This window comes from Bubalus bubalis, chromosome 22 (assembly GCF_019923935.1).
Source record: "Bubalus bubalis isolate 160015118507 breed Murrah chromosome 22, NDDB_SH_1, whole genome shotgun sequence".
NCBI lineage: Eukaryota > Metazoa > Chordata > Mammalia > Artiodactyla > Bovidae > Bubalus > Bubalus bubalis.
Window position 1 is genome coordinate 61059744 of NC_059178.1, and position 60948 is coordinate 61120691.

At 55.9% G+C, this 60948-nt stretch overlaps 3 protein-coding genes across 8 annotated transcripts; 2 read left to right on the forward strand and 1 right to left on the reverse strand.

The window, feature by feature from the left end:
* The first annotated feature begins 14918 nt into the window (after positions 1 to 14918).
* On the forward strand, positions 14919 to 17609 carry LOC102413148 (protein mono-ADP-ribosyltransferase PARP6-like). The gene is given in 3 exon segments (XM_044934559.1): positions 14919 to 16355; positions 16357 to 17015; positions 17018 to 17609. Coding segments are annotated over 3 exon segments (1815 nt in total). The 5' UTR covers positions 14919 to 15534; the 3' UTR covers positions 17353 to 17609.
* Positions 17610 to 23962: 6353 nt separating this feature from the next.
* Positions 23963 to 26280, reverse strand: LOC102411613 (tigger transposable element-derived protein 1). The gene has a single exon (XM_006079579.3). The coding sequence runs from the start codon at positions 26268 to 26270 to the stop codon at positions 24504 to 24506; it is 1767 nt and encodes a 588-aa protein (XP_006079641.1). The 5' UTR covers positions 26271 to 26280; the 3' UTR covers positions 23963 to 24503.
* A 1434-nt stretch (positions 26281 to 27714) lies between these two features.
* Positions 27715 to 55036, forward strand: CTDP1 (CTD phosphatase subunit 1). 6 transcript variants are annotated; one of them, XM_006079583.3, is made up of 14 exons: positions 28171 to 28309; positions 30407 to 30495; positions 33232 to 33315; positions 33821 to 33914; positions 35099 to 35227; positions 36639 to 36789; positions 37669 to 37759; positions 39307 to 39473; positions 40233 to 41210; positions 41447 to 41588; positions 42168 to 42368; positions 48401 to 48563; positions 49760 to 49911; positions 54204 to 55036. In XM_006079583.3, the coding sequence occupies exons 2-14, from the start codon at positions 30461 to 30463 to the stop codon at positions 54343 to 54345; spliced, it is 2529 nt and encodes an 842-aa protein (XP_006079645.1). In that variant the 5' UTR covers positions 28171 to 28309; positions 30407 to 30460; the 3' UTR covers positions 54346 to 55036. The 6 variants fall into 6 exon arrangements, with proteins under 6 accessions (XP_006079642.1, XP_025129458.1, XP_025129457.1 ...); XM_006079580.3 differs by lacking the exon at positions 30407 to 30495 and having other exon boundaries at positions 27715 to 28309; XM_025273673.2 differs by lacking the exons at positions 28171 to 28309; positions 30407 to 30495 and adding an exon at positions 27715 to 28067.
* The last annotated feature ends 5912 nt before the right edge of the window (positions 55037 to 60948 follow it).

Consider the following 60948-nt stretch of genomic DNA (forward strand, 5'->3'; position numbering starts at 1 on the left):
CCAGGGCTGAACAGAGGGGCCAACAATTAGTACCTAAAAGACAGTGATAGTAGCCAGTGGCTGAGAGGCCAGGGGACCACTGAAGGTCAGCTCAGAGATGAGGGAGCAATTGCCCTGGAGAGGAGGAGGGTGAGGGGCGCATTCAGGGGCTGCTGCTCCAGAACACACTTAATAAAACTAGGCAAACGCTGACCTGGGGGCGTTGCCTCGGACAGAGTCTTCCCTGAACTTCACGGAGCTGGAACGGTGGTGCCGCCACGTAACTCAATAAACGCGCCCTTTGTTATCATTACTGTTATCATCAGGGAGCCTTCGCCACAAATTAGTATATTAATTATTAATATCAAATTGTCTTTCTGTGCGTCTCCCAGGGACGAGAAGATGCTGGTGAGGATGTGGAAAGTTCATCTGTCACTGCAAGTCTAATCACCTCCCAGGTCTTGGTCCAGGAAAATACCATCCATCTGCTGCATCTCTGAGCTCTGTCTCCTGGGAACCCGGGGACCGTAGGGTGTACAGACGTCCAGGGCACGCAGGCTGCCCACCGTCGGCTGGGTCTGTGGGCAGAGCAGCTCGGGTCCCACGGGAGACGCGCAGCAGAGGGGTGTTGACACCTCTGCATAGCCAGCATGCCCCGCGTGCACCGCGCCGGGACCTGTCCAGGCCGGCCCAGGTCCCGGGGCCACAGCAGCCCCTCAGGGAGCCGCAGGACCCCTGATCCCTTGTCCTCATGAGGACAGGCAGCTAAGCTGATGGAATAAAAAGTGCCCGGGAAGAGGGGAGTGTGGCCTGTGAGCCCACCCCGAGAGGTCAGTCCTGTGACTACGCGGGCTCCTGACACACGGCTGGGAGTCACACAGCTGCTACGCGTGTGTGTGCGTGTGCACGTGTGTGTCGCGTCACGGTGGCACACAGTCAGCTGGAGTGACCGCTGATAGCTCAGGCCACAGTCTGAGGCCGGGCCTGGACCGCTGCAGACACCACAGGCGCTCAGGGGTCTCCCCTGCACGGCCCTCACCGTGGGGCTGGACCGAGGCGAAACTGCCAAGCGGGGTGGGACCTGGAGGGGCCTTGGGTGGAGGGCCAGCTCCTCCTGCTCACCTCCCTCAGCATGTCGGCGCTCTGTGAGTGCGTTCCAGGAATGCAGTCCTGCAGGTGCGCTGCTCCTGGAAACGCCTGACTTACCGGAGGAAAGCCGAGGAAGGAGAAGGACCCAGAGTCCACCAGTGGTGACCGCGGGCCGGGTGGGGGACGCGAGGCCGCAGCCTCCACACCCAGCTCACGTCCTCCCCAGGCAGCTTCCTCAGCCTGCGAGCAGCAGGGGACAGTCACATTGAGCTGGGTGTCCTCATCTTCGGGGACTTCACAAGGCATCTGCTGGAGCCTTGGCAGCCCGTCACTACCCTTTGGGGGGCCTGTGATCTCAGCCTGGAAGCCATTCGGAAAGGAAGACTGGGAACACAGGGACCCCTGGTGACCCGACGGTGACGAGGTCCCTGCCTGGCCTCGCCTGGAAGGACGCAAGCCGGGGGGCAGGAGGCTTGACCAGACGAGGCCCGAGGTCATGGCGCACCTGGCCGGTGCGGTGGGGGACCCTCGGGCCTTGTCCCAGGGCCGTCCTTGCTGTGAGAGACGAGAGCCGCACACACATCCACCAGCACAGCTGGCACCTCCAGACCAACAGAGGGGTGCGGGGCCACGTGACCGCGAGACCAGCTCGGCCAGGACCACGGGCACCCCTCCCGCTGCCGCCCCCCACTGTCCGGGCTCAGCTATCCCAGCTGCCTTGGTGGAACCCTTGGTTGTTGACTTTCCATGCAAGAGAATACTGAGTTACAGTCATTTAGGGAGAAAAAGAATTAGCTTTTTTGAATGTCCACGTCCTCAAACACTGAACACAAAATTAAGAAACAAAAGCTGAGGACTACAGACCATCCCAGCTTGAGAACAAGGTCACATTAGTAGCAAACCACAGCCTCCGGAGCCTTCCCATCCAATGGCCCAGTGGTTTCCCGGGCCTGAGGGGCCCCGGTTGCTAGCTGGGGACGTGGGTGACGGAGAGGCGGTGGGGCTCTGGGGGTGGGCCAGGCCCCTGTGCCTTGGGAAACCTTCGTGGTGACCCACTGATCACTCCAACCCAAGCGCTGACCCCAAAAGCTTAGCTGAACCAGAAGCCGCTGGCGAGATGTCCCCGGGCCAAGTGCCCAGACGTGAGGTCAAGAGACCTCTCAATGTCCAGCCCAAGTGCTCGCTGAAGCCTTTGTTAAAATACTGGGGTTTTTTCTCAGAAAAAAAAGAGGGCAAACTCATTATAGAAACACGGGAAAGTATAGAAAAATGGAAGGAACTGGGGATCACCAAGAGCCTCACTTTGGAGAGGACAGGGGTTAATGCCCCTGCATGATTCCTCTCAATTGTGCTTGTGTATGCATGTGTGCATGTACATGCATGTATGTGCATGGATGTGTGTACATGTGTGCATCTATATGCATGACTGTGTGTGTGTGCATGTGCGTGCACGCAGGCAGGCATATGTGTGTGTGTGTGTGGAAGCAGGACAACCACTCAGTGCAGCCCGGGCCAAAATCCAGCCCCAAACACGGGGGCGTCCATCGCGGGTCTGGAGTGCTGGCTCCCGGACCCCCTTGCAGCGGCACTCTTTCCCACAGCAGGCCCATCCTCTGAAACTGTGGTTCTTATGAGGTTATGGACGCCACTGCCGAGAACACCTCACAGGGTCAACGTGAGGGTGGCTGACCTTTCCCGGGAGTCAGTCCTGGATGCAGAATTATTGACCAGAGAGCAAAGATGTTTCAGGGCTTGTGGCACATGGGCCAGTGGAGCGACCCCCCTTAGGATCCGACTGTAGGGCTGCGCCCTCTCATCGCGAGGGGCCCCTGAGCATCTCAGGCACCCTGGACCCACAGGGGCCTAAACAGCCCCCAGACCACTGAGTTGGCTTTTGACCCTGCCCAAGGTGCCAGGACACAGGATGCAACCCTAGGACGGCCAGCACACTGACCCTTGACCCGGGCCTTCCCGGGGCCTGGACTGCAGTGGGGGCAGGCAGGCGCACCTCTGCCAGAGGAGGAGGGTCAGCCTTGGGCCTTTGCTGGGTTCCAAGGACTCTGAGTGCCTCCTGGGCTCTCTTGCAGCATCGCCCCCTACAGCCCTCAAGCATCTCCCACCCGTGGATCATCCTCATGGGGCCCCCCACCCTGTACCCACCCCTCCCCATGGGCTCTGCATCCACCCCTCCCCATGGCCCCCTCCTGACCCACCCCTCCCCATGGCCCCCTGCACCCACCCCTCCCCATGACCCCCTGCACCCACTCCTCCCTAAGACCCCCTGCACCCACCCCTTCCCATGACCCCCTGCACCCGCCCCTCCCCAGGGTCCCCTGCACCTGCCCTTCCCCATGACCCCTGGCACCCGTCCCTCCCCATGACCCCCTGCACCCACCCCTCCCCAAGGCCCCCTGCACCCGTCCCTCCCCATGACCCCCTGCACCCACCCGTCCCCAAGGCCCCCTGCACCCATCCCTCCCCATGACCCCCTACACCCACCCGTCCCCAAGGTCCCCTGTACCCATCCCTCCCCATGACCCCCTGCACCCACCCCTCCCCAAGGCCCCCTGCACCTGCCCCTCCCCATGACCCCCTGTACCCGCCCCTCCCTAAGAACCCCTGCACCCCCTCCATGATCCCCTGCACCCGCCGCTGCCCATGCCCCCCTGCACCCGCCGCTCCCCCAGCTGCTCCAAGGGCACCAGACATCCTGGGAAGGCCCTCTTGCTCACATGCTTTCCCCACTTTCCAGGTTACCTTTGCCCTGTTGTCCTACTTAAACCCGCATTCCTGACCCCAGCACTTCATTCTCCTGGTTTCTTTCCTCTGTGGCTCTCTTCCCACCTGACAAACATCTTCTTTGTCCCAGGCCCGTCTCCTGGACCCGAGGTCCCTAATGTGTCCTCTGGTGTGGCTGCTGCTGCAGACAGAGCCTCGCACACGTGGACCTGGATTGCTCACCCAGGCACCATGGGCCCCCAGGGCTGTGCCCTGCCAGGGGCAGAGCCTTCAAGGCCCTGGGATAGGGGTCCTGCCCTTGGTGGTCTTGCACTGGGCCAGTCTCCCCTCCTAGACACCACCTCTCTCTGGCCCCTAGGTGACACTGGCTGGCAGGGGACAGCGGCAGAGGCCTCAGTGGCTGGGACAGAAACTCTGCTGTCTCTAACCCTTCAGGAGGGGGTGGGATGCTCCCCCAGGGCCCCAGGGCCAGCACGGACCTCCACTCACGTTTAGTCCTACATGAACCACGCAGCAAACCCAGCTCCTCCTTGAACCTGAAGCCAACAGAGCAGTGACAGGGGCCCGGGGGTGAAGAGGAAGAAGGCAGGGAGACTGGAAGCTGGGCGGGGCACACCCCTCTCTCAGTGCCCCCTCTGCAGTGGGTCCCTGCATGGACCCTCAGGAGAGAGCTCCCATCTGGGACCCTGGGACCCTCCTGAGCTGCCAGGGCACAGCTCTGCTTCGGGCCCCGGCACCCATGCTCAGACCTGAAACCAGTGTCCGAGGTCAGGGATGTAGAATCGCGCCTTGAATTAATTTTTGTTAATGTTGAATTTCAATCATGTTTGTCTTTTTATGTGTGTATTTGGTGTTACGAGCTTTTAATCCCTTTGGGGTTGAAAATCTTCAAGACAGAATGGAACAGAGGATGAGGAGAATGTCTTGTGCTGGGACTGACCCTCCGAGGGCCCCGAGGCCCAGGCACTCGCCCCCACCAGGGGTGAGTCACGTCCCCGGACCCCAGCCCCCAGCCCCTCACACCCTTTATTCCCGAGGGTGGCACAGTTGGGCCTGAAGAGCAGTGTGTGCCACACTTGTCCGCCAGGCTTCACAGCATTTTCCTTACACTGAAGCCGGAGAGAGGGTTTCCACAGGCTGGGGGAAAGGCCAAGTCCACTCAGTGCTCATTTATACTGGTATTTGTAAACACTTTTATTAGCACCATGCTGTCCTAAGAGCTTGTAGGACACTCTAGGGATTGTAAACGTCTAGGGGACATCAGATCAACAAAAGATCCGAAGCAAAAGAACAAAAGTATGTCAAATAAACTACGTGAGAATTCTGACACTGAAAAAAATTCCAAAACCTAAAGGAAGACGCGAATGTGGGACAAACACGAACGCGGGCCGGGCCACATCCTGCCTCTGTGGTGGGTCTGCACTGCCGGGGGCTGGGCGGGGGAGCCTCCTCGGGACACCACAGCGGCAGGAGACGCAGAGCGACTTGTATTTAGGGCAAAACTCTTAGGTACGAGGCTCAGGCCAATTGCAGCCAAATTCTGCCTTCAGGAAAAGTAACTTCCGTGCTGTTCCAGTATCTAATACACGTGAAACAATCTTCAAGAGCACAATGTCACAGTGGTTTTCAAAGTTTCTATTGGTGTCCAGTTGCTTTAGAATGCCGTGTGGCTTCCGCTGCGCGGTGCCGCGGGCCGCCTCTCCCTGCACATCTCCCCTTGCCATGGACTTCCTTCCCACTCGGTCACCACAAGCACCGAGTAGGCTTCCCAGTGCTCACAAGTCACCTCTTCAATACATACTAGTGTGTATGTGTTGATCCCAATCTCCCAGCTTCACTCAGCCTCTTAAAGATTCTGCCTCCTCCCCCAAAAAAGCCACATGGTGAACGGTCATTTACCCCTTGCTTGCATTTCTGAGAAGCCAAAGGCCCGAGGGGCCCTGGTAGGCCATGGGCCCCTGCTCCTGCCCCAGCCAGGGCTGCCTCCCAGAGGAGCACCTCCATGCGGGGCTCAGGAGAGCGGGCAGGGGGCGTTCCTGGGGGTGTGTGAGCTGTCACAGGCCGGGGCCGGGACAGGGGTCAGGGTGCCGGGGCCAGGGACAGGGGTCAGGGTGCTGGGGCCGGGGACAGGGGTCAGGGTGCCGGGGCCAGGGACAGGGGTCAGGGTGCCGGGGCCGGGGACAGGGGTCAGGGTGCCGGGGCCAGGGACAGGGGTCAGGGTGCCGGGGCCGGGACAGGGGTCAGGGTGCCGGGGCCGGGACAGGGGTCAGGGTGCCGGGGCCAGGGACAGGGGTCAGGGTGCTGGGGCCGGGGACAGGGGTCAGGGGTCAGGGTACCGGGGCTGGACCAGGGGTCAGGGTGCCGGTGCCGTGGACAGGGGTCAGGGTGCCGGGGCCGGGGACAGGGGACAGGGTGCCGGGGCCGGGGACAGGGGTCAGGGTGCCGGGGCCGGGGATAGGGGTCAGGGTACCGGGGCTGGACCAGGGGTCAGGGTGCCGGTGCCATGGACAGGGGTCAGGGTGCCGGGGCCAGGGACAGGGGTCAGGGTGCCGGGGCCGGGGATAGGGGTCAGGGTACCGGGGCTGGACCAGGGGTCAGGGTGCCGGTGCCTTGGACAGGGGTCAGGGTGCCGGGGCCAGGGACAGGGGTCAGGGTGCTGGGGCCGGGACAGGGGTCAGGGTGCCGGGGCCGGGACAGGGGTCAGGGTGCCGGGGCCAGGGACAGGGGTCAGGGTGCTGGGGCCGGGGACAGGGGTCAGGGGTCAGGGTACCGGGGCTGGACCAGGGGTCAGGGTGCCGGTGCCGTGGACAGGGGTCAGGGTGCCGGGGCCGGGGACAGGGGACAGGGTGCCGGGGCCGGGGACAGGGGTCAGGGTGCCGGGGCCGGGGATAGGGGTCAGGGTACCGGGGCTGGACCAGGGGTCAGGGTGCCGGTGCCATGGACAGGGGTCAGGGTGCCGGGGCCGGGGACAGGGGACAGGGTGCCGGGGCCGGGGACAGGGGTCAGGGTGCCGGGGCTGGACCAGGGGTCAGGGTGCCAGTGCCTTGGACAGGGGTCAGGGTGCCGGGGCCGGGGACAGGGGACAGGGTGCTGGGGCTGGGACAGGGGTCAGGGTGCCGGGGCTGGGGACAGGGGTCAGGGTGCTGGACCAGGGGTCAGGGTGCTGAGGCTGGACCAGGGGTCAGGGTGCCGGGCGCCGGGGCCAGGACCAGGGGTCAGGGTGCTGGACCAGGGGTCAGGGTGCCGGGGCTGGGACAGGGGTCAGGGTACCAGGGCTGGACCAGGGGTCAGGGTGCCGGTGCCGTGGACAGGGGTCAGGGTGCCGGGGCCGGGGACAGGGGACAGGGTGCGGGGCCAGGGACAGGGGTCAGGGTGCTGGGGCTGGGACAGGGGTCAGGGTGCCGGGGCTGGGGACAGGGGTCAGGGTGCCGGGGCTGGGACAGGGGTCAGGGTGCTGGACCAGGGGTCAGGGTGCTGAGGCTGGACCAGGGGTCAGGGTGCCGGGCGCCGGGGCCAGGACCAGGGGTCAGGGTGCTGGACGAGGGGTCAGGGTGCCGGGGCTGGGACAGGGGTCAGGGTTCCAGGGCTGGACAGGGGTCAGGGTTCCAGGGCTGGACAGGGGTCAGGCTGCTGGGGCTGGGACAGGGGTCAAGGTGCCAGGGCTGGGACAGGGGTCAGGGTTCCAGGGCGGGACAGGGGTCAGGGTGCCGGGGCTGGGATAGGAGCCGCCACACTTTGAGGTGGGATGCAGCCCCTCCTTTGTGGCCCCGGCCCCCCGGGTGGAGCCCCTGAAGGCACAGCACTCCCACCAGGCATTGCTTGGTTTATATGACTCCACACCTGGCCTGGGGTCACCCAGTGCCACGCTGGGCCCACCTTCCAGTTGCAGCCTGTGGGGTAAAAGTGCAGCAGCTGAAGGCACGACTGCAGACCCTATTTCCCGAGAGGGGGCCAGCTTCTGGTCTCCTGAGCTGTGAAGCTGCATCTGCAGGCTCTTGCCACTCAGAGGAACTGCTCCTGGATGACACCCGTGTGCACAGGAGAGATGGAGCCTACACGGGGCGGGCCTGTGGCTGCCCGTGGCCTCTGGCGGGAAAGTGCCCTCCAATTGCTGTGATGTGGGCAGAGGCTAGGGAGGCCCTCAGAGAGTGCCCCCCAGCCCCCCAAGAAGACAGCAGGGCCCCCAGGCTCCCATCCGCACCAGCATCACAGCGGAGTCTGCAGAGGAGCTCCATGGAAAGCTCAGCGTCTGAGCCGCCGGTGCCTCTCTAGTCTCTGACTCTGGGTGGACTCCAGGCCTTTCTTTCAAGGCTCTGCAGCCCCCTCTCCAAGCCTCCTGCTGGCGGCCTGGCCGCCCTGCTTCCCCCCAAGCCAGAATCAGAGAGAAGGTGGAGTGTGCGTCCACCTGGGGTTGTCACCAACCTTGTGCACAAGGCTATCGGCTTTGAGTGCCTCTGTTCTGAAGTGAGGCAGTTCTGTCCGGCTCTAATCTCCCCTGGCAGCCATCTGGACCGAGGCAAACTCTGCCAGCGTTTGGACTCTGTACATAAGAAACTCTGACCTGAAATGTTTTTATAGGCTTAAAAGTTTCGGTGAAAACATTTCTTGAGAAGTTTCTGTAAGAAAAGAGCATTTATTTTGGTTCCGTGTCTGCTGGCAGGTTGCCTGGCTCTGCACCCCCCAACCCCCGCGCCGCCCCCCCACCCCCAGCTCTTTGTTCTAACTGGGCTTTCCAGCCTCTGACCAGCAACTTGGGCTGAGAGCCGTTCTGAGAAGCGGGAAGGCCCTCAGAACACTTCCCTCTGCCGCAGCACTGCATGTCCCCAAGACTAGGCAGCCCTCTGTTGGTGGGGGCAGGCCCCAGCCCGAGTCGGGCCAGGACAGGGGCCTCAGCCGGCGGGGGTTCCTGCCAGCGGAGACGCTCCCACTGGGAGTCTGAGTGGGAGGAGAGGGCAGGTTTTATGGGACTTGGAAAAAAAGAATGACAACCACTTAAAATATGTCACAAATTCCTTTCATGAGATGGACGGATTGTGGCCAGCCACACTCTCGGAGTGAAAGGGCGGGGAGAGGGTGAGGGCGAGGACGCGGACGTCCAGGGGAGGCGGCCGTGCCGGGCGCTCGGCTTCTCCCCGGGGCCCTGCAGTCCGCATCCTGGCGGGTCCTCAAACACCCGCTGCGAGTGCTGGTCTGGGAACCTCGGGAACCTCGCTGTGAAGCTGGAAAGATGCATCTTTGCTGCCTGAAGATCGAGCCTTCCAAGCAGCCCTATCAGAATACAATGACACCCAGCTGTATTTTAATATGTGACTCCATCTCTCTCTAATCTGCTTGTGACACAGGTTTGTAAAACAACTAATTCAATCCAGTGTACTGTCCCCTCAGTCGTGTCTGACTCTTTCAACCCCATGGACTGTAGCCCGCCAGGCTCCTCTGTCCACAGGATTCTCTAGGCAAGAACACTGGAGTGGGTTGCAGTGCCCTCCTCCAGGGATCTTCCCAACCCAGGGATCGAGTCCACATCTCTTGTGTCTCCTATATTTGCAGGTGGGTTCTTTACTATTAGTGGCACCAGATACACCTGTAATGACTGTTTTTGACATTGATGACCAATGTCATCTTCAAATAAGTTTTCTGCTAATAAAACTCTGTGATGAGAGAGAGACCTGAAGGGGGAGAAGGGGGCTTTGGAGCCCTTGTCAGCTCCCAGCCCAGGCCGCATCCCTGGCTGTCCCAGTGGGTAAGCACCTCTCACCTGCTCCTGCGGGCATGGGCCCCTCCTCCTCTGCAGTGCCCACATCCTGGACCCCACCCCCAACTCACACAGATCCTGCTCTTGAGTCTTGGGTACCGCCTGACCTGGGTTCCAGGTTTTTCATCTCAATGACTGGTGAAGACTATCAGATCCCCATCTAGATTCAGCGGAGGTTAACGCAGAGAGCCTTCAAAGGCCCCAGGAGGCCACAACCCCCAGGCACCTTCTAACATCCTCACCCCAAGCCTTCCAGCCCTGCCGCCCCTTGGCACCAACCACCACCCTCAGGTTTTGACGGTTTGATGCGGCAGCCCTCACAAGGCCACCAAGACACTCACCTGAAGACCCCCTGCCCCGCCGTCCTGCTGTGGTACAAGCAGGGCACTCCTGCGTTCTCTGTAACCTAGAGACAGTTGCCTTGCGCAGGGGGCACTGGCCGGGGCCGAGCACAGGAGTCAGCGCCTGAGGTCCATGCATCTGGCGCAGGCTCTGCTTTCCGCCCGCACTGGGCCCTTCACACGCCCAGCCCTCCGTGCCTTCCTGGTCCTCCCCAAAGCCCTCTCACTCGCTTTCCGGCCAGACAAGAGCACGGCTCTCCTCAGCCCCAGCCTTTCCTCCCCTTGTCGAGCAGATGGGGCTTTGCCATCTTCACCTGGAGGATACTGACTTCAGAAGTACAGATCCCCTCTTGCACACGTACTTCTAAAGGCAAATTGTGCCCCACTGTGGTGACAGGAAAGAATGCAAACCAGGGAGCCTCACTGCCACGTGCCTGTGCCGACTGGCTCGAGGTCTGACGGCAGCTGCAGGAGGGGAACCCACTGGGGATTGGCAGCCGCCTGGCTTCTCTGCAGAACCCTGCATTTTGCAACAATGATAGATTTTGTTAGCTTGTTAATTCCTTCAGACCAGGTACTGTGTTTATTATCTAATTTATTAATTCATTCATTTGCTCTTTATGCATGTATAGCACCCTCTTCAGCATGGTAGGCAGACACTTTACTAGCACGAGAATAACCCCTTTATGGAATATGATCCACCCAGTTCAACATTTCATTCTCACAAAGGCGATTACTGCATGAATCCCCCTCTTCAAACTTGCAACACTTTATGATGAGAAGAAATGCTTCTTCATTCCAAGTGTTTTCCCCACAAAAAGCTGGCAGTTGCCACGACAGACGAGTGATGTAGGTACTTGTATAAGTGCATTGTTGTGCTGCAGTGGAAACAAACCTAAGAAAGAACAATACAGCAAAAGAAAGCCTGGAGTCAGAAGACCAAAATTCAAATGCCATTTCTCCAGGGACCACTTAAGTTGCTAGCTTCTCTGGAAGTCAGTTACCTCGTCTAGGAAACAAGGATGATGCAACCTCCTGCCTCTCACGGATGTCACGGAAATGAAATCAGAAAGGGGGTGCGCACACCTTGAGGACAACTTGGGGGCAGGAAGCTCACTGCAGGGAGGTGAAACCTGGGCAGAGAGCTGCTGCAGAGCACCGAGCCTCTCACCCACTCCATATCACTGCTCAGGGTATTTCCAAATCCTGGTTTGCAGCTGAGCCTGGATAACTGCTGTCCTGCCCGGTTCCAGCGTGTGCCGGCCACAGTCAGGACCCCGAGCACACACAAGGGGCCTCTCGTTCTACAAGGGCCGACTTCCAACTGGCTGTCCAAATGACAGAGGGCAGTTCTCCCCATCTAGGGCCATCCCAGAGCACAGAGGAAACCCAAGGCCTCTTACTGCCAGGCCTGGGAGGACCAGGCAAATAACCTGGGATTACTCCCCCTGACCAACACGGGGAGGACGCCCCTCCAGACATGAGAGGATTTCATTTCTGGAAATGAAATTTCCCCTTCTCATGGTGGGTAGGGGTTCTTCCTGAATCCTCCCAAACTTCAGCACCCTGAGTGCTCACACAACTTTGCCATATTTACACAACACTTGTGCTATTTAGTTACTTAATAATTTTCTTTGAATTAATTTTAAATGTAATCCTTAAAAAAAAAAAAACTTGTCCTTATCCTAAGTGAAATGCGACCCCATGGAGTGCAGCCTACCAGGCTCCTCCGTCCATTGGATTTTCCAGGCAAGAGTACTGGAGTGGGTTGCCATTGCCTTCTCCAGAATAACATCATAGGCTTAATATATTTGTTGTATTTTTTCTATTACACATTCAGGCAAATACATAATAACTATGTAATGAGTAAATTAAAACATGTCTGTCCCTCAGTTCAGTTCAGTTCAGTCGTGTTCGACTCTTTGCGACCCCATGGACTGCAGCACGCCAGGCCTCCCTGTCCATCAACAACTCCCGGAGTTTACTCAAACTCATCTCCATTGGGTCTGTGATGCCATACAACCATCTCATCCTTTGTCATCCCCTTCTCCTCCTGCCTTCAATCTTTCCCAGCATCAGGGTCTTTTCAAATGAGTCAGTTCCTCGCATCAGGTGCCCAAAGTATTGGAGTTTCAGCTTCAGCATCAGTCCTTCCAATGAATATTCAGGACTGATTTCCTTAAAGACTGACTGTCCCTACGCTACCTAAAAAGTCTCAGCGGTTCAATCTGGGAAAACCGCTTGAAAGAACCCGGTTTGCCTTTGGGTAAGGGCGAGAGGGCGTGGCAGGGCCCTGACACCCAGCGCGGGAGCGCCTCCGTCCCCACCCCCATCCCGACACAGCGCTGGACCGGACTTCGCAGAGAAATTCGCTGAAGGAACGTCTCCATCTAGTGGCAGAGACCTCTCATTACAGCCGGAAGGCAGCTCTGGCTAAAAGGCGCCAGGGGGTTCCTTTCGGGGGGACGAAAAAGTTTAGGAATGGGAGTGCGGATGGCTGCTTACCTCACTGAATATACTAAAACCCTCTGGATTGTACACTTTAGGGGGATGAATTGCCTGGTAAAAATTACATCTCAGTTTTCAAAAAAAGAACGATTATGGGAGGATTCAATATAAACAGAAAGAGAAAACACCGCCTGTGCCTTCTTCTGGTAAAATTACATTATCTGAAGCGTGGCAGCGAGGGCGTCTTTTTCTTCGTTCTGTCTCGAGATGTGACGTTTACATCCAGGGGCCACAAGTCTTACCAGAAATGGATACTTTCATTCGTTTGTAAACCACGGCTATAGCTCCTGTTAAACACAATTTTCCCATGATTCCTTTAGCTGATATTCTAAAAAGTTGTCTCTTTTTAAGGCCGTTTCACCCTAAAAAGTGCTTTCAAGCGGCAATTACACAGATCTGAAATGTGCAGCCTGTGCCTTCACGGTCCCTTCACAGAGGAGCTGGTGGGTGTGGTTAAATTATGATGTTTTATTCTAAGGGGAGGCTGAGAAACATCTGCTCCTTGATGGAAACCATGTGTTGCTGCAAGACACTACGTCAGGCAGTTTAACACGATGTATCCCTTACAATTACAAGTGCTAAACAGAACCCATTACAGAATTCCCACTCATGTTCTCGTCACACACCAACTCAAGAATCTTCCCCTGTAACTCGTAGGGGATTGATCAGTGCAATTATTTTGTAAAGGTCTTTGTCAGTGGATTCAAAATAACCAGAAACAGTAATTATTATTATTTAGGATTCAAGTGTTGATTTTCCAGCTGAGATGCAGCCTCAGCCTCACGCGGCTACAGGTGTGGATGAAGCAGATAGCAAACCCTTCTGTGTGCAGCACGTTTTCTGGGAGGGCCTCTCACCCTGCCAGGCACATGCTCCCACTGCAGTGCGTAGGAAGGTGGTCCCAAGACCTCCAGACAAGCCAGCGTGAGCTCAGTTCCGCCCCGGCCACAGCTCACGTCCTCATGCCCTAAGCAGGTCTCCCTCACTGGGAGGCTTGAGAGAAGGTGCTTCCCCAGCCCACCTGCTCAGAGGGCTTTGTCCCCAGCCCACCCCACGCCCCCTCAGAGGGCTTTGTCCCCAGCCCCCACCCCCAGAGGGCTTTGCTTGCCCCACTGCTGCTGGAGCAAGGCAGCCCCTCCAACCTCAGTGCCTCAGCCAGAGCTGTCGGGACAGGGGAAGAAGCCGGGGCAGCGTCTGGCAACAGCTCTGACAGCCCCAACTCCACTTCCCCACCCCAGTCCTGCTTCCCCTCCTCTCCTCTCACATCTCATACCCTGAGGCCCGTGTGCACAGTCTATAATGTGCAGGATGAATTATTTAGCCCCAAATGTCGTTAGTTCTCAAGTTGAGAGATCCTGAGCTAGACTGGCCACGGAAAAAGAGAGGAGACAGTGAGCAAAACTGGTAACGAAAGAGGGGCTTTCACGAGAAACCATGCCTGAAATAAACGTTAAGATGAAATGGACAAATCCCTAGAAAGACACAAATGACCACAACTGACTCAAGAAGAAACAGAAAACTGGAACGAACCTACAACAAGTAAAGAAATTCAATTGGTGATTTTAAGTCTTTCAACAAAGAAAAATTCAGTCCTATGTGGTTTCAATGGTGAATCCCATCATACATTAATATTTTAGAGAAAAGCCATGAAATTAAAAGATGCTTGCTCCTCAGAAGAAAAGCTATAACAAACCTAGACATAGGTTATTAAAAAACAAAGACATCACTTTGCTGACAAAGGTCATTAGAGTCAAAGCTATGGTCTTTCCAGTAGTCATGTATGGATCTGAGAGTCGGACCACAAAGAAGGCTGAGAGTCGAAGAATTGATGCTTTCGAACTGTGATGCTGGAGAAGACTCTTTAGAACCCTTGGACTGCAAGGAGATCAAGCCAGTCCATCCTAAAGGAAATCAACTCTGAATATTCTTTGGAAGGACTGATGCTGAAGCTAAAGCTCCAATATTTTGGCCACCTGATGAGAAGAGCCGACTCACTGGAAAAGACCTGATGCTAGGAAAGATTGAGGGCAGGAGGAGAAGGGGACGACAGAGGATGAGATGGTTGGATGGCATTACTGATTCAGTGGACATGAACTTGAGGAAACTCTGGGAGAGAGTGAAGCCTGGTGTGCTGCAGTCCATGGAGTTGCAAAGAGTCAGACACGACCTAGTGACTGAACAACAACTGTTGGGGAAGTCGTATTAGGAATTTATATTTGACTGTGACTCTTCGGGCTGTTGTGTTCAGTGTGCTCTTGCGTGAGGGCCAGTGTCAGTTTAAGGACCCCACAAGCCACTTGGCCAAACAAGATGGGTGCTGAGACAGTAATAGCATGGAGTAGCTTCTATTTTATAAGAATACAGTGTAGGCCGTGACGGAACGACGAGGCGTTGGGGCGCGCGACTCGCCCGCCCAGCCCGGCCCCGCCCCTTGGCCTGCCGCTCCGCCCCCGCGGGGCGTCCCGGGCCGCTTGTCTCCTGGGCGGCGGCCTCACGCGGCCGGGGTCGCCCAGAAAGCAAGCGGCAACAACCCTTGGAGAGAGACTAAGTTTTCTTGACTTCTACAGTGACAGAGAGCTTGTGAAAGTTGGTACTTCTGGCCTGCGCTGCCATCATTCTACCACCCAGCCCAAGACGCCCCAGGCTGGACATTAGTGCCTCCCTCTTTATTTCTCTGTCATCATCCAGATCAGCACCTGACTGTTTATTTTCAAATCTCACAAACCCAGCCCCCAGATCTTCATGTTCTGGTTCTCAGCTACTGTTGAAGGTCTCCAGCAGACAGTTCATTCATTCAGTAAATATGTGTTGAGGGACTGACAGTATAGACAATGAAAAGAGTCAGCGCCTCTGCCACCATAGAGCTTACATTCTGGTGGGAGATAAATACAATGAACAAACATTTTGTACATCAGAGTGTGGACAGTGACTTGTGACCACCACAACAGCAGATCCTGCCTTCCTCAGCTGATCTCCAGTCAGCTCCTGATATCGCCACCCCTCCTCCCAACCCTTGTCTCCTCTTTTGGCCTCCTAAATGCCCATCTCGTTGGCCTGGGTTCAACTGGTGGTATGGAGGGGTGCTGCCCAGCACTGACCTAGGAGTGTGTGTTACCCACTGACCCAATGGACATCAAAGGCCAGTTCTGGAATGATGATGATTCGGAGGGAGACAATGAATCAGAGGAATTTCTCTATGGAGTTCAGGGAAGCTGTGCAGCTGACCTGTATCGGCACCCACAGCTGGATGCAGACATTGAAGCTGTGAAGGAAGTCTACAGTGAGAACTCTGTATCCATCAGAGAATATGGAACTATCGATGACGTGGACGTTGACCTCCACATCACCATCAGCTTCCTGGATGAGGAAGTTTCTACAGCCTGGAAGGTCCTCCGGACAGAACCTATTGTGTTGAGGCTGCAGTTTTCTCTCTCCCAGTACCTTGATGGACTGGAACCATCAATTGAGGTTTTCCAGTCATCAAATAAGGAAGGATTTGGGCTGGGTCTTCAGTTGAAAAAAATCCTGGGTATGTTTACATCCCAACAATGGAAACATCTCAGCAACGATTTCCTAAAGACCCAGCAGGAAAAGAGGCACAGCTGGTTCAAGACAAGCGGTACCATCAAGAAGTTCCAAGCTGGCCTCAATATCTTCTCACCCATCCCCAAGTCTCCCAGTTTCCCTATCATACAGGACTCCATGCTGAAAGGCAAACTGGGTGTACCAGACCTTCGAGTTGGACGCCTCATGAACCGTTCCATCTCCTGCACCATGAAGAACCCCAAAGTGGAGGTGTTTGGCTACCCTCCCAGCCCCCAGGCAGGTCTCCTGTGTCCCCAGCACATGGGCCTCCCTCCCCCAACACGGACCTCTCCTTTGGTCAGTGGTCACTGCAAGAACATCCCCACTCTGGAATATGGATTCCTTGTCCAGATCATGAAATATGCAGAGAATCCCAACATTGAATGAGTACTGTGTTGTATGTGATGAGCAGTATGTCTTCCAGAATGGGTCCATGCTCAAGCCAGCCGTCTGTACTCGTGAACTGTGCGTTTTCTCCTTCTACACATTGGGAGTCATGTCCGGAGCTGCAGAGGAGGTGGCCACTGGAGCAGAGGTGGTGGATCTGCTGGTGGCCATGTGTAGGGCAGCTTTGGAGTCCCCTAGAAAGAGCATCATCTTTGAGCCTTATCCCTCTGTGGTGGACCCCACTGATCCCAAGACTCTGGCCTTTAACCCTAAGAAGAAGAATTATGAACGACTGCAGAAAGCTCTGGATAGTGTGATGTCCATCCGGGAGATGACCCAGGGCTCGTATCTGGAAATCAAGAAGCAGATGGACAAGCTGGATCCCCTGGCTCATCCTCTCTTGCAGTGGATCATCTCTAGCAACAGGTCGCACATTGTCAAACTACCTCTCAGCAGGCTGAAGTTCATGCACACCTCACACCAGTTCCTCCTGCTGAGCAGCCCTCCTGCCAAGGAGGCTCAGTTCCGGACTGCCAAGAAGCTCTATGGCAGCACCTTTGCCTTCCATGGGTCCCACATTGAGAACTGGCATTCGATCCTGCGCAATGGGCTGGTCAATGCATCCTACACCAAACTGCAGGAATGGGAAAAGGACAGTATAGGATGCCCTCCAAAGATGAGCTCGTCCAGAGATACAACAGAATGAATACCATCCCCCAGACCCGATCCATTCAGTCAAGGTTCCTGCAGAGTCGGAATCTAAACTGTATAGCACTTTGTGAAGTGATTACATCCAAGGACCTCCAGAAGCATGGGAACATCTGGGTGTGCCCTGTGTCCGACCATGTCTGCACACGGTTCTTCTTTGTATATGAGGATGGTCAGGTGGGCGATGCCAACATTAATACTCAGGACCCCAAGATACAGAAGGAAATCATGCGTGTGATCGGAACTCAGGTTTACACAAACTGAGGGGGCCCTAGCCCTCGTACCACCCCTGTTCCCCCAGGATCCAACTGCCCTCATAAAAGGGCTCAGGAGCAGCAGACAAGTCTGCCCTGAGGAATCAAGGGGCCATTACTAAGGGGCAGGAAAAAGATAGACGAGGCGGCCTTCATGGTGGAGATTGACCCAGGAACCACTCCACATTTGGATGGCCCAGACTGACTCCTTACCCCGATTTTCCCAGTTGACTTCACCCTGTTTGTAAATAAAACAATAAAATGGAAGGTGCTGTGGACTGGATATGAAAAAAAAAAAAAAAGAATACAGTGTATAATACTTACAACGTACAAAATATGCATTAATCGACCAGTCATGTTATCAGTAAAGCTTCCAATCAACATTAGGCTTTCAGCAGTTAAGTTTGGGGAGTCAATAGTTATACACAGATTTTTGACTGCACAGAGGGGTCAGCATACTGCCCTTAAAAAGTCAAGTATACTATCATCAAATAACCTGAAATGAAATAAAGAAAATAATTCCGTGTACAATAGCATCAAAAAGAAATAAAGCACCTAGCAATGAATGTAAAAAAAAAAAAAGTTCAAGATTTATTCACTGAAAACTATAAAATACCACTGAGAGAAATTATAGAAAATTTAAATGGAGAAACATCCCACGCTCACAGATTGAAAGATTCGATATTATTTATATGTCAGTTCCCTACAAATTATAGAGAAACAGAGCAATCATTATCAAAATCCCATCATGTTTTTGTAGAAATTGACAGACTGATCCTAGTAGATATGTGGACATGAAAAGGACCTAGACCAGCCAAAACAATTTTGACAGAGAACAAAGTTGGAGAAGTTACACTATTGGATCTCAAACTCACTATAAAGCTACAGAAATCAAGATCAGCTGGTGTTAACATAAGGACGGACATAAAGATCAATGGAACAGAACTTGAAATTCTAGGATGTTCATGGTCTGTATCGTAAAATTTAACACAAAATAACATTTTAAAGAGTCATTGGAGAGAGATTTCTTCCTATTAAGGACTCTCTCAACCCCATAGCTTATTCTCATGTCTGTCTTGTGCTGGATTCAGAGCCGGGACCGGCAGGAGAGGACTCCAACCCATTCTCTGCTGTGAATTACACGAACATGATTGTCTTGGGACCTGCTTTTTAGAAACTCTCTCTCCAGCAGCTGTAATGGAAATTTGGTCATGAGATGAGAAGCAATTAGAAGGTAATTTGTACATAAAATCATGTGGAATTCATGCAGGAACATTACTTCCTATCACACAACATCGTACTTTTTATTAGGAAAGTTTTCAGATATGCAAAAATACCAACGTTCCTGATATCCCTCTCATCAGGACAGAACCTACCTTGTTCAATCACACTTCCCATTCAGTAGGCCTGATTGTTTAGAAATAAATCCCAGGTATCCTATTATTTCATCTGTAAATATTTCATCACACATCTTTAAATGATAAAGGTTGCTCTTAAACTGATACTCAAATCACCAGTAATCTCCTATAGGTGGAGAAGGAAATGACAACCCACTCCAGTATTGTTGCTGGAGAATCCCATGGAAGAGGAGTCTGGTGGGCTGTAGCCCATGGGATCGCAGAAGAGTTGGATACGACTTAGCGACTGAAAAACAACAGTCTCCTACAGGAATTGAAACAGTAAAAGGAAGCCATCCTCTGTAAGCTGCACAGACTCTGCCTATAAAGTCTCGCTCTCTTTAAACAGCCTTTTTACACCCATCTGATGATGTAAAATAAAATGAGTCTCATGTTCATTTCTCCAAAAAGAGTAAACTTTTCCGAGCAGCACAGTCAACACCAGAGCATGCCGTGGCCAGGAGCCTGCTGTCCCAGGGGGACACAGCAGAGCCCACTGACACACCCCCTTCCATGGAGCACACTGAGTCCAGCTTGGACCTAGGAAAGCGGACCCTCAGTCCAGAACAAGGGCAGACTCCCTAGCTCTAAACCTGATAGAGAAGTTTCAAGTGAAAACTCTGGCTTAGAGATGTGAATCAGAGTCACTCTTATCTTTTCTCAACATCTGACTTGAAATAATAATTTAAAAAATTAAACCCAAGCCATGTGGGAAGGGATTCCCAGGTGGCTCAGTGGTAAAGAATCCACCTGTCCATGCAGGAGATGTGGGTTTGACCCCTGGGTCCAGAAGATCCCCTGGAGTAGGAAATGGTAACCCACTCTGTATTCTTGCCTGGAAAATTCCGTAGACAGAGGGCTGGCGGGCTACAGTCTATGGGGTCGCCAAGAGACAGACACGACTGAGCAGCTGAGCACGCCTGCATGCGAAGGCTCGAGTATAACTGTCTCCAGGCCGCCTCTCCCCACCGTAACAGACAGTGTGCCAGAAAGATGCCGGGAGACCAGCGCTGCTGACCCTGCCGCTAGAGTCGTCCCCTCATGTAGGTGGTGATGCTACACTGCTCTGGCTTAACCAAGGGGGCACTGACTCTCCGCTCCCAAAGGCTTGGCTGCACAGACAGCATTTTACTGTGGCTGGTCCAGGAGACCCAAGGGGATGCCACAGCATCCCCCTTTACTGGGGAGTAAGACCACAGAGAGAGCAGGGAGACTCTCCTGATCACCCAGCTGCCCTGAAGAAAGTCGCTCTTGGGAAAGTCACTGTTCCCTTCCCCCTCCCTCCCCTTTCCCTCTGGTTTTCTCCCTTTTCTGTATTTCAAGGCACTGGTCTTAGAGGAGTCCTGTGCTCACTGCCCCTTCTGTTTTGGTGAGTTGGGCAGAGGGAAAGCTGGAGATGGAGAAAGCTCCTGTTAGTGGGAGAGCACTGTTGACATGTCCGGGGGCAGGGGCGGGGGGTGGGGGTGGGGGGCAGAGGAAGAGATTCCTGGGAGGAGTTGGGGGAGGGAAGGGGAGGGGAGGAGGGTAGGGGAGAGTGGGGGGAAGGAGAGTAGGGGGAGGGGGAGGGGAGAGAAGGAGGAGGGGAGTGGGGGGAGGGGAGGAGGGATCACTTCTGCCATGTGATCCAGTTAGAAACAGAGAAGAAAATCTAAGAGGTTTCCACTTTGGGTGGGACAGCAGTCTGGAGGCTTTAGGGGCCCCACACTAAGAACACTTAGATTTCTGTCTAGGACATGAATTTTCCATGACAGCACCAGGTTTGAAGGAAGCAAGGGACATCCTGAAAGTGAAAGTTGCTCAGTCATGTCCGACTCTGCAACACACAGACTCTACAGTTCACTGAATTCTCCAGGCCAGAATACTGGAGTGGGTAGCCTTTCCCTTCTCCAGGGGATCTTCCCAACCCAGGGATCGAACCCAGGTCTCTAGCATTGCAGGCATATTCTTTACCAGGGACATCCTGAAGTCTCTCAAACCAAGGAAATCCTAATGAGCTTGACCCAGGGAGGGAAGTCCAGTTAGAAAATACAAGAAGCAGAGTGGCCCTCAGGGGACTTGCCAATATCATACTTACTGATTATGTATTATGCAAATATTTCATATATCCACCATGTGAGTGGACCAGTTTCTTTTCATTGGAATGTAGCTCTTACATAATAATTACCCCAAAAAGTAAGCTGCTGCTGCTGCTAAGTCACTTCAGTCGTGCCCGACTCTGTGTGACCCCATAGACGGCAGCCCACCAGGCTCCCCTGTCCCTGGGATTCTCCAGGCAAGAACACTGGAGTGGGTTGCCATTTCCTTCTCCAATGCATGAAAGTGAAATGTGAAACGGAAGTCGCTTAGTCATGTCCGACTCTTAGCGACCCCATGGACTGCAGCCTAGCAGGCTCCTCCATCCATGGGATTTTCCAGGCAAGAGTACTGGAGTCGGGTGCCATTGCCTTCTCTGAAAGCGAGCTATGAAATGTAAAAAAAATGGTGTGAAAGGAATTGGTTAATATGGTGGTAGTTTAGTCACTAAGTCGGGTCCAGCTCTTGTGACCCCATGGACTGTAGCCCCCCCAGGCTCCTCTGTCCATGGGATTTCCCAGGCAAGAATACTGGGGTGGGTTGCCATTTCCTTCTCCAGAGGATTTTCTTGATCCAGGGATTGAACCTGCATCTCCTGCATTGCAGGCAGATTCTCTACTGACTGAACCATCAATTGGTAAACATAGGTTAAAGAAAAACAGTCTATAAAACAATGACTAATTTGGGAGTTGTAAAAAATGCAGAATTAAAATATTAGATAATTATAGTGTGTAAGTCTGAAGAAGAAGAGAGGTATAGTGTTTTTAGATCTATATGTTGTTTGGAAGGAAAGTGGAAAATTAACTTTACATTTATTAAGTAAGGAATGCAGGTTCTTTGGGTTCCTGAACCCAGTTGCAATGTGTGTGTGTGCAGGCCTCCCTACATCAACAAGCAATTCTTGGATGCCAGCAGGATATCCAGGAATCCAACTCAGTCCTGATCCTGTCTCCCTAGAGACAAAATCAGACTCTACAGCTTAAAGGGCTCAGTCCCACAAGACAGCCCTCCACTTCAGACTCCAGTCGAAAGCCCTGGTTCTGTCCTCCTTACAGACTCAAGATCCCGAGGACCCCTCCAACTCAGGATGTCAATCACAAGTCCAGTTGTCGCATGCACTTCCGACCAGCTGGCTAGAATCAGAGGTTCCCACAGCCCCCACCTCAGGTTGGATTAATTTGCTACAACAGCTCACAGCACCTGGGAAAACCTGTTTTCTTACTGGATTACCAGTTTATTTCAGAAGGATGTGGCATTGGATGGAAGAGAGACACAGGGTGACGCATGGCAGGGAAGCGGGGGTGGGGGGGGGGGAGGGTGGCGTGAAGCTTCCATGTGCCCTGCAGGTATTAATATAAAACTTGGAAAGGAAGTAATTAAACAATTATTTGTAAATGATATGAAAACTCCAAAGACTCTACTGATATACTACTTTATTAAAGTAAATGGATCATTGCACAAAAATCCGCTGCATTTTTATATACCACCAGCAGTCAATTAGAAAGTATCAATTTTTTAAAGTATCATGCATAAAGTATCAACAATGAAAAATAATGGACAAAAGTGTCAACAACAAAAAATAAAGTAACCAGGAATAAATGTAAAGTGAAAGAAAGAAAGACAGTGAAGTCGCTCAGTCGTGTCCGACTCTTTGTGACCCCGTGGACAATAGCCCACCAGGTTCCTCTGTCCATGGAATTCTCCAGGCAAGGATACTGGAGTGGGTTGCCATTTCCTTCTCCAGGGGATCTTCCCAACCCAGGGATCAAAGCCGGGTCTCCTGCATTGCAGGCAGACGCTTTGTCCTCTGAGCCACCAGGGAAGCCCCGGAATAAATGTAACCAATATACAAATCCTACATGCAGAAAATCATAAACTCTTACTGGAAGATTTAAAGGGGGCCTAAATAACTAGAGTGATATATTGTTTACAGATGGGGAGATTCAAATCACAAAGATGTCTCTTCTCCCCAACCTGAATTATAGATTCCATGTAGTTCTGAGCAAAACTCTTAACAGGTACAATCAATAAATTTGACATATTAATTAAAAAATTTATGAAGCAATGGCCAAGAATAGCCACAAAACTTCTTCCTAAATAAGTAAACTACTACGGGCAATTGCCCTCACAAATAATATGCCTTATTATGATGCTATAGCAATGAAGACAAGGCAAGAACCCAAAATAGAAAGTCCAAAATAAGCCCATGTATTTATAGAGACTTACTGAGTATCCGAGGTGGCACTGCAGCTCAGTGGGAACAAGATAAGCCTTTCAACAGCAGTAAGCTAGTAGTAATAACCAGGAGAGCTAGGATAACTGGTAACCCATATGGGAAAGAAGTCATATCCCTGCCTTACACCATATACAGAACATCCATTTCTTATTAAAGACTGAGCTGTGAGAGGCAAACTCTTATAAAATTAAAGAGTAAAAAAGGAAGCTATCTTTATACTCTCGGGTTAGGGGATACATTCTTAAAATTAAAGACTTCTGTTCTCAAATGACCATGAAAAATACAAGTCAAAAACTGGTGGATGATATGGGTAACATAAACAATAAAAGATCTGTTTCAGGAACCACAAGGAACTACCACTGCTCAACAAGAAAAAGACAAACAACCCAACAGAAAAATGAGCAACAAACTTGAATAGACATTTTGCAGAAAACACAAAAGGCAAATTAAAAAAAAAAAAATAGGAAAAGATACTAAGTCAAAATGGCTAGCAGACGAATACAAATTAAAATCACAACTTGATTTTAACAATTTTCATTTAGATTGGCAAAGATTAAGTAGGATAATAGCAAGTCATTGAGAATGTGGTGAGAATATAAGCTGAGACAACAATTTTGACATATCTCATAAATCTGAACACTTGCATATCCTGATTCAGCAATTCCACATTTATGTACATATCCTCAGATTTCAACTCATTATACTAAGAAACATGCAGAAATATGTTCATTGTAGCAATTTCCATATTACCAAAAAGGGGAAACAATCTAAATGTCCTTCTATAAAATAATGGATAAATAAATCCTGTCATATTCCCCCAATGAGCTATTATATAGAAGTCACAATAAACTGTACCCATATAAAATAATACAAATAAAATTTGGATACATAGTGATGAATGAAAAAACCATTTACAGATTTAAAAACATATGATGCATTTTAATAAACATCAAAAACAAGCACGACTAAACAGTATCTTTGTGCATACATTTATACAAACGCAGCAAAACGTCATACAACAGGAAAAAGACAAACATGAATTTGAGGATGGTTGATACCTCTGGTGGGGAATCAAGGGGATGAGATGGGATTGTAAGGAGCACAGACATAGCTATAACGATATTGGTCATGTTCAACATTTTCAGACCACAGATAGGTTCATTTTAGGATTACATTGTCTTTGGTATGTACATAATTTACAGTTTTTAAATGAGGGGAGGGAAGAACAAAGGGTGAGAGAAATCCAATTAAAGACAATGACAGGTCTATCCTGGAGATATAGAGGGTTTGGTTCCAGACCACTGCAGTAAAAATGAATATTGCCAAGTCTCACAAATTTTTGGCTTCCCAATGCATATAAACATTATTTCTACATTATACTGTAGTCCTTTACGGGTGTCTATTAAAAAAAAGTGTGAATACCTTAACTTAAAAATGAGTTATTGTTAAAAAATGCTAACCATCATCTGAGCCTTCAGTGAGCCGTAATCTTTTTGCTGGAGGGTCTTGCCTGGATGTTGCCGGCTGCTGACTGATGAGGGTGCTGGCTGCTGAAGGCTGGAGTTGGTGTGGCAATTTCTTAAAATAAGACAAGGATGTTTGCCACATCAATTGACTCGTCCTTTCATGAACAATTTCTCTGTAGCATGCAATGCTGTTTGATAGCATTTTACCCACAGTAGAACTTCTTTCAAAATTGGAGTCAATCCTCTCAAATCCTGCTGCTGCTTTATCAACTAAGTTTATGTAATATTCTAAGTCTTTTGTGGTCATTTCAACAATCTTCACAGCTTCCTCACCAGTGGCTTCTGTCTCAAGAAACCACTTTCTTTGCTCATCCATAAGAAGCAACTCCTCATCTGTTAAAGTTTTATCATGTGATTGCAGCAACTCAGTCACATCTTCAGGCTCCACTTCTAATTCTAGTTCTCTTGCTATTTCCACCACATCTGCAGCTACTTCCTCCACTGAAGTCTTGAACCCCTCACAGTCATCTATGAGGGTTGGAATCAACTTCTTCCAAACTCCTATCAACGTTGATATTTGGACCTCTTCCCATGAGTCACGAATGTTCTTAATGGCATCTAGAATGGTGAATCCTTTCCAGAAGGTTTTTAGTTTACTGTGCCCAGATCCATCTGAGGAATCACTATCTACGGCAGCTAGAGCCTTTCGAAATGTATTTCTTAAATAATACAACTTGAAAGTTGAAATTACTCCTTGATCCATGGGCTGCAGAATGGACGTTGTGTTAGAAGGTAAGAAAACAACATTAATCTCATTGTACATCTCCATTAGAGCTCTTGGGTGACCAGGTGAATTGTCAATAAGCAGCAATATTTTGAAAGGAATCTTTTTTTCTAAGCAGTAGTTCTCAACAGTGGGCTTAAAATATTCAGTAAACCATGTGGTAAAAAGATGTGCTGTCATCCAGGCTTTGTGGTTCCATTTATACAGCACAGGCAGAGTAGATTTTGCATAATTCTTAAGGGCTCTAGGATTTTCGGAATGGTAAATGAGCATTGGCTTCAACTTCAAGTCACCAGCTGCATTAGCCCCTAACAATAGAGTCAGCCTGTCCTTTGAAGCTTTGAAGCCAAGCATTGACTTCTCCTCTCTAGCTATGAAAGTCCTAGAGGGCATTTTCTTCCAATATAAGGCTGTTTCATCAACATTGAAAATCTGTTGTGTAGTGTAGCCACCTTCCTTAATCATCTTAGCTAGATCTGGGTAACCTGTGGCTTCTGCATCAGCACCCACTACTTCACCTTGCACTTTCACATTATGGAGACGGCTTCTTTCCTTAAACCTCATAAACCAACCTCTACTAGCTTCGAACTTTTCTTCTGCAGCTTCTGCACCTCTCTCAGCCTTCATAGAGTTGAAGAGAGTCAGGGCCTTGCTCCGGATCAGGCTTTGGCTTAAGGGCATGTTGTGGCTGGTCTGATCTTCTATCCAGACCACCAAAACCTTCTCCATATCAGCAATAAGGCTATTTCGCTTCCTTATCATTCGTGTGTTCACTGGAGTAGCACTTTTAATCTCCTGCAAGAACTTCTCCTTTGCGTTCACAACTTGGCTAACTGTTTGGCGCAAGAGGCCTAGCTTTCGGCCTATCTCAGCTTTCGACATGCCTTCCTCACTCAGCTTAATCATTTCTAGCTTTTGATTTAAAGTGAGAGATGTGCGACTCTTCCTTTCACCTGAACACTTAGAGGCCATTGTAAAGTTATTAATTGGCCTAATATCAATACTGTTGTGGCTTAGGGAACAGGGAGGCCAGAGGAACAGAGACAGGGTACACAGGTTGGTAGAGCAGTCAGAACACACACAGCCGTTTATCAGTTAAGTTCCCTGCACCCCAAGACAATTACAATTGCAACATCAAAGGCCATGAATCACAGATCATTGTAATAAATAAAATATGTTTCAAATATTGTGAGAATTTGCCAAAATGTGACATTCAGACACAAAGTGAGCAAATGCTGTTGCAAAAATTGGTGCTGTTAGACTTGCTCCATGCGGGCTTGCCACAAACTTCCAAGTGGTAAAACAAACAAACAAAAAACACGATCTGGGAAGCATAATAAAATGAAGCAAAAGTATGCGGATACTGAGTTGTCCGCCTTCCTTAATTGTGTCAGTTTGTGCTTCATGCACCTGGGGTGGGGGGTGGGGGGCTCTTGCTGTTGGGACAGGTGCTTCTGTCCAAATCTCAGCAGAGAAAAAGCAGCTCTTCAGAAATCGTATCAAGAAAGACCTTGAAGGCCTCCGCAGACGACTTCGCCCACTGCTCCCGGACTGGATCAGCTCGTCTCCGCGGCGGCTCCCGCTGTCTGCGGGCAGTGCACCAGGGCTCCCAAGGCTGGGTCAAGGCGAGGCGGACAGTATGGTGAAGGTCCAGCCAGAAGAGACCCCAGAACACGCACTCCAGGGCGAGGAGGGGATCTGGCGACCAAGGCCCAACCCTGCGCCGCACGGGATACGCTGGGCCAGCGGTTCACGACGCCCGCTCCGCACGCCGGGGTTCACAACGCAGCCCGGAATTCCCGGGGCAGCGGCACGCCGGGCCTCGGAGTCCAGGACGACCGGCCTCCAAGGGTGATGGGAGGGGTCGCGGGACGACGGCCGCTGCGGCGTGCCGGTACCCGCGGCGCCAGACCGGGCGAGAGCCGACTGCCGGGTCTCTGGCCCGCCGTCCTGAGACGCCAGCCAGCCCTCAGCGCGGAAAGGGCGGCGGGGTGCGCTGCATACTGGTACTTGTAGTTCTCCTGGCACGGGCCCCGAACCGGCGATAGGGGCTGCGGGGCAGACGCTCCTGTTGCATGCTGGGACTCCCGGCGCCAGATGGGGACTCGTGATCCTGAGGGGCGCACTGCATGCTGGTACTTTTAGTTCTCCTGGCACCGGCCACGCGCCGGCGCTGGGAGCTGAAGGACAGACACCCCTGTTGCATGCCGGGACTCCCAGAGCCAGACGGGGACTCGAGATCCCGCGGGGCGCGCTGGACGCCGGGACTCGTAGGCCCAGGACGTCCGGCCGCAGCGCCTGACGCGGTTTGCGGCCCGGGGGGCCCGCTTTGCCTGCCGTCGCCAGTCCCGGATGCTGGTGCTCACGGGGTGGACGCGGAGAAGGGGCCCCGTTCCTAGCAGGCCCAGCCCCGCCCGCGCCGTCCAGGCAGCGGCCGGTTCCGGGGACCAGCCTGGCCTCTCAGGCCCCGCGTGGCGTCCGTCCGCCACGGCCCTCGGCGCAGGCGCGCGCGCGGCGACACGTGACTCCGCACGCTGTCCCGGAAGTCGGCGCGGGACGGGCGGCGGGTGGAAGCCGGTGCGGGGCTGAGGATCGCAGCGTTACCGGCGTTGTCCCCTCCTGGGCCGGGGTCGCCCGCCCGCGGCGAGGGGCGCCGGGCCTTGAGTGTCTGCCGGCGCCCTTCCGCAGCGTCTCCGCCTGGCTGCGATGGAGGCGCCGCCCGGCGGCCGCCTTCCCTCCGAGGGCTCCCAGCCGCCGGCCGTAGCCGAGGTGCGCTGCCCCGGCCCCGGGCCGCTGCGCCTGCTCGAGTGGAGGGTAGCGGCTGGCGCTGCCGTGCGCATCGGCTCCGTGCTGGCTGTGTGCGAGGCCGCCGCCTCCACGCAGCCCTCCGGGCCCGCCCCTGTCCGCACCGGCTCCGGAGGCTGCGTGCGCGCGGAGCGCAGGCTGAGGTCGGAGCGCGCGGGCGTGGTGCGAGAGCTGTGCGCGCAGCCGGGCCAGGTGGTGGCCCCCGGGTGAGTGGTAATGGGGAAGGAAGCCAGGTCTGGAGGGAGCTCTGGGCCTGGGCCGGGAGTGGGTCCTGGGCTGGGCACTGGGTGGGAGAGGGTCTCCCGAGCTGCCGCTGAAGGGGCTGCTCTCGGGGAGAAGTTTGGAAGGTAGGGCGCACAGCTGCGCCTCTGCCTGTTTTTCTAAGGCTGGATGACAGTCCCTGCTAGTCATCTACTGATCGGAGGCAGCAAACTTAAAAAAAAAAAGCCCTGTGTCACCGAAATTGCACTCTTTGAAAGACAGTTGCGTTCTTTTCTCTCTGTGACAGGTGTCTCCACCCAAGACGTCACGTTTGTAAGTTAGGAAAACTAGGGGTCATAGCTCGTACAGGAAGAAGCAGGCGTGTTCCATGCTTGTTGTCGCAGCGTTAATTGTTGAGAGGCATGCAATTGTTCAGGTCCTAGTAAACCTTGTGAAGCGCGGTTGTAAAACCTGGCAGTTCTGCTGCATAGCTCAGGAAGGGGGTGCGGCTCTGGCATAGGTAGGTCAGGGCAAGCAGTAGTGTATCCTCCTACCGTCGGCTCTTGCTGTTGTTCCCATGGTTTAACCTTGTGAAGGGGTTTTTTGTTTGTTTGTTTATAAGTTGACCAGTGTTGTGCGCAAAGTTGTGTACACATGACTGGTGTGGTTGTTTCCATTGCAGGGACGGAAACCTGGGGCAGGTGAGCATCCGTGCCTCCTGTTCAGTGGCTGGGGTGCAGTCTCCCTCTGAGGGGGCGCCAGTGCCCTGGGCTCTCAGTTCCCTTTCTCCCCACCCTGGCCCTCCCCTGGAGAGGTGGGCACAGGCCCCTGCTCCTCTCCTGGTGGCGCAAGTTCATCCTCTGGCTGTTAAACATTTTCCACATGGTTCCATATGGCTAGAGCCTGCCTGCCTCGCAGTCCTGGGCACCTCATCCTGCATCCATTTCTCTTCTCTCATCTTTGGAGGCAGAGCCAGGTCTTCAGCCTTCTGTACCTGCCGCAGAGTGCAGGGGAGGTGGCTGGGCTGCACTCTCACCTGCCACCGCCAGAGCCATCCGCCTGGCCTTACGAGGGAGAGGGCCCGCTGTGTGTGACACCCTGGTGTGCTTTCAGCATTGCTTTGAAGTCAGATCTTCCTTGACCATTGCCTGGGCCCTAAGGAGCCTGTAAACCCACCACCTGAACAATGGGCATGCTGCTTGATGCTGCCGTTTCACTGGGTAGAAAACCCCTGAGGGAAAGACCTCTGCTCCATGTTGTTCTGTTACTCTGACTGCACGGAAACGACCCCAAGGCCCAGGCAGGCCGATTACTGGTCACAGCCGCTAGCGAGCCTTCATATGCAGCCGTCCTGCAAAGCAAGGGGAGCCCAGGCAGGTAATGCCACCAGTCAGCCCAGCAGCTGGCCTAGTGACGAGTTCCCAACTGTGGGTAATTTTCTGTGTGTTTTTGGTGTTTCAGGTCTTGGGGTATCTTACTGCAGTGGTTTGTCCCAGGGCCTTTTGAGACTCTGACCAGTGGTAGCATTTCTCCTGGAACTCAGGTCTGAGAGGGTGTGTAAAGCACCAGCCCAGAGCCAGGCTCTGTGGCCAGAGTTGTCCTTGGGTCCATCATCGCTGTCATCAGCTGGCCTCATCCTGACCACACCAGAGGTGGTTCTCTGGCAATGAACAGTTCCAGGAACTGAGAGAACTTGTCTCTGGATGTAGTGGAAATGGCTGACGCTCTTGTGACGTGCGATGGGATTGCGTGTTTTTGTAGCGCTCACACTGTCAGGGAGAGCGAGGATTGTTCTGACCTTTTAGACAGAGGAAGGGACGAGGTCCTAGCAGGTTCTGACACACCAGGCCTGTCCCTGCTGGGCTTCCCCGGGTTTTCTCCACACTGTTGTCTGCTTAGGCCGCATTTCACCCGGAGCATCCGCATGGGGGAAGTAGACAAAGGAAGAGTCTGTTTCTCTCGTAATGCATATGTGGATTGAAATTATTTTGATTTGGAAATATTCTGACAAGGCACTGTTAGCAGAAAGTATTTCTGTTAATTATTTGTCCTTTCTTTTCACTTGTCTACTTTTTTTTTCAATTCATGTGGATACATTGAAGTCTCCAAAGGAAAGGAAAATATACACATAAAATAATCAGAAAACAAGCCTGGTGATGGATAAGGACCGGCACAGAAGGAGGCTGTGTAGGTGCGTGCTTGCGTCTTTTCTTGACGTCCAACTAGCATTATCTGTGCCTGGTAGCTTGTCTGTCTGAATCTGCTGTTTGTATCAGGATTGTACAGTGGTGATGTTTTTAATTCCTTCATTTCTTCTTCCTTTCTTGGTTGACTTTCTACTGTAAGAAAAACTAACTTATTGGCGTGGGCTCATGGGTTCTTATTCAGTGGATTATAGTCCATTCCAGTCACTTTCTCAACACTCAGATTATCCTGGACTAGCCAGCAGGCACCCTTCCAGGTCCTGTTCCCTGACACAGCCCTGGAATCAGCCTTTCTCACAGAAGTCCTGCTTCCTTTCAGTGCAGCCGTGGTCTGGCCCCCCAGTGCTCTTCAGTAGTCAGATGTTTACCGCTCTGAAGAGGCCCCTTCGCCCCTCACCCGTCCGACCCGCCCAGACCCAGCACCTGGCAGCGCCCCGGGACCCGCTCCCTCACGCTGCGCTGCTTCTGACACAGCCGGTGCGCTCTGAGCTCCCCGTTAGAGCAGACACAGAAGCCTGAGCACAGAAGCCTCCGAAGAGCTTGGTCCTTGTGTGTTGAGGGGAATACCTTGTGTGGGGACCACACTGACACCTGTCCCGTGGCCTCTCTTCACCCACCGGGGAGGTGGGCCTGTGTTGGTGGCTGGCTTGCCATTCTGAGGCTCGTCTCCTTGGTTGAAGTGTTTCTAGAGTTCACAGCACGTCAGTCCCTTGACTGTGCAGTGGGTTGAGGGTAGAACGACCCTGCCCATGGCAAGGTCTGCAGAGCTGAAGAGGGAAGGCATCTTGTGCCAAAAGACCGTGGCTGTTGCTCCTGTCTGACCCCCTTTCCCTCTCTGGGGACTGCATCTCTTTGGGGGGATATTTTTTAAGCCCAAGCAGAGAAGCCAAAGTCAGCTGGACAGACAGTGTCACACCCAGCTCTGACCCTGGGGGGCAGATCTGGTCCTGTAATTTACAGAAAATGCAGTCGGCCCTCCCTGTCCACGAGTTTCCCCACCTGTGTGTTCAGCTGACTTTGGGTCAGAACATATGAGCAGTGAGGGTAGGGATTCAGAAAGTTCCAAAAAGCAGAGCTTGAATTTGCCGCATACCAGCAACTGTGGTAGTGCTGACCTTGTGGTGGGCGTCCCCAGTGACCGGGAGACGGCCAGTGTACACAGGAGGACGTGTGCGCACACCAGGCCGTTTTCCGTAAGGGACTAGAGCATCCCCCGACTCTGGTACCTGTGGGTCCTGGGAGCAGCCTCCCGCGGATACACACAGGTGACTGTCAGGTCGGCTTCCCTCTAATGTGCGCTGGGTGTTCCTGCAACTTACCCGGCAAGTGTCAGCCTGAGCCACACCTGCTGAGAGGAGTGGCGTGTGGGGGCCCCCTGGCCCGGGAGCCCACCGGCCGCTGTGTCCCTGTGGCCTCATGGGCAGCAGGTCTGCGGGGCCTGTGACCGCAGCGTGAGTGGCGTCAGTGAGATGGTGGATGAGCAGTCACTGTTTCTCCCCCGCCCACCACCTGTGGGTGTCCCAGGAGGCAGGCGGCAGGCTGTGCGCAGGTGCCACGGCCCACAGTGCCCCGACCCGTGAGCAGATGCTGGAGGGCACCCTCGACTTGGAGCGGAGTGCCTCCGTCTGCCTGCCAGCTCCACTGCGCGGTCTCAGGCGTGTCCTGGGCCCGTTCCCCCCTCGCGCGCAGGAGGGTCCCTGGCAGGAAGGGATCCTCCCCGTCGGCCCTCCCTGTCGTGCAGTCGGGCCCCAGGTTGGGGGCGGGGGCCGTGGCAGCAGTGGCCTCCCCCCAGAACCGAGGACTGAAGCAGGCGGGACCCCACGCCGGCGCTGCTGATGGGCAGGGTCACCTGGAGGAGCTGTGTGTGCTCAGGAAAGGGGCTCATCCGCTCCCCCAGCCTGTCTAGGGTCAGGGAGAGGGGGCAGTTTCGGGGAGGGGTTGAGATGGCGCTGATGGTGGGCCCTCAGGGAAGGGGCCGTGCCGCCCGCCCAGCACAGGCCTTGGAGGAGGCCCGGCTGGGGGCATGGGGAGCCGGGTCGTGAACAGCAGAGATGGGGTGCTGCCCGGTAGGCGGGAGAGGCCTCAGAGAGTTTGTGAGGAGTCAACCCGAGGGCCCCCCACGCTGGGCGCCCGGGCCCACGCCCGCCGGGTCGGGAGCTGGGACCATGCTGGCCCGCCTGGCACGCTGACCCACAGCCGTCAGGTTGCGGAGCTGAAAGCTCCGCTTCAGAGACCGCTGCCAGGCCACCAGGGTTTGAGGTGAACGTACAAAGAAAACAGCAATTTCTGTGTTTATGAAAACTAGGAATATTAGTCCTGTCAGAAAAATTTAGATTAATCACAGCCTTTTCCTAGACTGGGAATGACTACGGGAGACAAGAATGATTTATTATCTGTCTGTATTTTAACAAGTTGTTCCTTGTCACATTAACGTTTCAGTTTTTCTAAGCTGTTTATCAGAAACCATAGGAGAATCCCATGTAAGCTTCTCATGCGTTTTGAGACAGTTTTCTGTTATCTGACAGGACATCCTGAGTCCTATCTGTTGTTCCGTAGGTAGTTTTGCTGTGTTTCACGTGAAGGACCCATGGAGGGGAAAGCCCTTCACTTTATCGCCAGAGAGATGGCTCGGGGGCGGCGTGACCCCCTGCAGTCCTGGGGCATCCGATAAGCCCAGGGGTTGCAGCTCTTGCTGATGTGTGCTTGTTCTCCCCCATTTCCAGGGCAGTCCTGGTGCGCTTAGAAGGATGTAGTCACCCCGTCGTCATGAAGGGCCTGTGCGCCGAGTGTGGCCAGGACCTGACCCAGTAAGTGCTGGCGGCTTGGGAGCAGCAGGGCCTGTGGGGGCGAGGGCCAAGGGCTGGGGTGCAGGTGGCGGAGCCGCTGTCCCCCACACGCCACGGGCCGGGCTGCCTCCTCGGGAGGCGCACACCCCGGTGTGGTAGGAGCAGCTGCGATGAGCCCTCCTCCTTGTCCCTGTGGGACTGCCGTCCCGGACCTGGCCTGGACTTCCTGCCCGGGCGTGTCTCAGCCTGGGCATGTCTGCCCCCGTGGTCGAGGGTTTCCCTGCTTCGCGCGTGTAGAGCCGTGTGGACCCTTCTGCTTCTCACGCTGTGGGCCTCTGGGACCGTCTTTATTTTCAAAGGAAACTTTATGAGTGTGACTTAGTCTTCCTCAGTGCTCCTGTGTTTCCAGACGGGGAGGACACTTCAGCACTAGGCCCGTGGTGCACGTCTACTAGAATTAGGCCAAGCTGAAGTCCCTGTGAGTTAGCGAGCTAGAGCCCTAGCCTCAGCGCCCCTGTCCCCGCAGGCTGCAGAGCGAGAACGGGCGGCCGCAGGTGCCGCTGTCCACGGCCACCGTGTCCATGGTGCACAGCGTCCCCGAGCTCATGGTGAGCTCCGAGGTAGGTGTCCTGGGGGGCTGGGGCTGGGAGGGTGGTCCTGGGGGCACTCCTCAGTCAGGGTGGGGGCGGAGAGGGCAGGCCTGTTCTTGTCACTGTCCCAAGTGACCACAGTGCACGGATGGTCCGTGTGAAGCAAGCGGCCTGTCCGCGGGACGGGGGCTGTGCCTCTCCTGTTATCTCCCTGCCTTTGGGGTCGGAGCTCTCCGGGATGCTTCCCCCGGAGCCTGGGCTCAGAGGGGAAGACAGCCTTGGGCGGGGAGCCCTGGCTGCCGGGCGGGGTCGTGAGCTGGGGGCACCGGAAGGCCCCTGCCTGGGAGCAGGGCTGTGCAGGAAGTAAGCGGTGTCGGCTGAGTGGTGCTGGCAACGTGGGCATGGGGGCGCAGTGTATGCTTTCACGAGCAGACGTGCGTGTGCTGCAGGGAGGTCTGGGAACGGAAAGTTTGCTCTTCTACGTTGTGAGAGTCACGTGGCTGTGCTGGCCAGAGGCCTCCTGATGCCGGGTCAGGGCCCACACGGGTCCGAGCCTCGCCAGGACAGGGCACTGGCTTCTTGTCTTGTTGAGGGAGCCCTGGAGCTCTGCATCTCTGTATGCTGTCAGCTGAAGCCCTGTGCTTGTAAACGACACAGGCCTACTTTGTGTTTTGTGGAAAAGACAATGCCAGAGACGTGATTCTGACTTCTCTGAATTACTGAAATCTAAGCATAAGTACGTAAGCGTATGTTTAAGACAAAACAAGGAAGTCTGAGGTAGAAAAGAGAAGGAAGTGCTCCCGCTGTTTCTGCTGTAACAGAGTAGCTCTTGGCCTTTCTGCATAAACTCTTTTGGGAACACAAGGTGGGATTCCTGTTGCTCATCAGGACGGCCACAGCTGCCCCACAGCTCACAACGTCTCAGTCCTCCGGCACCCCGCCCTGAGCAAGTCCGTATAGACTCAGCCTCTTGCCTCTCCCCCGCCCCCGATCACTGGTCCACACATAACCAGATGCGATCATGGTCAGACTGGCTTGAGGACATTCGAGCAAATGGAACGGGCTTCAGGCACCAGGGCATCAGCTCCGGGCTGCGGGGCGCGTGGGTGCAGCGGGCGCCCCCAGCTTCCTGTTCTGTTTCCTGAGAAGACGGAGCGTCACCTTGTGGCCACACGGCCTTCCTCAGTCATTTCTCTCTGCCTCTCCGGCTGTAGCAAGCAGAAAAGCTGGGGAGGGAAGACCAGCAGCGACTGCACCGCAACAGGAAGCTGGTGCTCATGGTGGACTTGGACCAGACGCTGATCCACACCACGGAGCAGCACTGCCAGCAGATGTCCAACAAGGTGAGCGCGGGTGGCCACGGCCGTCCTCGGAAGGAGCCTGGGCTTCAGCTTAGGAAGTGAACAGGCTCTGCCCCTGAGCTCATGGCCATGCTGGGGGACAGTGGAGAGCTGGTGGGGGCTGGAGTGGACCCTCTCTCCCACAGAGCAGTGCAGGTGTTCGGATGGCTCGTGTTTCTGTGTCGTGGAATCTTCTGTCCTGTGACAGCTCTCCATGCCGTCTGTGCCATCGCCTGTGGACGTGTCTCAGGGTTTCCTTATCACGACCACCGTGTTCACGGGCGGCAGAGCTGGGTGGCAGAGGTGGGGTGCCGTGGTGGCAACTGCAGCCACTCGGGGCTTGTCTGCTGCAGAGCCAGACATTTCCATTCGTTTCATAAGAGTTTGAACGGTTGCATCACACCCAGTTGCACGTGTGGTAGCAAGGTGTCCTCGGGGCCACGTGGACCATGCCCACTGCCGGGGGCTTCCCTGTGCCCTCCCGATTCCCCACCACCACAGCTCCCAGACCTGCGGGCAGCACTTAGAGAGGTGGGTTGAACCCTTAACCTCAGATACCCTCACTTGGGATTTGAGGATTTTTCTGTTGCAGTGTCCAGACAATTTACCACTGAGCGTGGGGCTGGGGAGGGTGGGTGGTGGTTGTACCATCTCGACTCCCAAGTGTTTTACCAGAGTAGCCCTGTCATGAACAGTGTGACAGATTTATAGCCAGTGAAAACTTAACAATGCCTCAGGTCATTTCCTTTTCTTTTTGAGTTTATTATTACTGGGAAAATGAATGATAAACAGAATTAAAAGGATCAGAGTTTAACTTTCTAAGGAGAGTAGACTTAAGTGCATGTTGATCATGTGTGAGCAGGTTGGAGTTACTGATCTCATCTGTCTCCCAAAGATGGACCTGTTTTTGGGCTGTAAGTCAGTGGAGTTGAATTTTATAACCGTAAAGAAGTTAGGCTGAGTTGTGTGGGGCTCTTAGCTTACCTTCCTCTCTGGCTCCGGGAGGCACTGTGGATAGACCCTGGCATCTGCAGTCGTTGGCTGCCTGCCCTGCGTGCAGTGAGCCACCCAGGGTGCTCATGAAACGGTTGGGACGTGAGTGTCCACCGGAAGCCTGGGACACCTAGAGAGGCCTCTGGGCCGTCCTCAGGCAGCTAAGGCGCCATAGTTGTCACGGGAAGCCATCACAGGTCACTTGGCTGTTCTGGGCAGTCGCTGTGATTATCCGGAGGACTCACCCAGGCGGTTAATGCAGAAGGCTGAGCCCCCTTACAGACTGTGAGAGAGGAAGGCGTTTGTGTGGCACAGCAGGCTGTGCTGCCGTGACTCCCCCCACCCCCCCATAATCCCCAGCCTGGCGGCTGTCGCCTGCCACACGTCAGCGCCGCCCTCTGACTGGGCCTGCTCTCTGCAGGGCATCTTCCACTTCCAGCTAGGCCGGGGAGAGCCCATGCTGCACACACGCCTGCGTCCCCACTGCAAGGAGTTCCTGGAGAAGGTGGCCCGGCTGTATGAGCTGCACGTGTTCACATTTGGCAGCCGGCTGTATGCGCACACCATTGCAGGTGAGCAGCCCATGGGGTTTTGTCCCGCTCTGGACACTCAACGGCCGGCGTGTGGGTTTGGCTCCTCTCCTTCTCAACGGTGGGTCCTGCAGATGGAGGGAAGGTCAGAGGCTCTGCCTGACTCAGCCTCGGCCCCGTGGTGGTGGCTGGGGTGCGGGCAGGCCAGTCCTCCAGAATCTCTGCTCTGCTTGGCCAGCAGTCACGCTCCAGTCCCGAGTGCAAGCCCCTGTCCCTCTGTCAGCTGCACGCTACGGGCCCCTGGAGAGGCTGGTCAGGAGCACAGACAAGTGGGGAAGTAGGAGCTCTCTGTAAGGGCTTTCTTATACAGGCAGAGACTCTCGGGGCTGCCAGCCTGGTCACCGGGGACATGTCCGTCTCGGTAGACAGCAGTCGGCGTGGGTGTCAAGTCTGTGATCTCGGGGTCCTGTCACAGAGGGCAGGGGCTCTGGTGGGCGCTCAGTGAGCCCGGAAACAGCTGAGCACTGGTGCCGTGCGTGGCTGGGCAGGTGCTTCCTCGTCCATGTCCACGCAGTCCTGCTGTCGGGGGCGAGTTTCAAAGCACTGCCTGGATGCCCTGCTCTCCCCTCTGCTGTACGAACATGACGGCCCAGGACGTGCACAGGCAATGGGCCCCTCCCAGGAGCCGTGGTGCGTGTGGGGTCCCCGTGCTGGTTACTGGCAGGCCCTGGGCTCCTGGGGCAGCACTGAGCTGTGTTCACCCCACCTGCTGAGCCAGCAGCATCCAGGATGGGGGCTCTGTCAGCATCTGGACCGATCCCCTTCCCCTAAGCGGGGCAGGCTCCGTGTCTCCCCATCTCACACGCAGTGGGACGGCAGCACGTCTCAGACATGTGACCGTGTCCTGTTTGCTTTTCAAAGGCTTTTTAGATCCTGAGAAGAAGCTGTTTTCTCATCGAATATTATCGAGGGACGAATGTATTGACCCGTTTTCCAAAACAGGGAACCTTAGGTAGGTACCTGGCTGTGCACTTCCGGTTGTAAAGTCTGCATCTGGAGCATCAGGCTACTGGTTCCGTATCTCCTCTCCCGGTCCCCAGCATCCACTCTGGCATGTGGATAGCCACTGTCTTCTAACTAGACCCCTCCCTTTCCCTGCTTTCCCTGAATGTCCAGGCAGCGGTGGCTCCTGGGGGGCTCAGGCTGGAGTCCGGGATCGCACATGTGGGAGTGAGCACGGGGTGAGGGTGCGTGGCGAGCGCCTGGGGCGGAGCGCCTGCAGCCCCCCGGCCGCCCCTGGGGCCTTGTTCCTTCAGGGCCTTGCGTGTGCTGACCCTGCCATCAGCGTCCTGCCTCCTTCCACCCCACGGGCCCCTCCCGTCCTGGCCCCCGACCCCTCACTGAAGGCCTGTTTTATATATTGCGAATTTCTTGCTCAGCCTGTATAAGGAATTTCCCTGTTTTCTACCTAGAGAGAGGCAGCCTCCCCCCGATAAGGGGGTACATACCCCTATCTCGGGTGTGGTCTTTTGGCCGGTGTTGGCGACCCTTAGCTGACATTTCGAGTTTCAGGTTTAGGATGTCCTATTCACGTCTGTAGTGCATAAGAGAGCCTGGGAGTATGCGTCCAGAAACAGTGCTCGTGTTTACAGGTTGAGCATCTGGATGAGCAGGTACAGGCACAAGGGAAGGTGTGATGCTTGTCGGGAGAAGCTGCCTGAGGACGGGGTGTCCAGGGACAGGGCTCCTGACAGCTCCAGGCGGGGGTGCTTGGTGGGGCAGGTTTCTGGCCACGAGCTGTTCCCTGGTCTTGCTGGAGTTAGATGTGCTGAAAGCGTCACCAGCGTAAGTCATTGTAGGTACTTTGTGCCCGTGGAAACAGACTCAACAGAAAGTCATCTCGGACATGTGAGTGTTCTTCCTGCCTGTAGTGGCAGCTAGAAAACCTGAGCAGTGGCAGGCGCTTCTGCGGGGTTTGTTCCGTAGGCCTGGAAGGTGGGCAGGAAGCACCATCCTCTGACTGTCTGTCTTCGCGCTTGCTTGTCTGAATGTTGGCCTTGGGGGAAGAAACAAGGTGACGAGACCCCAGAGCGGGCCTGTGTCCCTCGGGCTTTCTGGACCCTTGCTCCCCTGGCACCCCAGCGTCACTGTTCTGTCCTGACGTCACGTATGTGCCCAGCTGAGACGCGAGTGGGGCTCTGCCTCCCACCTGGAGCCGGTAGCTCTCACAGGGCGCGGGCCGATGGCCTGCTGGGCCAGGCCGCGGCTGGGCCCGTCGGTCCATGCCAGCTCCCCCAGGCAGGGCTCTCCCCAGCCCTGACACCTCACTCTATCCTGCTCCTGCCCCTAGGAGCGCCAGACACGGGAGGAGTGTTCGCAATCTCAGTGTCACTTTCTCTGGAAATCTTGAGAGTCTTGTTTTTTAAACAAGCCCTTCCGTGCAGCTCATGCCTGGTTCTGGTTAGCCTGCTCTCCCTTGGTTCCATGTGAGAGACAATGTAGATGTTCGGTGGGTGGTGACTTCCATAAAGGGTACTAGTGATGCATATTTACTTCCAGAAATCTCTTTCCCTGTGGAGACTCCATGGTTTGCATCATCGACGACCGAGAAGATGTCTGGAAGTTCGCCCCCAACCTGATAACCGTGAAGAAATACGTCTACTTCCAGGGCATTGGGGACATCCACGCCCCGTCCGCGCCCCGGGAGCCCCCAGCGAGGAAGAGAGGTGGGTGGTCCCTGGCTGTCCCGTCTCAACTGTGGCTACTGCTCCTTCCCAGTTCTGTTTGGTTTTGTTCCTTTATTTGTGTTTCAGCGTCAGAGAGGTTGTGTGGGTTTGTTTGTTACACTGATACTATTTGGTTTCAATGTAACAGTATTAGCCTGAGCGTTTTTTCCTGTTGAGTGAAGAATGCTACTTGACTTAATGCATCTGAACTCTTCCTTTCCTCCTGGTTCTCCCTGGAAAGAACAGCCCAGCCCAGGGGTGTGGTGTGGGGGCTCCCGCAGAGGCAGGGCCACTGCACCCTGCCCAGACCTACACGGAGCCCCTCCGGCCAGTCGAGCCCAAAGTCTGGAGAAAGTTTGAAGTTTCGGTTTCAAGTGTTTCTGATAAGCTTTAGCTTTTAAATTATTTTGAGAATACAGTTACTGCTGCACTGGCGGAAGCAGAACTTGGGAGGCCTGGCAGGGGGAGGGAGGCCCCAGGGCGCCCGGCACGGCCGAGGCAGGGCCTCTGACCACAGCATGGGAGCCAAGAATGGGCCACACGTCTCGGACCCTGTGGAGCCCCTAACACAGTGACCAACGAGGCGGCCAGCCTGGAGCAGTCACCCGCCGGCCGCCTCCTGGTGTGTGCCACCGTCCAGAGGTGGCTGGAACCGCAGGCGTTGGCGGGCGGGCAGCGTGTCCCCAGGAGGTTTCCTGTTGCTCGCTGAGTAACGGTGGCCTTGTCTTCTGTGTCGTCACCTGGTCGATCATCCTGAAGGTGCAGACGCCGCAGAGCAGCCTCTCTCCATCAGAGACCCCGAGGAAGGAAGGCCAGCGTCCGCGGTGGAGAGTAACGGCCTTGGGAGGCCCGCCCGGGAGCTCAACGGGGGCCCGGGCCCTCGGGGGTGCTGGCCCTGCCAGGAGGAGGAGAGGGGCCCCCGGCCCACTGCCCGCACCCCCTCCGCTGACGGCCGCGGGACTTCGGCAGGTATCCTGCCGCGCGGAAAGACCCCGCCAGAGAAGAGGCCTGTGCGGGGTCCAGCCGGCCCCGACGCGGACCCGGACGTGCCCAGCGACAGCGGAAGCAGTAGCGAGTCCGAGGGCCAGCCCTCGCCTGCCCCCTCCGACGGGGAGAGCGGGGAGAGGCGGACCCGGAGGAAGCCCCAGGCCGCCCGCGACGCCGGGAAGGCCATGCTGCAGGGAGGCCCCCCAGGTCCGGCTGGGGAGCGGCTCGCGGGCGCCAACCACTGCGGGGAGCCGAGCCCCGGCGTGCCGGCGGACGCGCAGGAGGACGGTGAGCGGGATGGGCTGTGCGCGCTGGGCGGCGGCTGCGCCGACCGCAAGGAGGCCGAGACCGAGTCCCAGAACAGCGAGCAGTCGGGCATCACGGTGGGTGAGTCCCTGGACCAGAGTATGGAGGAGGAGGAGGAGGAGGACGCGGACGACGACGACCACCTGGTGCACCTGGAGGAAATCCTCGCCCGCGTGCACTCCGACTACTATGCCAAGTATGACCGCTTCCTCAGCGGCGAGAGCCCCGAGGCCCCCGACATCCGCAAGATCGTCCCCGAGCTGCGCAGCAAGGTGCTGGCGGACGTGGCCATCATCTTCAGCGGGCTGCACCCCACCAACTTCCCCGTGGAGCGCACGCGGGAGCACTACCATGCCCGGGCGCTGGGCGCGCGCATCCTCACCCAGCTCGTGCTCGACCCTGACGACCCCGCCCGGCCTACCCACCTCATCGCCGCGCGGGCCGGTGAGTCACCCCCAGCCGCCTGCTGCCGAGAGGGGGGTCCAGGTGTCCCCGAGGCCTGAAGCGCCCGGCCCTGCCCTTCTGTGTCCCCCACCCTGAACCCCAGCAGCCCTGAGCCCCAGCACCCCCTTCCCTCTGTGCCCCTGCCCCCAGCCCCAGCTTCTCCCCTCCGTCCCTGCCGCCCCTGAGGCGCCCCGCCCCCGATCCCGTGGCTCTGAGTGGATTGAGTTTGCCTGCAGGCACAGAGAAGGTGCGCCAGGCCCAGGAGTGCGGGCAGCTGCACGTGGTCAACCCCGACTGGCTGTGGAGCTGCCTGGAGCGCTGGGACAGGGTGGAGGAGCAGCTGTTCCCGCTGCGCGACGACCAGGGCAGGACGCAGAGGTGAGCTCCAGGCGGCCCGGCCCCCGACAAGCAGGTGCGGGCGGCAGGCCTGCTCAGCCCTTGCAGCCCGCGGCTTCCCATCTGCAGAGACGGTCTCCAGTCTCTCCCCTGGCCCCGCTGAGCGGGGTGTCACCGATAGCCCCTCTCCCTGGTGCCACCTGGAGAAGGAGCAGAATCACTACTTCTAAAACACCAGATGGCATTCCTCCATGATTCCTGGTTTACAGGTGTTTCGAGGCTGGGAATACTTCTGTCAAGTCCCAGGGTCTCTGCAGAGTCCAACATGGAGGGAGGTGGTGGCCGGGGGAGGGCAGGTGCAGAGGTGTGTGGGCCGCGGTATTGGGAGAGAAGGCTCGCGGGCACCCCTTTCCATGAGAGCAGGTGCTGGGGTTACAGGCAGGGTTGCAAACAGCCTGAGAGACAGCAGTGCCGAGAGTGCCAGCCTGTGTCCAAGGCTGCGGCAGAGCCCCAGGCCTGACCAGGAACCACGTGCCCCCTGCAGAGTCACGTCCCGGCGGGAGGGGTTGCTGGGTTCCCGTGGGTTCCAGCTCCTCTCATGGCCCTCCTTCTCACCCGTAGGGAGGACAGCCCCGCGTCCTTCCCCGACAGGCAGAGCCTGGTCCCCACCGCCCTGTTCCACCCGACGCCTGTGCACCCGAAGGCTCCGCCTGGTCCTGAAGTCCGGATCTACGATGCCAGCACGGGCAAGCTCATCCGCACGGCCACCTCGGGCCCCGGGCCACCTGGCGCCCTGCCCCACGCAGGGCTCTCCTCCTTCAGGTACTCCACCTGCTCGCAGGGAGTTACTCCTGAGGCATGGCCGGCCGCGAGGAGCAGGCTGCGTGTGGGGCAGGCCTTGTGCACGGTCTCCCGTCTGGTGCGGGGCTGGGCCGGACAAGGCGTGGTTCCGCCTGGACTGACACGTGGCCCTCCTCTGCCCAGGATCAGTGAGGGAGCAGGAGGAAGCCCTGGCCCTCCTGTCTTGCCCTGCCGGCTGCATCCCTGGGACACAGGGCCGGCCTGTCGGGAGCAGCTCCTGCCCTGTACGGACACACGGGCCCTGGAGACTGTAGGCTGTGTGTCTGTCCTGCTGCTGGGCTCCAGCTGTGGACAAACGGATGCACTCACTGGTTGAGGCCAGTTTCAGTTAGGTGTTGGTTGGTAGGTTTTTTTTATTTGAAACTAAGAGCATGGTCCGGAGAAGGCAATGGCACCCCACTCCAGTACTCTTGCCTGGAAAATTCCATGGATGGAGGAGCCTGGTAGGCTGCAGTCCATGGGATCGCTAAGAGTCGGACACGACTGAGCGACTTCACTTTCACTTTTCACTTTCATGCATTGGAGAAGGAAATGGCAACCTACTCCAGTGTTCTTGCCTGGAGAATCCCAGGGACGGGGTAGCCTGATGGGCTGATGTCTATGGGGTCACACACAGTCGGACACGACTGAAGCGACTTAGCAGCAGCAGCAGCAAGAGCATGGTCCCTGATAGAGCTTTGATTTTTTTTTTCATGACGGCGTGACATTTAATCATTTAAGTAGATGCGTTGTGAGCCTGTGTGCTGCTTTTGTTCCTGTGGAGTTGCTCTCCGGCTGGGTTAAAGGTTGTGGACATCTGTGACTCTAATAAAGGGGGGAGTTAGTTGTTTCGCCCAAGGCTTGTTGAGCTCCGTGGTCCCGCCCGGCAGCCTCCCGGCCCTGGCCTGTCTCAGGTGCACGGCTACGCTGTGATGCGTCTCCGGCCTCTGCAGCCTTGTGGACCCGCCTCCACCTCACTGGCTGTCGTCTTGCATCCTGAGTCGATGCTTCTTCCTGGCTGGCTTCTGGGAGTTCTGCCCTGGTCCTCCTGGGTGGCGGTCGCTGTGAGAGGGCTGCGTCACTGCCTGGGTTCAGGAGACGCTGGTCCCGTGCTGCCAGCCGAGCGGTGCTGTCTCCTTGTCCGTGTGGACACGTGGCCTGCTGGGGTTTTCTTTGCGGTGATCGTCATGTTCTCTGTCAGGTCCTTCCTGACAGAGAGCAGGTGTTTGGGTGGTGGGTTGAGGGCCCTGGAGCTGCGCTGGTCTCAGTGCATGTCTATGGAGGGTGCGCCGTCTGGACGAAAGCACCCCAGTGTTTCTATAGTAACTCGTGCAGCTTATCCTAAACAGCGTTTGGGTTTTGGGGTGCAGCTCTGTATTCTGTCATCCCAGAAGCTTCACGGGGCTCTTGTTCTGTGGAGCTGGTCTTGTCGCTCCTCGCTCTCTGCGCGTGTGTGGCACATCCTGCTTGTCGCCGTGTGGCGCGTGCTTGCTGCGTGCTCATCCTTACACCGAGCTGTTCTCCAAAGTGTTGCAGAGAGCTCCATCTCTGAGGTTCCTCCTTGTGAGGGTGAGCCCGACGGGGTGCAGGGCTTGCCTCCGAGCGCCCAGCCCAGGCCACCCCCTGGGCCATCCACCCTTTCCGGTCCTGTTTCCTGGAGGTACCGGCTCGCCCACGGGTGTGCGGAGGGCAGGGTGGGCTACACTCCCGGGGGCGGCGTGCCGGCCATGTTCTGATCCAGAACACCAGGGCAGACCCGGTTGTAACCGGACACCACAGCTGTTGGGCAGTTGCTTCCATCTGATACTTGTTTGGGAGTCTTAAGTCTCAGACCTCCTGCTTTGATGTTCTGGTTCTGGGCTAAGGTGCCAGCCCACGAGGGGCCTGGAGTCAGAGGTCCTTGGGGAACATGGGCGGAGCGCCTCTCACTCAGGATCTCCATGTGCAGGTCACTGCTGGGACCGTGGAGGGGAGAGCAGCTGCTGTTCAGAGCCACCGGGCTGGGGCATGGGTCCAGGCTGCCTGCGTGGCAGGCATGGCTCCATGGGGTCACTGGGCTGGGGCCATGAGCAGGGTGTGAGGTCGGGGCCACGGCAGCATGCCTCACATGCGTCTCCCAGTGGGTCAGCCACTGAAACAGCTTCTTCTATGCCCCTTGTTAGCTGTGTGCTGCAGGTTGTGAATGTCTTGTTTTTTATAGTATAGGTTTTCTTTGGAGATGATTGTAGGGGAACAGGCAGTTAACAGAAATGACAGAGAGCCCAGGGACTCTTTAACCATCTCCCCCCAGTGGCCACATCTCCAGACTTGCAGCCCGCATAGAGCCGAGATGCCCGCCCCTACAGTCCAGACCTGGAGCAGCCACCCCCAGCTTCCCTACCCACCCCCACTGGCCCCCTGCCCCCCTCAGCCTCCCGTGCGCGGCCCCCCTGGTCTGTGCCCATCCCTGTCCTGTCGTCTGAGAGCGCAGGCTGGCAGGCTGGCGCCGTGCAGCTCTGCCCGGCTTGGCTTCCTGGAGACTCTGCCCCAGCGTCACTGTGTCGACTGCTCAGAGGGCATCGTGGTGTGAGGTGCGGCAGTTTCTGTGACCATCCACCTGCTGAGGACATCAGGGGCATGTCCAGCTCTGGACTCTGAGTGACAGGGCCGCTGTAAACGTGTGCGTGTCTCTGTTTCTTCCGGGTCGGCCATGGGGGCTGCTGTGGGCTTGCTAACACCGGGGCGGGGAGTGGTCTGTGGCCGTCTGACCCCCCCAGTCTCTGTAGGTGGCTCGGGTGTTCCCGCCTGGGGAGCCGTGCAGGCAGCGTGGGATGCCACGAGCCCGTGGGAGCGGCGGGGCTTGGGCAACTAGTGGTCGTCATGTTAGGAGACGCAGTAGAGACATTTTTAAAATACTTACTTCCCATTCTTCTTAAGACAGCAAAGCTCTGTTATGCTAACACCTTTTTAATGAAGAGCATCTATTTTCCAGTTCTCTGGTGCTTCAGATAGTAAAGAATATGCCTGCAGTGTTGGAGACCCAGGTTCTATCCCTGGGTCGGGAAGATCCCCTGGAGAAGGAAATGGCTACCCACTCCAGTGTTCTTGCCTGGAGAATCCCGTGGACAGAGGAGCCTGGAAGGAGGGCTACAGTCCATGGGGTCACACACGACTGTTTTCCAAGTAGAAAAGAAACGTATGGAGAACCGTGGCTTGTTTGCATTATGGGGAATCTCTGGCTGATGGAGAGCGAGTGCCCGCCTGCCGCTCGCCCACCCGGTGTGACTGCCATCTGGCAGGGGCGGCCACAAGGGGGGAGTCGTGGCCGAGCCCATCCTGTCCCTGGAGGAGGGAGCGTCTTGGCGGTGCCTGCAGGGTCCTGGGAGCCCCGGGCCTCCGCCTCCCATGGAGGGCACTCGTGTTCCTCCTCTCCCTTTCTGGATCTGGAGGGAGGCTGTAATAGGTGTGTCTTTAGTAAAAAGATACCGCTGCTGTTTTTCCACACTCATAAGAGCTGTGGCTATTGATGTGACCTGATGTGGGACCGTATGGAGATCTTGTGGCTGCTTGACCTCACACGGAGGGCAGATCCCCCCGCGCTGGCTTCTGGGCAAGTGTTCATCCTCCCTGTCCACCCCACCAGACTGGCGCTGAGTAGTGTGGTTTGTTGGTGAGAGAGGAGGTCAGTGTCTGCTTTCAGCCCGAGGACAGGAGAGCCTGACCTGCCGCATTCTGGCTGGACCTGCTGGGCTTTGGTTTCGTAAATACAGACTGATGAAAGCTTAGTAGGCACCACCCACGAGGCAGTGTGTGTCTTCACAGCTGTGTGTGTGTGCTCTGTATGTGTACCCCGGGTGTGTATGCTGTGTGAGTGGGGGTGTGTGTACCTCAGGTATGTTTATATACTGTGTGTGTGTGTACCCTGAGGGGGGGTGTGTGTATACCCTGGGTATATGTATATTTTCTGTGTGTATGTGTACCCCAGGTGTGTGTATGCCCTTTGTGTGTGTGTGTACCCCGGGTGTGTGTGTGTACTCTGGGAGTATGTATACTGTCTGCGTGTGTGTGTGTGTGCACGCCCTGGGGGGAGTGTGTGGGTTTACCCTGGGTGTGTTTGTAACCTGTGTGTTTTTATACCTTGTATGTGTGTGTGCCCTGTGTGTGTGTGTACCCCAGGTGGGTGTGTGTGCACCCTGTGCGTATGTATACCACGTGTGTGTATGTGTACCCCGGATGTGTGTATGTGTGCCCTGTGTGTGTGCACCCCAGGTATGTGCATACCCTGTGTGTGTGCACCCCAGGTGTGTGTGTGTGTACACCCTGGGTGTATGTGTACCGTGTGTGTGTGTGTACCCTAGGGGTGTGTGTGTGTGTGTGCACGTACCCTGTGTGTGTGTACCCCAGGTGTGTGCATACCCTGTGTGTGTGTACCCCAGGTGGGTGTGTGTGCCCTGTGTGTGTATGTGTCCTCTGTGTGTGTGTGTACCCCAGGTGGGTGTGTGTGCCCTGTGTGTATATGTGTCCTGTGTGTGTGTGTGTGTACCCCAGGTGGGTGGGTGTGTGTGCCCTGTGTGTGTGTGTGTGTGTGTACCCCAGGTGGGTGTGTGTGTGCGCCCTGTGTGTACCTCAGGTGTGTGCATACCCTGTGTGTGTGTACCCAGGTGGGTGGGTGTGCACCCTAGGTGTATGTATACCCTGTGTGTGTGTGTATGTGTACCCCAGGTGGGTGTGTGTGCACCCTGGGTGTATGTATACTCTGTGTGTGTGTATGTGTGTGTATGTACCCAGATGTGTGTGTGTACCCTGGGTGTATGTATACCCTGTGTGTGTGTATGTGTACCCCAGGTGGGTGTGTGTGCACCCTGGGTGTATGTATACTGTGTTTGTGTGTGTGTGTGTGTGTATGTACCCCAGGTGGGTGTGTGTGTGCGCCCTGTGTGTACCCCAGGTGTGTGCATACCCTGTGTGTGTGTACCCAGGTGGGTGGGTGTGCACCCTAGGTGTATGTATACCCTGTGTGTGTGTGTATGTGTACCCCAGGTGGGTGTGTGTGCACCCTGGGTGTATGTATACTCTGTGTGTGTGTATGTGTGTGTATGTACCCAGGTGGGTGTGTGTACCCTGGGTGTATGTATACCCTGCGTGTGTGTGTACCCCAGGTGGGTGTGTGTACCCTGGGTGTATGTATACCCTGTGTGTGTGTATGTGTACCCCAGGTGGGTGTGTGTGCACCCTGGGTGTATGTATACTGTGTTTGTGTGTGTGTGTGTGTGTGTATGTACCCCAGGTGGGTGTGTGTGTGCGCCCTGTGTGTACCCCAGGTGTGTGCATACCCTGTGTGTGTGTACCCAGGTGGGTGGGTGTGCACCCTAGGTGTATGTATACCCTGTGTGTGTGTGTATGTGTACCCCAGGTGGGTGTGTGTGCACCCTGGGTGTATGTATACTCTGTGTGTGTGTATGTGTGTGTATGTACCCAGGTGTGTGTGTGTACCCTGGGTGTATGTATACCCTGCGTGTGTGTGTACCCCAGGTGGGTGTGTGTACCCTGGGTGTATGTATACCCTGTGTGTGTGTATGTGTACCCCAGGTGGGTGTGTGTGCACCCTGGGTGTATGTATACTGTGTTTGTGTGTGTGTGTGTGTGTGTATGTACCCCAGGTGGGTGTGTGTACCCTGGGTGTATGTATACTCTGTGTGTGTGTGTGTACCCCAGGTGTGTGTGTGTACCCTGGGTGTATGTATACTCTGTGTGTGTGTGTGTGTGTGTACCCTGGGTGTATGTATACCCTGTATGTGTGGGTGTGTGCACCCTGGGTGTATGTATACCCTGTATGTGTGTATGTGTACCCCAGGTGGGTGTGTGTGCACCCTGGGTGTATGTATACCCTGTGTGTGTGTGTGTGTGTGTGTACCCCAGGTGTGTGTGTGTATCCTGGGTATATGTATACCCTGTGTGTGTGTGTGTGTGTGTGTACCTGTCCTGAGAGTCAGGCTCGGGCCGGCTGTCCTCACGGGCTGTGACTTCCCTTCCAGGGCGGTGCAGCCACGCCCCCAGCAGGTGTTTGGTGACGACCTGCCAGACAGTCAGGATGGGGAGCAGCCTGGTCCTTCCCGGAGGAAGCGCCAGCCCAGCATGTCGGAAACCATGCCGCTGTACACGCTGTGCAAGGAGGACTTAGAGAGCATGGACAAGGAGGTGAGCCCACGCTGCCCTCTGGCCACTGGGGGCGGCTCGGTGGGGCGTGACTGGTCAGTGTGTGGGCAGCGCAGGAGGCAGCTTTCTGACCCCACCTGGGGACCATGGCGCCCCGCCTGTGGACTGTGGGCAGCCTCTCAAAGGAGATTGTAGACTCTTAAAGTTCGGGTGCTTTGCGTCTGTGGACGTGTGGTTCTGTTTGGAGCAGTGAGTGCTGTCTGTCAGCACAGGAGTCCTGCCTTGCCTCCCTTCGTGGGCATTCTCACGTTTCATGGGAGAAATGGAGGCCTTCAGCTTAACCAGAGAGGGTGTATTACGTATGAAGGCCTTGTGAAAGTGGTAGTCACTCAGTCGTGTCTGACTTCTTGTGACCTATGGACTGTAGCCCACCAGGCTCCTCTGTCCCTGGAATCCTCCAGGCAAGCATACTGGAGTGGATAGCCATTGCCTTCTCCAGGGGATCTTCCTGACCCAGGGATCAAACCCAGGTGGTCTCCTGCGTTGAGGCAGATTCTTTACCATCTGTGCTACCAGGGACGCCTGGAAGACCCTGTGGGCCCAACAACAAAGCCAGCCCTTGAACTGTCGACGCAGCGTGTGTGTGCTTGAACTCGTGGATGCGTGTGCCTTGTCCCTTCTCAGCTGCATGTGTAGGTTTGGAACTGGAGATGTCGCTGGTCTGAGCCCTCCGCCGTGGCTGTGGTCCCTGCTCAGAGCTGCTCTATTTGGGGGCGGGGATGTCCCCCTTCACCCCCATCACCCAAATTTCATCAGAGGGTTTTTAATCCCGGCCGGGCCAGGTTCCAGGGCCTTCCTCCAAGGCGTCCCCACTGTCCACTGTGCGTCCACGACTTCTGCAGGGAAGTGGGCCCTGTAGAGCCGTGGGGTGCACAGGTGTGCAGGGCACACACCCAGGACGGGGCTCCGAGGGCACCAGCTGTCGTCCTGGGTGCTGGGCCTCCCTGACTCGGGGCTCCGGCAGAAATGGTGATTTGTTGGGTGTTGGAGTTCTCAGTGGGGGAGGGGACACAGCTCAGGCCGTCCCTTCCCGCCCGGGCAGACCCCACATCGGAGCTGCAGGAGCTGCTGCATGTCCTCCTGGAGCGGGCAGCACTGAGACACGCCCTAGGGAGGGGCCGCCAGGCGGGTTCCTCGGGATAGTGCTCCGTCTGTACTGACGCTCGGCCCCTTGTCAGGTGGACGACATCCTGGGCGAGGGCAGCGACGACAGTGACAGTGAGAAGAAACCGACGGAGGAGGAGGAGCCGGGGCGTGGCCCGCCTGAGGCCCTAGGGGCGCCAAGGGGGCACCGGCTGGAGAGGAGCACTGGGGACAGCCGGGGGCTCAGGTGAGCGCAGGCCGGGCGCCTCCCACGTGGTGAGCGTGCACCATCCTGTTGGGCCTTCCCGGCATCGGGGACCCTGATGGGAGGGCTGGGAACCCTGAGGGGGTCCCCAGAGGGCAGAGGCCTCCCTGCTTTCTGAGCAGGTGGCTGGGTCCGGCTTCGCTGTGTGAGCGCCTGTGGGTGTCTGCATCTGTGTCTTCCTGGCCGTCTGGTCTGACTCTGACTCGCAGGCAGTCCTGTAGGTGAACTGACCTGAGGAGAAAGTGCGGCCCCTTCAGGCAGGCACGGGCCAGTGCCCCGCAGCAGGCGGAGGTGGCACCACACCCTCCGCTGCAGAAGCCCGCTTGGCGCACTGCGCTTCCCCGCTTTCTAGGAACGCTGTTCCGTGGGTCAGGGAGAGAACTGTGAACTCTGTTCTGGGTGATCGGCTGCACACGATGGTTTGACTCCGTGTTCTCACACGTGGGGAGTCCCGCCGTCAGGGCGGAGGGTATGAGGGGTGCAGGCGTCGTGGGCCCCACGTCTACACCGGGCGTGAAGGCTGGGGGAGCCCTGTGCTCCATCCCACAAGGGCTCAGAAAGCTGCTTTTGTCATGAAACGCACTCAGGCTTTTCAGAAACGGTCGAGCAGATGAGGTCTGAATAAGCTTTTCTTGGAGCGTGCCCTCTCACCCTGTGGTCCTGACCCAGATTGCATGCCCCGGGACCCCGGTGCCACGGTACACTCCCCACATGTGCGTCTCTGAAGACGCTCAGAACCTCCGTTGTGGCTGGGCCGGGCGGGAGCCCACCCGGGAGGCGGCATCCGCTCAGCTTCGGGGCCCCAACTGCCTTCCACACCACAGAGCAGGCGCTCCTGGGGTGCTCAGCTCAGGGTTTGCCAAAACTGCTGGATCAGATCAGGTGTTTGCTCATTTTTGTAATAATGGCCCATGTTTCCAAATGAGACATTCTTTTCAGGTCCTTTTGTGTCCTGGTAGCAGCAGGCCGCTGTTCCCTCCTGATGCCCTGTTCCTGGCACACTGCCCTATCTTCCCACCCCCCGTCATAACCTCCACTTAATGCCCACGTGCACGGAAATAACCATCTCCTCCACTGTGAATGCAGCTGGGACAGCGGCGGAATACAGACCTGTCCACACAGACACACGCGTGCACACACGTGCACCCGACGTGGCCTTGATGGGGAACTAGTGACCTTACAGGTGCAACGCTGCCCTTTTATTTTTGCCAAAACATCCAGCGGGTTGTAACCAGCAGTTCAAACATACGTGCTTTATGGATTTCGTCTAATCTGGGTTAGGTGTTGATACAAAATAACAGTTTTTTATTTAGTGTTTACTAAACAGCAGACTTTAGGTGTGGGTCTACATGCTTTTCTACAGCAAAGTGCTCAGGCAGCGGCCCTGGGGGAGGAAATTTGCATGCGTGTTTGTGTCCTGTTCACGTTGTTGCTTTATTCTACATCAAATCTGAGATGACTCTCGGGCCTTAAATTTTCTCCAAATTAAATCTGTTAGCGTTTCCCTAGGGAACTGTGCAGCTGGTTGTGGAAACAAAACACAAATATTGCTTGTTCTGCTGGGAGGAGAGGAAGCTGGTCTCAATTACAGGCCTTTATTAACCATGGCTTGCAGCTGTTTCCAGCCTTTGAGGTAATTTAAACACTAAAACTCAATTGTGTCGGACGTGAGATTAGTCCAAACATTGTGTAACCTGGACTGAAGGCCTCTTACTTTCATCCTGGCAAGCCCGCCTCTTGGACCCCAAGGTCCCAGAGCCTTCCTCCTGCGGAGCCCCCAGGGTTCAGCAAGTTGGCGCTCGTCTCTGAGTGGAGGCTGCAAGTAGGCTGCGGGGCCCCCTCCTGGCTGGCTGCTGGTGTCTCCCTGGGGCTCACGTCTTCCCGGCTCTGAGTCCATCGGGGCCATGGCCCTGAGAGTGGAGGGGCTGGTGTCCCTGCAGCAGTGTCTCCAGATGCAGTTGAGAAGGTTTTATCGACAAGTGGCCTGGAGTGCCCTTGTGGGGACCTGTGCTTCTGCCCTGGCGCCCTGCCTGGCCCCATCTGCACCCCTGGGGGCTCACCGCTGATGGCCTCAGCTCCTCGTCGAAACACCCTGGGGTGCATGAGGGTCTCTGCACCTCGTGTATCTTACTTCCGGGAAGATTGCCGGCCCCCCCCTCCCCGCCCCACCCCCCGGTGACTCACTGGGGGTCTCCCAGCACGTGGAGAGGAAGGTGGCCGAGGAGGAGCTGGAGGGAGGGCCCATGACCCCAGGGTCTCGCTGCAGCTGAGGCCGTGCAGCTGGGTGGGATCTGGGTCACCACCTGCCTGGTGGCCAGCATCCATAGTTGAACAGGACCTGCCTGGGGCCGTGTGTTCACTGCACATGTGTTATTGCTGTGCACACGTGCACACACACGACCTCCAGTTCTGTCCCTGGGAGGTGGTACCCCTGTGAGGAATGTGGTTATTGGGGTTGTTTGCAGTGGTTTGAACGCTAAAGAACTAAGCAGTTTTTCAAAACTGTTTCTACGTGTCATTTCTAAATGTATCTGCATGTTCACCACTGGACAAAGGGTAATAATCTGGGTGCTTCAGATTAATCACACTTAGTAACACCTTCTGTTCGAGCATCTCTGCACATCCAGAGTCAGCCTGTGGTGTGGGGGCCAGCTCGGGGCCCCCCGTCTGCTCTGATTTGGTTTGAGAGCTGCAGCCCTGCATCCACGCCTACCCCCACCTGGCGCCCAACCCCAGCTTGGTTGGCGCCTTTCCTGGAAGCATCACAGGGACCCACTTGGCCCCATCCTTGTGTCCAGGCCCTGGCACCCTCCCCTCTTCCCAGCCCAGCCTCCTCAAGGTGTGTACGGGGCCTGAAAGAACGGGTTCTTTCTGGTTGACTTTCCCTCCCCTGGCCCCCACTGCGGGGCCCAGTGCCCAGCTCCAGCTGTGGGCACTGACTGGAAAGGCGGCTGTGGCCTGTGGCTGTGCCCTGTCCTGTGTCAGCCTGTCTGGGGCGGGTGCGGCTGCCGCAGGGCTATTTCTAGGGTGAGGCAGGATGCCCTAGGGGCCCGTTGCCCTCCCAGACCCAGCTGCTCCGTGAGGCCTCTGAGCTCAGGCCCCAGAGACCCACAGTTCACGTGTCTCCTCATTCCACTGCCTCATGTTTCTCTGTAAGTGACAGTGTAAAATGGAGTGGTTTTTTTAAACGGAGATGCGTCTCACTCCAAGGCTGCTCTGCCTGCAGCTCTTCTCATAACCATGACGACAGAAGAGCATCCAGAGTGATGCTTTGCTTACCTGGTGCAGAGGAAAGCCCGTGACTTAGACACATGTGTCCGGTGCCCGCTCCTTTTCTGGGATGTGTCCCTCTGGGCGGGGCTGGAGGCGCAGGATGTGGGGGACTCTCAGCCTCTGAGCTCAGTGTGGGGGAATGTAACTTCCAGGTGGGGGGCAGTTCTGGGTGCCAGGCCGCGGGCGTGTCAGCCGAGAAGCTGAGGGTACCGAGCTCCCATCCAGTGCCCACCCCGCAGCACCTTGCTGGACGTAGCTGGGAGGCTGTCCGGGGGCATGTCTCCTCACAGGGAGATGTGCCTGCTGCACGTCCCGGCTCGGGGACTCGCTTCCCAGGGCCAGTCCTGCTCCCATGCAAGGCCCAGGGCCTCCCCCCAGTCCTGCCAGCCTGAGGGGTGAGGTGCTTCCTAACTGCACCTCCATTTCACTTTCCAATTAAATGACACTATTTTTTCAGTGTTTATTGTCCTTTTTGAATTTTCTATTTTGAGGGAGTCGGTTGCTGTTTTCTGTTTGGGGAGTGTTTCTCACGATTAGATCATTTATTGTCTGTTGTAGAAGCATCTTTGTGATAGAGCTTGAGTAACAGACGACATCGTCTTGTGTGTGTGGCTGCTGACAGTGCCTTTTGTGGTCTAAGAGATGCACTTTTGGTGGTTTTCTTCTTTCTGGAAGGTTTTCCCAAACCAGAGGTGTGTGTCAGGGGATGTACATACTCTTAAAAAACTGAAGTTTCCTTTTCGATAAATGGTGCTCCAACAATTAGATGTCAAATGCAAGATAGTCTTGGCCACAGTCAGAAATTTATCCAGAAATTAACTCAAAATAGATTATAGGCCTAAACCATGAACCTGTCTGCTGGCGACTGTCCCCATGTCCCTCTCCGGCGCTTGCCCCACCCGCCCTCTCCTGTCCTCAGGCGTCACAGCCACTGTGGCACCTGCCGTGGGCCCTGCCCTCAGGGCTGGGAGCATCTCACGGCGCGTCTGCTTCCGTTGCAGGGGCCACAAGAGGAAGCTGAACGAAGAGGACGCGGCCAGCGAGTCCAGCGGGGCGTCCAGCTGCGAGGATGAAGAGGGGGGCAGCTCGGAAGCGGACGAGATGGCGGCCGCGCTGGAGGCCGAGCTGGGTGACCTCATGTGACCTGGGACGGCCCGCAGCTCACCCATGGAAGGACGTGTCTGTTTGCAGAGCTCCACCTGCAGAAACGTTATTTTGCAGAAATAGGTGTTTTTAGAAGTTTTACCACAGGAAGGCCGACTTGTTAAGGACAGCATCATGGGGAGTATGGGCCACGCCAGAGACTCGTTGAGCTCAGCCGGGCCACACGGCAGGACTGAGCGTGGCGTCTGTCATCAGAGGCGGGGTGTGGGCTGGAGCGTGGGGTCTGTCATCAGAGGCGGGGTGTGGGCTGGAGCGTGAGGTCTGTCATCAGAGGCGGGGGCACTTGTGCCGTTAATGCCGCAGCACGTCACTTAGGATGAGGCCTGGGGCCCCAACGAGACTCAGGGGATGGTGCGCAGGAGCCCGGCGTCCTGGCTCTCCTGACGGAAGCGGTGGCGCGTGCAGGGTTTAAGTGAGGCTGCATGGTATGCACACACCTGCGCGGAGCGCGGATGGACCGGGGCGCCTGACGCGCTATGGCCCGTGGGGGCTGCTGACACCAGGTCCCGTGGCTTCGCGCCCAGGCCGCCTCCTCACTCCCACGGACATCGGGACAAAGGCCACCACCTTCGGCTCCTTTGTGAGATCAGATGTAAAGTTTTGTATATCTATTTCATATGTGACCCACCAAACAGATTTTTCTTTCATTTAATAAAAGTCTTTTTAGTAAGCCTTCTTCCCTGCCCCGTTCCCTCCTCACAGGGTCCAGCCACCCGCCACCCCACCCCAGTGCCCATCAGGGAGGTCGTGGGCAGAGACGTGGGGAGGTTCATGGGTGAATGAGCAGGGCCTTGGACATTGGGATGGAGAAGCAGGGTCCTCCCAAGCTGGCCCATGGCTGTTGCTCGTTCTGTACGCACCAAAGCTTTAGAAAAACTAAGGACCGCTGCTGTTTCTAATAGATTTATGAAAATTAGATCCAACACCGAAGGAAAGCAGAGCAATTCTGATCCTAGGAGCTCAGAGCTGACACGGCTGTAAAATTCATCATGTACGGCTTGTCAGCCAGCAGCATGGACAGCGTGGTCCTGTCCCCGGGATCTCGGGTCTCAGCTGCAGGCCTCTGTGCTCAGATGGCTCCAGTGAGAGCCCGCCTGGCACCGCTGACCTGAGACCCCAGGCGCTCGCTTCTGGCCTCTGCACGCAGGGCAGTACGAGGGCGATTTCACCTTCATGCCTCCCCTACGACGGCCCTCTGGCCCTTCCTGGTGACCCTGGGTTAGCCTGCAGATGGAGGCACGGAGCCCAGGAAGGCCTGAGAAACCTGCAGGCCTGCACAGCGGGGCGGAGCCAGGGCCTGGGGTGTCAGCCATTCTGAGGCATGGAGGAGCGGCAGCACCGCTGAGCCGCCAGGCGCGGAAAGCGGGCCTGCTTCCACTCTAGACCAGCAGCAGCGCAAACCTTTCTCTTCCCATTTTCTGGGGTAATCACCGATTAAAGGTGAGGGCTGGCTATGGCCGTATCCTCACGTGCAACAGTTTCAAGTAACGGTCACAGCTCCAGTGGGCTTGTCTTCCTCTATTGACTCACTTGTTGAAGAAGTGAGGTGTGGCTTCAGGTACAGCTGGGTCCAGAAGTCCACCAGATGCTCAGGTGCCCGGGATCCTGACTGCCCCGCCACAGTTCGTCCTCTCTCCTGGATCCTGACTCCCTCCCCGAGGTTCATCCTCACACGGATCATGTGTGCACACAGAGGCACAGCCTGGTCTCTAAAGCGTTTCCATTTTGAAACTGCTGCCCAGGACTTCCCTGGTGGTCCAGTGGTTAATAGTCCACCTGCCAGTGCAATGGACAACGGGTTCTGTCCCTGGTCTGGGATGATCCCATGTGCCTTGGGGCAACTAATCCCATGCGCCAGAACTCCTGAGCTGGTGCGTTCAGGAGCTTGTGCTCCACACAGTGAAGCCATCGCAACGAGAAGCCCACTTAGAGCAACGAAGACCTAGCACAGCCAACAATAACTAAATACTACAAGTCCTGTTTTAAAATGCAGCCCAGGTGGAAAATTTTTTAAGTAAAAAAAGGAAACAAAAAGCACCCAGGGTAGCAGTCACAGCCAGCACTTAGGGTGCTTTCCTGTGGTCATGTGCCTGGCCTTTTAAGATAAATCTGATTGTGACCTTATAACATAGACACTGAGGGCAGAAGGAGGACAGGGCGACAGAGGATGAGATGGTTGGATGGCGTCACCGGTACAGTGGACATGAACTTGGACAACTGTGGGAGATGGTGAGGGTCTGGAATGCCACGGGGTCACAAAGAGACACGCCTTGGCCCCTGAATGACATCAGCCATCAAAGATGGAGAAGGAAAATGGCTTCAGTCCACCAAGTCCACCCACAGTAACATTTCAAAGTGGTTTTTTTTTTTTTAGTAAACATACTGTTTTTATAGAATTAATTTTTAGAGAAGTTTTAAGCCTAGAGGACAGCTGAGGGGAAGGTTCAGAGGTTTCCCGTGCATCTGCCCTGCACACAGCCTCCCCCGCTGTCTGTTTCCCCATCAGACAACTGATGGACCTACATCAGTACATCATCACCCAAGTCCACAGCTCATGTTAAAATTCCCTCTGGATGTTGTACGTTCAGTGGGTTTGGACAGATGTGTGATGACACGTATCCATCATGATGGGTTCATTCAGAGGCTTTCAGTGCCCTAAAAATCCTCTATGCCCCCCTGTTCATCCCTCCCTCCACGGCCCCTAGACCACTGACCTGCTCACTGTGTCCATAGTTTTTCCAGAAAGTCCTGCGGGTGGACGTTGGACACACGGGCAGCCTTTTCAGATTGCCTTCTTTCACTTAGTGGTATGCACATACGTCTCCTCAGTGTCTCTTCACCAATAACCAACGAAGGCGGGCTGCCAGAGACTCGGAGAGACTCCCTGGCTCCTTCAAAAGGTAGTTCTCAGGAAAAGCCAGAGAGATGGAGCAGAGCACGCGCGGCGCAGTTTGAAGACTGAAGCATGTCAGCCAATCCCGGTGCGTGGGCTTGCTTGGATCCTAATTCACACAAACTGAACGTGCACACACAGCATGACAACAGAAACTTTAAATGTGAACAGATGTGAGATGAATATTGTTCACTTAGGCGAAGTGCACCTCTTTCCAGAGCCCCTTTTAAAGAGAATGTCCTGAAATATTTACGATAAGTGACAGATGCTGAGGTTTGCATTGGACGGTGCGAGGCACAGCGGGAGAGCCGAGGCTTGGAGGGGTGCAAGGTCAGTGCTGCTTGCAGGAAAATCTCAAGTTCTGCCTACTTTGCGTGTGTTTGGAATGTTCTGTAGTAAAAAGTGACAACACTATGAACAAAGTCGCTCAGTCTGAGTCTTAAAGATGCACAGAACAAGGCCAGTCGCTTCGAGGTAGACGGACGGTTCTGTGGTCCCTGCACCCCCGGCTGCAGACCCATTGGCGGGCAGCTGTCTGCCCACTGTCTGCCTCCCGTGGGGCCCTTGGGCCTGAGGTCAGCAGTGTCTGTGGCCCATGCTGGACACACCTCAGTGCACACCTTGTCCTGGAGAGCTTATGGACCCCATCTAGACACACGCATGCACGTGCCACGGCCCGTGTGGGCTAGCGCCGTATTCACGGGAGATGGCTTCCTCAGGCTCCGACCTCTTAACAGCTGAGCGCCCGCCGCGGCCTGGCACCAACAGCACCGCCTGAGTGGAGAAGCAGCCCTAAGGATCCGGCCTTGGAGTCTGAGCTCCGCACAACAATGCGGGCTGACGAGGTCACCGGGTGACACGCCACCTGAGAGGCCAGACCGAGCTCCAGAGCACTTTCTGGGCAGCAGCCTCTTGGCCCTTGCAGCTCTCCTGAGACGGCCACGTTCCAGAGAAGCAGGCCCAGATTTGAAGTCAGGGACAGCCTGGCTTCCTGCATGTGCTGCGGGGAGGGGAGCCCCTGGGACTCACAGTCAGGACATATATGTGTTTATATATATGTACGTATAACGTATTTAGCAGTAGTTTCATTTCTGCATCAGAAAAAGTATACACATGAAACCCACATGCGTGTGAACTTAACTGTTGTTTGCATTTGCATTTGCTGCACGGTAAACATATATGTGCGTGGAGAGGAGAACAGTCCTTGGACCTGGCCACACGCAGAGCCCAGGCCGGAGGCCGGGGCGGGGACGGGCCGGGGCAGTGGGGGGCCCTGACCCTCCATGCCGGTCCACAAGCGCTCCTCTCTGCTGCTGAGTCACTCCGCCGGTGCTGAGTGGAAGAGCAGACGAGTGGACCCTGGAAACAGCTTGGCATTGAGCTCTCGCCTGAAATTCCTCCCATGTGTTGGCTATGCCAGCCCAAGGAACATCCCTGGATGCCGGCAGCTCACGCCAACAGCACACCCTTCGACACGTGTGTTAGAAAGTGTGTGAGCTGGCGAGGCTGAGCCGGTGATGGGGTGACGGTACGGGGCAGCCCCTTCCACCAAGGGGCCTGACCCTGCCGGACCTGGAGCACTGACCCAGGCGGCCGGAATGACCGACCTCCAGGACAGCAGTTAGGAACCGATGCATCTCCTGTGATACGTTGCTTCACGGTCGGTTCAGAACGTTCATTTTAATAACAGCACGGCCTGCAGGCTGCCTGCACGTCCCTGTGCAGACATTAAACTGCCAAGGTTCATCATCAGTGATGCTCTGCGGCCTGTCTGGGGAGAGACCTCGGCTCTGCTGGTCCCTTTATGACCTCTTCAGTGTCTTCCTTTATTTCATAGAATCAAATCAACACAGAGCTGCCCGGGGTGCAGAGACGGGAGGCCCAGTCTCTGGAACCTGGCTGCATGCAGATGAGTCGTCTGGGAGCTGGTGCGATGAGCCCAGGCCGGGGCGTTGCCAGAGACCAGTCCCGCAGGCTCCGGGTACAGCTGCCCCCTGCAGACCAGTAGCAGCCTGCTCACACGGGTCAACCCTAACGCCAGACGAACCAAGGTGGCCTCTGCTCTGATTTTCAGCTGCGTTCAGTGCACTCACCTACACTTCCGCACAGACTGAGCAGACCCCAGGAATGAAGAGAAACCCCTCTGTAATGTGGTCACAGCGTGAGATCCGCAGCCCACACGAAGGGGTGACCCCGGCCCCGACTGCAGACACTCACTCTCCTGGGTCTCGCTCTGAACAGTGACCTAGGGAAATGTGCTGCTGAGCACCAAGACGCTGTGGGAACGGCCACCGTCAGGCCTGAATCACGCTGGCCTTCCTAGACCTTTCCCACAATCTCCACGCAAGAACCGGCCTGTGGTTCATCAGACAGCAAATGTCCGGATTCTGGAGCCAAGTGAACCCCCACCACACACACAGACAGACACACAGACACACACAGACACAGACACACACACACACACACACACACACACAGACACACAGGCACACACACAGACACACACAGGCACACACACACACAGACACACAGGCACACACACAGACACACAGGCACACACACAGACACACACACACAGGCACACACACAGACACACAGGAACACACACACACACAGACACACAGGCACACACGCAGGCACACACTGTGCCCCAGATGAACACACCACACGGCATGCTCCAGGCTTGGTTTGCAGCCACGTTCTGGGCTCTGCCTCCCCCACCCACCGATCCGTCCCGGCCCACGGCTAGGCACCCGGGGCCTCCCCTGAGAACTGTCCTGTGTGTCTCCCCGTGGGCAGCCCCCTGGGTGCACACTGATGCTCCGTAAGGGACGGGGCTGCTCCCTCTGTGCTCTGCAGCCACTGCCCTCGCTGCCCTCCAGCCGCACCCTGTCCAGGGCAGAGCAGGGGCATCTGCTGGGCAAGTGGGGACCCCACGCCCTCCCCTCCATCTCCTCGGGAACGGGGGCGGGACAGCGGCTGAGGGTGAGAGCAGGGTCCACCTCCAGGGAGGCCCATGGAGGCCTCTGGGCCTGAGGACGCCCGGCAAAGCTCCGGTCTCGTCGGGGTGTGCCCACGTGGGCACATCTGCTCCTGTGATGAAGGTAGTGACTCTGGGGAGCTTTCAGTTGCGCTCTGGCTATATTTAGAAGGAGCGCAGGGCACAATACATCATGAGGGCTCTTTCTATGTGTTTCATACCATTTGTCTTCTAGGACCTGCCTGGTATCACTCTTGAACCAGTGGGCTGTTGCATTTCCTTCTAAAATCTACATGCTCAGCTTTATAACGTGGCCAGTGTCCAACTTGACAAAAGAGAGGAGTCTAAAGCTAGCAGCATTGGGTATTTTTCCTCCCTACTGAACTGTTTCTCTAATTGCTTGGCTGTCTTGGAGGCCCTGCCGGGCCGTTGGAGGAGGGCTGGGAGCCTTCAATCACTGCATGGCGCCTCCTTGGAAAGCTGCGGGGCGTCTTTTATTTTTGGTTCTGGTAATCTCTGGTTCGTAGGTGTTGACGGATGGGGAATTTTCCAGTCACTCCACAGCAAATACAGGAAAATAAGTGAGCAGGGCAACTCTTCAAATATTGGACCCTGCCTTTGGAGCCTCGGTGATGCCATAATGTTCCCAAGACATGTTGGTGTCCACCAAGGGCAAGTCGGCCATGGATGCCCCAGGGCCACTGACCCT

Excerpts from the sequence above, each read along its gene's own strand:
- LOC102411613 (XM_006079579.3), bottom strand. The coding sequence starts at position 26,270 with ATGGCCTCTAAGTGTTCAGGTGAAAGGAAGAGTCGCACATCTCTCACT.
- CTDP1 (XM_006079580.3), top strand. The coding sequence starts at position 28,005 with ATGGAGGCGCCGCCCGGCGGCCGCCTTCCCTCCGAGGGCTCCCAGCCG. Across the intron at positions 33,316-33,820 it reads TGTGGCCAGGACCTGACCCA|GCTGCAGAGCGAGAACGGGC; the intron begins GTAAGTGCTGGC and ends CTGTCCCCGCAG. Across the intron at positions 49,912-54,203 it reads GGGGACAGCCGGGGGCTCAG|GGGCCACAAGAGGAAGCTGA; the intron begins GTGAGCGCAGGC and ends CTTCCGTTGCAG.